Below are 65,583 nucleotides of genomic sequence, written 5' to 3' on the forward strand. Positions count from 1 at the left end.
GGGCCTGACATGATCATAATAGTCCTTTTCTCAAGAGAGGCAGGAGAGCAGAGTGCTTAGTGGGAGATGTGACAAGAGAGGCAAGAAGTTGAAAAGACACAAGAGGGACCACAAGCCAAGGAATGCAAGCAGCCTCTAGAAGCTGTAAAAGGCAAGGAAATGAATTCTCCTCTGAAGTCTCAAAGAAGGAATGTAGCCATACCAGCACATTGATTTTAGACTTCTGAGCTCCATAACTATAAGAAAATTAACATGTGCTGTTTTTTAATATTTATTTGTTTAGCCAGGTCTTAGTCGTGACATGTGAGATCTTAGCTACAGCATGTGAACTCTTAGTTGCAGCATATGGGATCTGGTTCCCTGACCCAGGATCGAACCTGCACCCCTTGCATTGACAACTAGAGAAAGCCCAAGTGTAGCAGTGAAGACCGAGCACAGCCAAAGAGGGGAAAAAAAAAAAAAAAGTAACAAAGTGAGAAAATGGAGCTAACCTACAGAGTTGATGGTGTCACTGAGCCAGTGATTTAACCAGTCCTGGAGCCACCTACATCTACTCTAATTGATGAATATAAGAATTTAAATTTAAGTCCTCCTTACCCTCCTGATTCTTTAAGCCATCATAAGCTGGTTTTTCTGTGATTTTCAGCCAAAGACATCTTTGATATATTTTTACAGCTTTTTTGAAGTGTAACAATTAGTTGCTCATATTTAGAGTGCAAAATTTGATCAGTTTTGACAAATGCATACACCCATGAAACCATCACTAAAATCAAGATGATAAGCATATTTATTGCCACCAAAGTTTCCTACATGCCCCTTTTTCTGTGGACACGACTTCTATTTCTCTTGAGCAAATATTGGGTTGACCAAGAAGTTTATATTGGTTTTTCCATAACATCCTACAGAAAAACCAGAGTGAACTTTTTGACCAACCCCATTTTAAGGAGTTGAATGGGTGAGTAGAATGTAAGATGCATGCTTAACTTTTTAGGATATAGCCAGTTTTCCAAAGTGGTTCACTTTCCCTCCAGGTATGTGAGAGTTCCAGTTGCTCCACACTCTTGCCTACTCTTGATATGATTGACATTTTGAATTTTAACCATTGGAGGGAAGCTGTAGTGGTTATCTTACTGTAGTCTTAATTTGCATTTCCCTAGTGAATAATGATATTAAGAAATCTTTATGTGCTTATTTCCATCGAAATCTCTTCTTTAGTATATGTTCAAAACTGATTGAGTTGGAAGCTTTTTTTTTTAATGTATTCTAGAAACAAGAATCCACTCCTTTTAAATTTTTGAAAGCTGTTTTGGCTAGTTTAGATACTTTGCATTTCCACATAAATTTTTAAATCTTTTGCCAGATATGTGTTTTGCAAATATTTTCTCAAAGTTGATAGTTTATCTCTTCATTTTTATAACAGTGATTTTTGAATAGCAAAATTTTTTTAATTTTTATAAAGTCCAATTTTTAAATGATTTTTTCTTGTATAGTACATGCTTTTTGTCTTATTTTTTTAATCTTTGCTAAACCCCATGACACTAACATTTTCTCTTGTTTTCTTATTGAAGTTTTATAATGTCAACTCATATTGAGATTAATGATCCATTCTGAGTTAGTTTTGTAAAGAGAATTGTGGTTTATTATTTTTTGCATATGGTAACCTATTATTCCAGCACTATTTTTTGAAAAATAAATTTTTTCCTCATTGAATTATCTAGATAACTTGGTCAAAGATCAACTGGTTATATAAGTGGCTCTATTTTGGTCTCTCTGTTCTATACCATTGCTCTGCTATGTGTCTTTACATGAATGTTACACTCAGATGGTAAAGAGCCTGCCTACAAAGCAGGCTCAGTTCTGAGGTCAGGAAGATCCTCTGCAGAAGGGAATGGCAACTCACTCCAGTGTTCTTGCCTGGAGAATTCCATGGACAGAGTAGCCTGGCAGGCTACAGTCCATGGGGTCACGAGAGTCAGACACGACTAAACTACTAACACTTTCACTTTCACTACATTATCCTAATAACTATAACTTTATAACTAGTTTTCAACTCAGTGTATATCTAATTTTGACTTTTTCAAAGTTGTTTTGGCTACTCCAGATATTATGCATTTCCATATAAATTTTAAGATCAACTTGTAAATTTCTATCCAGAAAACTACTAAAATTTTTATTTATATTACATTGGATCTGTAGATCATTTGAGGAAAATTGTCATCTTAACAATATTTTTATGGTTTACAACATTTATGCTGAATTGTTATTATATGGCTTATTTATTCAGTATCTTTTCTATTTATTTTTTTTTTATTTTTAATTGAAGGATAATTGCTTTACAATGTTGTGTTGGTTTCCGCCATACAACAATGTGAATCAGTCGTAAGTTTACATATACACTTGCCTCTTGAGCTTCCCTCCCACCTCACCCCTATCTTCACAGTATTGAGTGCTCCAATCCATGATATAGTTCTCCATTTTTTAAGATCTTCAATTTCTCTAAACAGTGTTTTTCACTTTTAAGTGTATAGATCTTGCACATATTTTATCAATTTTATACCTAAACATTTCATACTTTATGGAATTATTTTTTAACTTTCTACTTTACATCGGAGTATAATCCACTAACAATGTTGTGATGGTGTCAGATGGATAGGAAAAGGACTCAGGCATACGAATACATGTATCCATTCTTCCCCAAACTCCCCTCCCATTCAGGCTACCACATTACACTGAGCACAGTTCCCTGTTGCAATTATTACTGATATTTCATTTCAACTGCAATTGTTTGTTGCCATTATACAGAATTATTACACTGCTTATAACCTTCAGTACAATGTTGAATAAAAGTGGTGAGAGTAAATATTCTTGCTTCCTTCCTGAATTTAGGAGGAAAGCATTTAGTCTTTCACAATTAAATATGATATTGGCTACAGTTTTCCCACAGATGTCCTTCATCAATTTGAAGAAATTCCCTTTTATTCCAGGTTTGCTGAGAAGTTGTATTAATGTCATGGATGTTGTTGTGTCAAAAGACCTTTCTGTGTCTACTGAGATGATCATATATTTTTTCTTTTTTTAGTCTACTAACATGATGAATTATATTAATTGACTTTTTTAATGTTAAATCAGTTTTGCATTCTTGGGATAAACCCTACTTCGTCAAGATACATTATCCTGCTTATATATTGCTGACAATTTGAGAAAACTATAGTAAGAATTTTGCATTTATCATGAGGGATATTGGTCTCTAGTTTTCTTTTGTTATTTTATTCATTTTATTTTTTCGGTTGTGCTGGGTCTCCATTGCTGCATGCGGGCTTTCTCTAGTTGCAGCCAGTGGGGGCTACTCTTCGTTGTGGTACGTAGGCTTCTCACTGCAGTGGCTTCCCTTGTTTCAGGGCACAGCCTCCAAGGCTCAGTAGTTGTGGCATAGGGGCGCAATTGCTCTGAGGCACATAGAATCATCCTGGACCACAGATCAAACCTTTGTCCCCTGAATTGGCAGGCAGACTCCCACCCACTGTACCACCAGGGAAGTCCCCAGTTTTCTTTTATTGTAATGTTTTTGTCCAGTTTCAGCATCAGAAGGAAAAAGAAGAAAAGGTCCGTATAGTCAAAGCTATGGTTTTTCCAGTAGTCATGTATGGATGTGAGAGGTGGATCATCAAGAATTGAAGCTTTTGAATTATGGTGTTGGAGAAGACTTGAGAGTTCAAGGAGATCGCACCAGTCAATCCTAAGGAAAATCAACTGTGAAGATTTACTGGAAGGACTGATGCTGAAGCTGAAGCTCCAATAATTAGGGCACCTGATGTGAAGAGGTGACTCATTGGGAAAGACCCTGATGCCAGGAAAGACTGAAGGCAGGAAGAGGAGGGGACAACAGAGGATGAGATGGTTCGGTAGCATCATCGACTCAATGAACATGAGTTTGAGCAAACTCCAAGAGATGGCAAAGGACAGGGAAGCCTTGTATGCTGCAGTTCATGGGGTCACAAAGAGTCAAACAAAACTGAGTGACTGAAGAACAGCAATAAGACTGTGTAAATTTGTTAAAACTTGTCAAAATGAAGTTCCCAAGTTGATGCATCTTATTGTATATACTGTCTCAATGAAGCTTTTTTGCCCCTGGCTTGAGGATGGTTAAACAGATAATGGGATAGACTGTGGTGGACATTTCCTTGGTTTTAGCTGTTAGGGGAAGGAGGGAAGGAGAAAAATTGGGAGTGGATTGTATTATGATGAGAAAAGAGGCACTGTTGATATTATCTCTGATGAGGGTTCCCTCTTTTTTTTTTTTTTGGCCATGCGGCCAATCTAACTTTAGCTGCTCTTAAGGTCCCCTGGAACAAATCATTGACCCAGTGAGTCTTAATAATTCATCGCCTTACTTTCAAGTCACAGTTTAACTTGGTGCCTCTCAAAAAAGTTATAAACACTAGTTTTAAGTTCGGGTGACTTAAGGCCACAGCAGAACCAGGAACTGATGAACTGAGAAGACAAACAACAGCCTGTCTCCTCCCCCCAGCACCAAAAGCCTGGAAAGTTTGTGGGAGCAAGAGGCCTCCGCTCCTGGCCCCCTGCGAGGTCCTACCCCATGGCCTTCAATGACCTCCTGCTGGAGGTGGGGGGCGTTGGCCGCTTCCAGAAGATCCAGCTGATTCTGTTGACTCTGCCCCTGCTCCTGACGTTTTTGCACAACACCCTGCAGAACTTCACCGCTGCCGTCCCCACACACCACTGCCGCCCGCCTGCCAACACCAACCTCAGCGAGGACAGGGACCTGGAGGCCTGGCTGCCCCGGGATGGGCAGGGGCGGCGCAAGTCCTGCCTCCTCTTCACCTCTCCCCAGCGGGGACCACCCTTTCCCAATGGCACAGAGACCAACGGCACAGGGGCCACAGAGCCCTGCCCCCACGGCTGGATCTACGACAACAGCACCTTTCCTTCCACCATCGTCACTGAGGTGAGGAGCCCTGGGCCCCCAGCTCCTCCTCCCAACCCCTGCGTCCCCATCTTACCATCCCCACACACACGCAGAGACACACACGCACAGACTGTGCGAACCTGACCTGAATTTGTCCAAAGACCCTGGAGCTATGAAGCGTTCTGCCCAAAATGCAGGACAGAGAACAGGGGTTGGAACTGAGGTCTTCTTGGTAGAAAAGGTTATGGAGCGCCTTGCAGAAAGCTGTTCCCTGCCCCTCCAACCTCCCCCAGAGAGAGAGATACTGCTGCTGGAGTTCAACAGTCCACTTTGGTTTCCCTGAGAGTCGGAAGGTGTGGGAGTAGTACTGAGAGGTAGAGAAGGGAGGCAAGCAGAGAGTGGAGGGCAGAGAGAATATTCCTGAGCAGGGGATTCTGGGCTCAGAGTCCTAGAGACAAAAACAATTTCCTGACTTCATCTAGAAATAGCTCTCGGCAGCTGGGGCCAGGAGATGGAGAGCAGCCAAGCAACTAAGATGGGAAAGAGAACAGGGTTATGGGGAGGGGGAGGGTCCTTTCATCTCTAGTGATTTAACACCCCTCCCCCAAAACACACACAGCCGATTGTAGAGGCTCCCTGGCCTGCTAAATGGTTCATCCGGCTGAGTTCTGCACTCTGTAGCTGTCGCATGGATCGTGCTCTTAACATCTGTTCTAGTCAATGGTCTTTTGGTTGCAAGAAGGAGAAGCTCTCTCCAGTCAGCTCATGAGGAAAGGGATCTCAGGAAATCCAAGGGCAGGAAACAAAGCGTGTCCAGGCTTCATGGCAACTGGAACCAGGGACTGGAGCAGCAGAGGCATCACTATACACTCAGTCTATGACTCTCCTCCTCAACCCATTTCATCTGTGTGCTCATCTCACAAGACGACTGCAGATCCCAGCTCTGACCCATTACCTCTCAGATTTAGGGCCCACCACCAACCAAAGGGGCTTCCCAGATAACTTTAGTGGTAAAGAATCTGCTGCCAATGCAGGAGACATAAGAGGCACAGGTTTGATCCCTGGATTGGGAAGGTCCCCTGGAGAAGGGCATGGCAACATGGCAACTCCAGTATTCTTGCCTGAAGAATGCACACGGACAAAAGGAGCCTGGGGGCCTACAGTCCATGGGGTCACAAAGAGTCACACGAATGCACCAGCCAGAACATTTCCGTAAATCTTAATTCAAATTCTTAGAAAAGGCTCTGATTGGCTCAACCCAACACATTGATGAGTAGCCCCCGTCACAATCCTGCAATTGGCTCAGGTGTCTACATTTAATCTAATCATCACACCAAGGGGCAAAATAGTGGGATTATGTGGCCCATTGCCTGGTAATCAGGGCTGTGCAGAAAAGATGACTGGAGACGGGGCTGTGGGTGAAGATAATCTCCAGACCTGCCTGATGTGGCATCAGTCTGAAAGTGGTAGGAGTAAAGCCATACTTCCCACTAGCCAGACCCAAGACACAGAAGCAGAAGGTGAGTAAAGATGGCTAGTCCTCCTCCCTCTGAGCGTCACAAGACATCTCCTCCCGGCATGGTTGAGGGGGAACGCCTTCCTTATTCTCCAGCCTCCACTCAAATTCTAAGACATCCTCCTCCACCCACCTTAACTTGTATGCTATCAATCCCTCCAATTCTGCTTTTCCATTTCCCTTCTTAAAACTCTGCACCCTGCTTTCCAAGTTCGACAATACTCCAGGAACTATTAATATCAACCTCGCTGTTGTTCTTCTGTTCAAAACAGCAGGCAGTGTGATCAGAAGCTCAAATTTCTTTGGATTCCTTCCCATCTGGAGCCAAGAATCTGGGTGAATGAGCACCTTAGCTTTCCTTCTAAATGGAGATTTAGTAGTCATCATCAGTTTCAGTGACCGACAAAGCCAGATGCCCACAATTTTCCTGAGTTGTGGGGAGAGGCCAAGAATAATTCAGTCCTCTTCCAACAGGTTCTGTGTGTGGGACCAATGTCCACAAAATTTTAATGAACACAACCAGGATAACTCTTCCTTGGGCCAATAATGCCAAAGGCTGCACCGGAAAACACTTCATTAGGATAATAACCAGATTATATGTATAGCCCAGTGTGAAGCTGGACCTTTTCAGTCGTGAAGAAAATGAAATAGCTCACAAGTTATCAAGGGTTGCTTAAGCAAGAAGATTAGTCTCAGTGAAGATGCTCCACCCAGGCCACGTGGCTGTATCTAGTAGGCACAGCAGCAGAGGTCACCTGAGAAAGACAAGTCCCAGCTTGCCCCTTGGAAAGAACTCCCAAAGGGCCCTGTATCCCAAAGGGACACTTCATCCCTCTGAATGCAAAGCAAAAAAAAAAAAAATTAGTATAAGAAATAAGATGCTAGCTTTGGGTTATAATCATTTAAAAAAAAAAAAACTACCTTAGCTCTTCTCCTTATTTTCTTTTTTAGTATTTATTTATTTATTTAGCCAAGTCAGGTCTTAGTTGCATCATACGAGATCTTTCTTTGCAGCACACGGACTTTCTAGTTGTGGCAAGCAGGCTTCAATATTTGTGGCACACTGGCTGAGTTGCTCTGAGGCAAGTGGGATCTTAGCTTCCTGACCAGAAATCCAATGTGCGTCCCCTGCATTGCAAGGTGGATTCTTAACCACTAGACCACCAGGGAAGTCCCCTCCTATTTCCTTCTGAGTTAAAATATCCTGAGTATGCTCCTTGGAAGAAAAGTTATGACCAACCTAGACAGCATATTAAAAAGCAGAGACATTACTTTCCCAACAAAGGACCGTCTAGCCAAAGCTATGGTTTTTCCAGTAGTCATGTATGGATGTGAGAGTTGGACTATATAGAAAGCTGAGTGCTGAAGAATTGATGCTTTTGAACTACGGTGTTGGAGAAGAGTCTTGAGAGTCCCTTGGATAGCAAGGAGATCCAATCAGTCCATCCTAAAGGAAATCAGTCCTTAATATTCATTGGAAGGACTGATGCTGAAGCTGAAACTCCAATACTTTGGCTACTTGATGCGAAGAACTGACTCCTTTGAAAAGTCCCTGATGCTGGGAAAGATTGAAGGCAGGAGGAGGGGACAACAGAGGATGAGATGCTTGGATGGCATCATCAACTCAATGGACATGAGTCTGAGTAAACTCTGGGAGTTGGTGATGGCCTGGCATGCTGCAGTCCATGGGGTTGCAAAGAGTCGGACACAACTGAGTGACTGAACTGAACTAAATAACTGGCAGCTGCTATCTGAACTGTATGAGTCAGGACTCCTGTTTGCTAGTGGCTGCAATTCAACTCAAACTAATCTGAGCATGAGAAGAGGGTATAAAGGTTCCCATAACTCAACCACAAGACAAACGAAAGCGGAGCTGGCTCCAGGGGCCAGGGGAACCAGGGCCATGTGTGCAAGACCTTTGTTGGCTCTCATCTGTTCTCTGCATGATGGGCATGTAACTATGACACAGATGCTTCGTTTAACATGGCCACTGCCCATTCTGGGCTCACTTCTAATAACTGTCTCTCTGCTTCACCTTTTTTTAAAGTTTTTTGAATAATTGTATTTACCTTTGACTGTGTTGGGTCTTCATTGCTGTGCGGATTTTTCTCTGGTTGCAGCAAGCAAGGGCTCCTTTCCAGTTGTGGCGCAAAGGCTTCTCACTGCAGCGGCTTCTCTTGTTGCTGAGCCCAGGTCCTATGGCGCCAGGGCTTCAGTAGCTGCATCATGCAAGCTCAGTAGTAGTTGCGGCTCCCAGGCTCTAGACCACAGGCTCAATAGTACCGGCGCACAGGCATAGTTGTTCCAAGGCATGCGGGGTCTTCCAGGACCCGGGATCAAAGTCATGTCTCCCGCATTGGCAGGCAGATTCTTTATCACTGAACCACCAGGGAAGGCCTCTCTGCTTCAACTTTGAAAAATTCTAGGAAAGACATTTTCTGACCTGGGTCAGGTGCCCACCCCAGATCCAATGCCTATAAGGCAGAGAGGGCCTGAGTTACTATGAATGGCTGGCCGGAGTCCCCCTTTCACTTCTGTTCTGCAGTTGAACAGCAGTTACCATTTCATGGCTCTGCTTCCTGGTCCCACTGCCACTTGTTTTCTCTTTTTCTTTCCCCTGAGGCCAGTCTCACAGCATCTTTCATTTATCACAGGCTTTATCAAGTTAGCAGTGCAGAGCTGTCCTAGGCAGCAGTTCTCTGAGTCTCCCTCAAATCCACCGCTACCCATTCCTACACTTTGGTTCCTTAGGGACGAATAAACAACAAGGTCCTGTTGTCTAGCACAGGGAATTATATTCTATATACTGTGATAAACCATCATAGAAAAGAATATGGAAAAGAATATATGTGTGTGTGTAACTAGATCACTTTGCTATACAGCAGAAATGAACACAAGTATACTGTGAGGTGCAATGTATAATTTATATATATGTAAATATATATATATATATAAGCACTGTATCAGTTCAGTTCAGTTCAGTCGCTCAGTTGTGTCCAACTCTTTGCGACCCCATGAATCGCAGCACGCCAGGCCTCCCTGTCCAGCACCAACTCCCAGAGTTTACTCAAATATATCTATATGTGTGTGTGTGTGTGTGTGTGTGTGTATGAGGCCCAGGAGCACACAGAGGTATATGATCCTCAAGAGTCTCAGGTGTACATGAAGAGAACGTATATAGTAAAAGTCTATGCTCACCCTAAGGTGATATAACCCCTTGCACTGTTGCTTTTACAGAAGACAAGTGCCTTAGGGCAAAGCAGAGGCAGAGAAATTCTTTCTGACTACATATTCCATATTCATTTATCAGTTTCTATTCTGAACTACACCCAGATTTCATCACTAGGCTGCATACAAATTTTGTTCTCTTCTCACTCCTCTGGCTTCTTTTGTTATTTGACAAATCCTTATTTTTCCATTTTCTCTAAAATTGATACATCTATTTTTTTAAATTTTATTGAAGTACAGTTGATTTCCCTGGAGAAGGAGATGGCAACACACTCCAGTATTCTTGCCTGGAGGGTTCCATCGACAGAGGAGCCTGGCGGGGTACAGTCCATGGGATCGCCAAGAGCCGGACACAACTGAGCAACTATCACTCACAGTTGATTTACAATGTACTTCATAGTGCACTTGTGTTCATTTCTGCTGTATAACAAAGTGATCCAGTTACACACATATATATATATTCTTTTTCATATTCTTTTCTGTTATGGTTTATCACAGGATATTGAATATAGTTCCCCTTGCTATCCAGCAGGACCTTGTTGTTTATCCATCCTATATACAATAGTCTTCGTCTGCTAATCCCACACTCTAAATCCTCCCCTCCTCCAGCACTTCTCTGACTTCTCTCCTCTTTTCTACACCCTCTTGCTTCTCATCCTCCCATTCCTCAGTTCCAGTCTATCTTATTCCTAACTCCTCCCTACAATGCGTCTCCATCTCCACGGTCATATTCTATTCACAAGTTTCCAATAAGGACTATTAAAATGAAGTCCCAGTTTGACAAAGCCCTAAAATCTTTTTAAAATAAAAGTTATATCAGATAACACATAGAATTACAGAAGAGTAGTTATTTTAATAAAACAGCAAAAAAGTTCATTGCTTTTTTTCACTTTTCATTTTATATTCCAGTTCAGTCACTCAGTCGTGTCCGACTCTTTGCAACCCCATGAATCACAGCACACCAGGCCTCCTTGTCCATCACCAACTCCTGGAGTTCACCCAAACCCATGTCCATTGAGTCAGTGATGCCATCCAACCATCTCATCCTCTGTCGTCCCCTTCTCCTCCTGTCCTCAATCTTTCCCAGCATCACGGTTTTTTCAAATGAGTCAGCTCTTCACATCAAGTGGCCAAAGTATTGGAGCTTCAGCTTCAACATCAGTCCTTCCAATGAACCCCCAGGGCTGATCTCCTTTAGGATGGACTGCTTGGATCTCCTTGCAGTCCAAGGGACTCTCAAGAGTCTTCTCCAACACCACAGTTCATAAGCATCAAATTTTCGGTGCTCAGCTTGCTTCACAGTCCAACTCTCATATCCATACATGACTACTGGAAAAACCATAGCCTTGACTAGATGGACCTTTGTTGGCAAAGTAACGTCTCTGCTTTTGAATATGCTGTCCAGGTTGGTCATAACTTTCCTTCCAAGGAATAAGCGTCTTTAAATTTCGTGGCTGCAATCACCATCTACAGTGATTTTGGAGCCCAAAAAAATAAAGTCAGCCACTGTTTCCACTGTTTACCCATCTATTTCCCATGAAGTGATTGGACTGGATGCCATGATCTTCGTTTTCTGAATGTTGAGCTTTAAACCAACTTTTTCACTCTCCTCTTTCACTTTCATCAAGAGGCTCTTTAGTTCTTCACTTTCTGCCATAAGGGTGGTGTCATCTGCATATTTCAGGTTATTGGTATTTCTCCCGGCAATCTTGATTTCAGTTTGTGCTTCCTCCAGCCCAGCATTTCTCATGATGTACTCTGCATATAAGTTAAATAAGCAGGGTGACACTATACAGCCTTGACATACTCCTTTTCCTATTTGGAACCAGTTTCTTGTTCCATGTCCAGTTCTAACTGTTGCTTCCTGACCTGCATACAGGTTTCTCAAGAGGCAGGTCAGGCGGTCTGGTATTCCCATCTCTTTCAGACTTTTCCACAGTTTATTTAGGGCTTCTCAGATGGCTCAGTGGGTAAAGAATCCTCCTGCAATGCAGGAGATGCAGGTTTGTTCCCTGGGTCAGGAAAGTCCCCTGGAGGAGGACATGGTAACCCATTCCAGTATTCTTGCCTGGGGAATCCCATGGACAGAGGAGCCTGGCAGTCTACAGTCCACAGGGCCGCGAAGAGTCAGACATGCCTGCAGTGACTGAGCGTGCATGCATAGCTATTTAACAATGCTGTGTTCATCTCAGCTGTACAGCAAAGTTATTCCGTTATACATATACCTGTATCTACTCTTCTTTAAATTCTTTCCCCCTTTAGGTTGTGGCATAATATTGAGCAGAGTTTCTGTGCTATACAGTAGGTCCTTGTTGATTACCCATTTTAAATATAGCAGTGTGTACATGTCTATCCCAAACTTCCTAATTATCCCTGCCCTCCCCCCTTTCCCCCTGGTAACCATAAGCTCCTTCTCTCAGTCTGTAAGTCTCTTTCCGTTTTGTAAAGAAGTTCATTTGTATCATTTTTTGGTTCATTTGTTCTTTTTTTTTTTTTAGATTCTGCATGTAAGTGACAGGGAGCAATATTTCTCTTACTCTGTCTGAAAGTCCATTGCTCTTTGGAGAAAGTGTTCAAATGCCAGCCTCCCAAATTGTATATCATGTGGTGTGTGCACAGGGTATTAATAGTCCCACAGTAATAATTAAATTCACAGATAAGGACTTCTTTCCAATCAAATCAAGATTATCAAGCAATTATACCTGAAGGATGAATTCCTGGTCATCCCAGTCCCTTTTCCTTTTTCTTTTTTCTGTTAACAAAAGAAATGACTTTTAAAATTCACTAAAAGTATACAAAAATTAGCTCTTACTTGTAAATGAGGTGCCACACTCATTTGTCGTCTTTACTTAATTTTAAAGGCATCTATGAGCAGTATGATTTTTCTGCAGGCTCTAAACATGTTTTACTCCACCTTGAAATGAAGTACTTTTAAAATGGGAATCTTTTTTCTAATATTCATTTAAAAGAGCAACAAAAGTTAAACTATTAGTTAAGGTATTCAAGTGCTGCTTACACAAGATTGCAAATAACTACACCCTCTCAGACCTGTTTATGGAAAATTAAGGGAAGGATGCAAGGGTATTTCACAGAACCCTAGGTCAAGAACTTGAGCCCAGTCTCATGAGAGACCGCAGTCAGGTGGTTGAGGAGAACCAGGGCACCCGGACTCTCCATCCCTACCTCTCTGGCACTGCGCTCTCACCCTGATCTCTCTGACTAGCTTCCTCGTCCTTCTTCCCCTCAGCCCTCCTCCTCTCCCCCTTCCTCCTCCCCCTCCTCCCCCTGCCTCTCTTCCCCTGCTTCTTCTTTTTCTCCTCTCCCACTCGCTCTCTGTCGCATGATTTCTCAACTCCACTTCCACGTTGTTCCACATTTGGCCCTCTCATCCCAGCTTTGAGTGTCCTTACAAACCTTGCTTCTCTGAGTCCCTTTTCCAAATCTGTAAGAAAAAGAACCAGATTTTTAATTCTATCAGTTTTCTTCAGCTGCACCCAAAGAGGGACAGGTTAAAGAGCCCTGAAAGAGGGTAAGCGATTAGTGCTCTGAAAAAGGGGAGCAGGCTACTCAGTCATTCCCAGAAATATCTCTTACGTGTTTTGAAATCACTTGAATCATTGTCACCAGGAGAAGATGGCAAGAAAGATTGTGTGACTCAGGGAGCAGGCTCTCCTTATGTGCCGGTCCCAATCCAACATACTCAGCCCACCAGGAAGGATGGAGTGGACTGTGGTGGGGCCAGCCTGGCTCTCCTTGACTCCGGTTCTTCCTTCCTCACAGTGGGACCTTGTGTGTACACGCAAGACTTTGCTGCAGTTGAGTCAGTCCATCTTCATGGCAGGAATACTGGTCGGAAGCTTGATGTCTGGGATCATGGCAGACAGGTCAGTAATAAACAAGCCTGAATCAAGGAGCAAAAACATAGCCCCTCTAGGCTGGACACAGAGGGGAGACTGGCAGCCCTGAGAATCCAGAGGGACACAGAACTGACCCACCCAAGCCTGACCTTGTCTGAAAGGTCTGCAGGAATCACACAACTGTCCATCAGCACTTTCCAGGTTCACCTCCTTTCAGTTCCTCCTCACAATACCCTTGGGGAGCCAGCATGAATGTTACCGTTAACTGCATTTTACTAATGAGGACACTGAGGTTCAGGGACGCTAGATAATTTGCCCAAGGTGCCTAGAAGGAACCCAGAAAATTATGTTGTTAATTCTGAGGAGTGGGATTGGAAAGAAGAGAACTTTTCATTCTTTGTTATTATACTGTTTGAACTTTTATGGTAGTTCATTACTTTTGTGATTGTATACCTGTTTTTTCCTGGCGGCGCTGGGTCTTTTCTCCAGCTGCAGAGAGCAGGGGCTACTCTGTGCTGTGAAGCACAGGCGCTAGGCACTCGGGGCTGTCATTGCAGCACACAGCCTCAGTAGCCGTGGAGCATGCGCTTAGCTGGTGCGTGGTACGTGGCATCTTCTTGTACCAAAGATCGAATCCAAGTCCCTGCAGACTTAACAGGCGGATTCCCATCCACTGTGCCAGCAGGGAAGTCCTAAAGTAAATATTTAATGTTTAGTTTTTTTAAAAAAATACAGTCACACAGCTAACAAGTGGAAAAAGCAGGACAAGAATCCAGATTTTCTGACACCCAGAAGAAATTGCTTCCCCCCACTTCTGCCTTGTATGTGACATGTGAGTGTCACAAAAACACACACAGACCTGGCAATCAATAACAGTAGGGACCAGCCTCAGGTCTGCCATAACTGTGTGCCACAAGAAGGTTATACCACCTCTTTCAAGCTTGGCTTTTCCATCTATAAAATGGAGTCTGTGATAAGGGTTAAAATAGTACCTGCAACTCAGTGTTTGTTACCCTAACCCTGACTGTCTTCCAGGCCAGAGACCAGAAAAATAACCATGGGATCAATAATAAGAGGCAGTTTTCTAAAGAATAAAATTTAAGGGTGTACCCATGGCTGATTCTTATTGATGTATGGCAGAAACCCACAAAAGTCTATAAAGCAATTATCCTTCAATTAAAAAATAAATAAATTTTAAAAATTTTTAACAAAGTTTGAAAATACTATGTCACAGCAGATCAAAGACACAAAATCAGCTTTATCATTCATAAAATATAAGCTACAGTCAAATCCATTTCGCAAAAGCATAAACCTTGCATTGGTTTCCCAAGAATAAAAATCCCATAAACCAAGCTCATTGATACAGAGAAGAGACTGGTAGTTGCTAGAGACAGGGAGGAGGGGATGGTCAAAATGAGTGAAGAAGGTCAAAAGTTACCAAGTTTAAGTTACAAAATAAGTAAGTCATGGGAATGTAGTGTACAGCATGATGACTGTACTTAATAATACTGTATTGCATATCTGAAAGTCACAAAGTGAGATCTTAAGTGTTCTCATCACACACAAAAAAAATTATGGTAACTATATATGGTGATAGATTTTAAGCAGATTTATGGTAGTGCTCATTTCACAATGTATAAATATAGAATCATTATGTTATACACCTGAAACTATTTCACTGCTGTATGTCAGTAATACATCAATTTAAAAATATATCACAAAAGGCTGTCTCCTAACAGGAATGTTGGTTGTTTCCATCAACCAACAGTCAAAGAATCAACCATACCCCAAAGTAGTAGTTGCCAAACCTTAGAAGCATGTTAAAAATTAGGTTTTTAGCATACCTTCCAGATATGCAATAGGCCGTAAGTGGGGCTCTAGTATCTGGATTGCTTTCAACACACCCCTGTGATTCTGATAAAGGCGTGTGACTTCCTCCACAGAGGTTTGCTGAGATGCATCAGGACCCTGGACAGCAGCAATCCAAGGAGCCTCCCAACAACAGGTCCCCTAGATGCCAACCTTCACCCAATTATTCTCCACCTCCCATCTCAGCATCTACCCCATGGTCACATGCAGGCAGCCTCACAAGCACCTGTTAGATTGCCCAGGGCACCAAGGATGAGACAGCCAGGGACACGGGACAGGGAAGCAAGCAATGCGCTTGCCAGGTTTCCCCTTCTTTCACAGGCTGGGCCGCCTGAAGGTGCTGACCTGGAGCTACCTGCTGTTAGTGGTCTCAGGGACCTGCGCTGCCTTCGCCCTCAACTTCTCAGCCTACTGCGTTTGCCGATTCCTCCTAGGCATGGCTGTGTCGGGTGCCAGCAGCTCGTCTATGATTCTGAGTGAGCAGGAACCCAGGAGGGTCAGCTCATGGGGACTCCTCAATCACAGGGGTGCAGTGAACCAGGGAACCTGATAGATGCAAACCTCAGCTCCTTCCCTGAGTACCTGTCCCAGCCCATTCTGACCTATCTGGGTCTTTCCTGGAGTAGGTAGTGCCCCAAGAAAAAAAAATTAAGATCATGGCCTCTTTGGTGGCTCTGATCACTTGGGGCTGGAATTCATAGGTATTTAGGGATCATTGTCGGAGAAGGCAATGGCACCCCACTCCAGTACTCTTGCCTGGAAAATCCCATGGACGGAGGAGCCTGGTAGGCTGCAGTCCATGGGATCACTATGAGTCGGACACGACTGAGCGACTTCACTTTCACTTTTTACTTTCATGCATTGGAGAAGGAAATGGCACCCCACTCCAGTGTTCTTGCCTGGAGAATTCCAGGGATGGGGGAGCCTGGTGGGCTGCCATCTCTGGGGTCGCACAGAGTCGGACATGACTGAAGCGACTTAGCAGCAGCAGTAGCAGCAGGGATCATTGTAAGGATGAACTAAGTAGACTCAGAGATTGGAGTGGGGTTGCTTAGAGAAGCCAGGGAATCCTTTATTCAACACTTGTTTATTAAATACAATTTCAAAAGGCATTTAATTTGTGTCATATCCAGCACTGTGGATAAACAAGTGAACAAGAGGACACTACCCATGACCTTAAAGAGTTAATAGTAGACTGGGTGAGCTGCCAAGCAGTTACAAATCGGTTTACTAAAGGCGAGCATGGGGGCTATCCTGGATGATGTGGGAGTTCAGAAGTGGGGTGCTCAATAGGACTTGGGGAGCCAGGAAATCACCCCAGAAGTGGTAACATCTAAGCTCAGAACTGCACAAAATGTGAGGCAGAAAGAGAGGAAGTAAAGTTCTTGGGCAGAGTTCTAGACAAAAAGAAAAGAATACACAAGTCCCTGAGGCCAGAGTATGGCCCCTTGGAGGAAATGAAAGTGCTGCGGAATGGCCTGAGCGTAAGGCTCATTCATCTCTATTTCCCAGGACAAGCAAAGGGCATGGCACAGGATCTTCAACTCTAAATGCTTGTTCAATTAAAACGAGTTGAAGGAAGTGCAGAGGGAGCGGCTGTAGGCAGGTCAAAAGAGGTTCGGGAGAAGCAAGAAAATATGAATGTTGAGGTTGCTGACACTGATTAGGAGCATGCATAGGAATTCAGAACCTTTGAGACCATCCCTACACACACACACACACTGAACCTAACTAAATATCATACCATCCTTGCCTTATCCAATGAGGGGCCTAGGGGTGCAGAGTAGGACTGAGCTCATGAGATGAGCCCTTCCACTCCAGTGTGAGGCTCCTCCTCCACCCCCCAAATACACACATACTCACACAACTGACTTCAACCTAAGCTCTGCTCTTCTCCCCAGATCTGGAGTGGTTGCCCATCCATGCCCGTCCAAGTCTGGGCCTCCTATTAGGATTTGTTCCCACCCTAGGCCAGCTCTCCCTGGCTGGTATGGCTTATGCTCTGCCCCACTGGCGCCACCTGCAGCTGTTGGTGTCTCTGCCCCTCTTCGTCACCTTCGTCTACTCCAGGTGAGTGGGACCTCAGTGTAGGGTAGGGTGCTCAAAATAAGTCACAGATGGGTATAGCATCTCCTAGAACACCCTTCCCTACCTCCTTAAGTATAAAAGCAGAGCAAAGCAAAAAGAATCAATGTCCACACTGATAGGTGGGGAAGACCGTGGCCAGAAAGGGGTAAGACTTATCCCAGGTCTCCCAAGTAGGCAGGAATAATCCTTGAAGTAGAACCCAGAGCTCCTAACCTCAGCCCAGGATTCTTTTCACCCCTCCCAGCTGTCTTCCCACTCTAGTCTGTGCCTTTCTCAGAAACCCACAACTCTGTCAACTCAGGCTAAATTCATGCCACCCCCAAACCCCACCCACAGGTTCTTCATAGAGTCTGCCCTCTGGCACTCCTCCTTGGGGAACCTGGACCTCACCCTGAAGGCCCTGCAGAGAGTGGCCCGGATCAATGGGAAGCAAAAAGAGGGCGCCAAGCTGAGTGTGGAGGTGAGACCCCCTCCCAAGACCCTCTGTGATACCCCACCAGGGCTCCGCCTGCCCCCACCCCCATTCTAGAACCCAGGTCGTCTGGGGCTTCCCAGGCAGGGGGTGAAGGGAGGGGTCTCCAGGGGAAGCTAAGCATTGAGCCCTATCTATCCAAACAGCTGCTCCAGATGAGTCTGCAGAAGAGCCAAGCCCAGCCATCGATGCTGCAGATGCTGCGCTCCCCTGCTCTCCGTCAGCTCTTTTTCTGTGTCACCCCACTGTGGTAGGTCCATCCCCACTCAGGTAAGAGACAGAAAAACTGATGGGCAGATAAGCAGACTGAGGAAACAGGACAGCCTGGATAGGGGGGAGCTGAGGGAAGCCCCGCCGCCAGTGGGAAGGACACGGGTACTCTGGAGACTCAGAGGGCTCCCCACCTGCTAAGGGAGAGAGAGAAAGCCCAGCTCTCCCTCATCTCCTGAGCTTGCAGCTCAGCCAAGCGGCACCACTGACCTTGAGAAAAAACAGAGGCAGCCACCCCAAGAAGTCCTGAGCTTCTGGAACTAAGAGTTCTGTATCACAGGCTCTCACATTCTCCTGAAGAAGTCTGCACTCTTCTATTGCCATGTAATAAATTACATACTTAACAGCTTGAAATAGCACACACTTACTATCTCACCATTCCCATGGATCAGGAATCCAGGCAGAGCTTAGCTGAGTTTTCAGCTTAGGACTTCACATTCTCATCTGGATGCTCAACTCGAGAAGACTCCACTTCTAAGCTCACCCAGGTTGTTGTTCAGTAGCCCAGTCATGTCCAACTCTTTGCGACTCCATGGACCGCAGTACATGAGGCTCCTCTGTCTTTCACGATCTCCTGGAGTTTGCTCAAATTCATGTCCACTGAGTCAAAGATGCCATCCAACCATCTCATCCTCTGTCGCCCCCTTCTCCCGCCCTCAATCTTTCCCAGCATCAGGGTCTTTTCCAATGAGTCAGCTGTTTGCATCAAGTGGCCAGAGTATCGGAGTTTCAGCTTCAGCATCAGTCCTTCCAATGAATATTCAGAGTTGATCTCTTTAAGATTGACTGGTTTGATCTCCTTGCTGTCCAAAAGACTCTCAAGAGTCTTCTCCGGCACCACAATTTGAAAGCATCGATTTTCCGGCTGTTACCTGAACTAATTTCCTTGCAGTTGTAGGGCTGAGGTTTCTTGCTGGCTATCAGCTGGGAGTAAACCTCAGCTTCTAGAGATTGCTCTCAGTTTTTCACAAGGACTTTCCCACCATGGCTGCCCACTTCATCACACCAGCAAGGAGCATCTCTAGAGTGGGTCTGCTAGCAGGGGCCCATCCTGGAGGCTGTCTGCCACTATGTCTTCCTAAATACTATGCAACGTCTCCCTGGCAAGGGGGTCATTTGCAGTTGACAAGAGCATAACCGTGATCTCACTTGATTTGCACACTTCCATAACTGCTCTGGAGGAAAACTTAGAGGGCGGCAGAGGATGAGATGGTTAGATAGCATCACTGATTCAACAGACATGAATTTGAACCACCTCTGGAAGATAGTGAAGGTACAGGGGAGCCTGGTGTGCTGCAGTCCATGGGGGTCACAAAGAGTTGGATGAGTGAGGACACGTGAGCGCACACGCACACGCGCGCACGCACACACACACAGAGCAGGGAACTGGAAGGAGGAGAAGAGGACCTGTTGTGAGGTAAAAACATTATTTTCTCCTAGGTAATTTTTAAACATGTGATAGATAACATTTTTTTTTTTTAGAATTAAAGGAAGACTTTCTTATCTGCATTCAAAATATAAAAACCCCACTGAAAGACTGATATAAGACCTAAAGGAAAGAACAGATAGAGCAGTTTGCCAACTGTAATTACCATGTAGATGTGGCATGCCTATTACTCAAAGCATATCCCCTCTGTTCCTGCCCCAGGTTCGTACTCCTTTTCAGCCTTTATGGCGTGGTCATGAGTCTGCAGAGTTTTGAGATCAACATCTACCTGGCCCAGGTGTTCTTCACGATTGTGGACCCACCATTTTATTTCCTGGGCTTTTTGGCCACCAAATCACTTGGCCGCAAACGTACCCAAACAGCCTCCTTGCTGTTGTCAGGGGTCTTCATTGTGACCTGTGCCACGATACCCCTGGGTGAGTACCACCCCATTCCAGCTCCCGTCCTGGTCCTTCCCCAAGCGTGGCTCTCAATCTGGCCCAAGTCAGCGACCCAGAAGGTGTGAAAAACTCAAGGCTCCTCCAAATCTTTCCCAGCACGTTATCACCACCTCTTTTCCTTCCAGATCGCGTATTCCTCCGCATCACGATGGCCGTGATAGGAAAAGGCTGTTTGATTGGCTGCATGAACTGCCTCTTTATGTACATGGGGGAGCTGTACCCCACGGTAATGAGGTGAGTGCGGGTGTTGTGAAGCAGTCTTGGGGTGGAAAAATCAGGCCCTGGGGTCAGATGGTTTCCAGTCAGAAAGAGCACAAAGGCCAAGCAATTATTTTTTAAGGTGAGAAAGAAGAACAAAAACACACAGAAACTAGAACAAATTAAAGACAAAAAGGAAGATGGTACTAGTGACTCAAAATACATCAGTCGATACAATAAATGTAAGCCGATTAAACCTACCAGTTAAGAGACAGATTTTTTTTTAACCTAGGTTTTTTTTTTTTAATCTGGTTCATGATTTTATCTAGTTCAAGTGTAAACTACATGAACTAGACAAAATCAATCTGGATTATCTGGTAGGTTTAATCTGTTTACATTTATTGTATTGACTGATATGTTTTGAGTTACTAGTACCATCTTCCTTTTTGTCTTTAATTTGTTCTCATTTCTGTGTATTTTTAAACAGATTGAACCTACCAGTTAAAAAACAGATAATCCAAGTGGATTTTATCTAATTCATGTAGTTTACAAGATACCCATCTAAAACGTGAGACCATGAAAATCTTAAATGTGGAGAAATAGAAAAGGATATACTAGGCAAGTATTAGCCAGAAGACAGGTAGATAGAGAGGTCAAAATAGACTTTAAGAGCAAAAAAGTACAATAGTTAAGAATATGGCCTGGAACTCCCTAATGGTCCAGTGGTTAGGATTTGACACTTTCACTGCCAGGGCCCCAGGTTCAATCCCTGGTTGGGGAATTAAGATCCTGCAGGTCACAGGGTGCAGCCAAAAAAAAAAAAAAGAATATGGCTCTGGTATAAAAGGTAACTAGTCCAAATGCTCAGTCATCTTAACTATAAAACACAAATAATAATAGTACCAGAAATAGATTAAATAAAAAATAAATATGAAAGAGAGTCAAAATAAAAAGTCAATCTTTGAAAATACCAATGAAATGGGCAAATGCCTGGTAATAATAATAAATTTTTTAAAAGACTAGACATGAGTAAATATTGGGAATTAAAAACTGAACAATAGATCTAGGGTAGTTAAGATGCAAAAATTTAATTATGTAAGTAAAGATGCAAAAGAATCTATAAACAAGTCTATACTGATAAATTCTAAATTTAGATTAAATTGACAAATTCTTTTTAAAAATAATATAGGAAAACTAATTCTAGAATAAATTAAAAATTTGAATAATAAACTTTAAAATCTCATCTCAAAAAAAACACTCAGCCCAGATATAATACAGGTGAGTTCCACCACATTTTCAAGGAACAAACCTTCCAATGTTGTATAAATGATTCCCCAAAACAGAGAAAAAGGGAAACTATGTCAACTACATTCTGTGAAGCAAGGTGATACTGAAACCAAAGGAGATTAGTTATGAAATGAAGATAACAGGCCAATGTTACTCGTAAACAGATACAAAAATCCTAAATAAAATATTAGAAAAATGAATTCAGTGATGTAAAGAAAAAGATTGTACATGATCAAGGAGAGGTGATCTCAAGAAAGCAAGGATAGTTTTACATTAGAAAATTCATTAAGGACTTCCCTGGCAGTCCAGTGGCTAAGACTTTGAGCTTCCACTGCAGGGGGCATAGGTTTAATCCCCTGTCAGGAACTATGATCCCACATGTCATGGGGCATGAAAATATATATATATATATATATATATATATATATATAACCACATTAACAGATTATCATCCCAATAAAATTTAAAAAACAAACATTTAATAAAAATTAACATCCAGGACTTCCCTGGTGGTGCAGTGGTTAAGACTTCACCTTTCAATGCAGGGGGTACGGGTTCCGTCCCTGGTCAGGGAACTAAGATCCCACATGCCTCACAGTCAAAACATCAAAATATAAAACAGAAGCAAAATCCAATAAAGACTTTTAAAATGGTCCTCATCAAAAAAAAATTTTTAATTAACATCCATTAAAAAGTCTTAGTAAAACAATAATAGAAGAAAAATTAACTTGATAGAAACAGCTACCAAAAATCCACAACAAATACTATTATTAATGGTGAAACTTCGAAGCATTCTCTACATTTGGGAATAAAACCAATGTGCCTGCTATCTCCCTTTCTATTCAACATCATCCTAGAGAGTGTGATCAGTGCCTGGGATAAGAATAACAAAAGAAATAGGACTGGAAAGGGAAAATCAAAGCTATCACTACTTAAGGAGGATGTAGCTGTCTGTATATAAAACAGATAACTAATAAGAACCTACTGTACAACACAGGGAACTCTAGTCAATACTCTGTAATGACCTATATGAGAACAGAATCTAAAACAGAGTGGATATATGTATGTGTATAACTTCGCTGATTCCCTTTGCATACAGCAGAAACATAATATTGGAAGTCGGCTATACTCCAATGAAAATTAATTTTAAAATATACATATAAAAATCTAAAATTATTAGACATAGTAAAGTTTAGCAAGGTGGCTGGATACAAGGTCGATAAATGAAAGATCAAGGGACTTCCCTGATGGTCCACTGGCTAAGACTCCACCCTCTCAATGCAGGGTGCCCAGGTTCAACCCTGGATCAGGGGACCAGATCCCACTGCTGCTGCTGCTAAGTCGCTTCAGTCGTGTCCGACTCTGTGCGACCCCATAGACGGCAGCCCACCAGGCTGCCCCGTCCCTGGGATTCTCCAGGCAAGAACACTGGAGGGGGTTGCCATTTCCTTCTCCAATGCATGAAAGCCTCAACTAAGAGTTCATGTGCCGCAACTAAGTCCTGGTGCAGCCAAATAAATAAATAAATGTTATAATTAAATTATCAATTGCAGTCTCTACTCTTCCAAAAGAGATTTTTTTAATTCCTATATCAATAAAAATGTTTAAATATATTAAAATATATATTAAAGAAAATGTAAATAAGTGTATTATGTGCAGGGATAGGAAATCTCATAATGTCAACTCCTAATTGACATAAGTTGATATTAAAATGTCAATGGTTCCAATATTGATTTATAAATTCAATGCAATTCTGATGAAAATCCCAATGGATATTTTCAAGAAACCAGCAGGTAAATTCTAAAATGTATATATAAAAGTACTGTGGGACAAGTATAACTAAGGTACTTTTTTAAAAACAGCAGAAGGAAAGGACTTGCCCTACCAGAAATTAAGACATATTATAAATTCTTGCTAAAAAATTGTAGTAATTGAAATAGCAGATGCCAGAGCAGGAAAGGACAAATTGTCCAATGGAAAAGAATAGCAAGCCCCAAAACAGACCCACTGGGAAAAACACTGCAGGTGACTGGATAAAGCCTGGACTATTGAACAACTTATACCAGGACATCTGGGCTTTCCTGGTGGCTCAGTAATACAGAATCTGCCCGCAATACAGGAGACACAGTTTCGATCCCTTGGTTGGGAAGATCCCCTGGAGAAGGAAATGACAACCCACTCCACTGTTCTTGCCTGAGAAATCCCATGGACAGAGGAGCCTGGTGGGCTATAGTCCATGGGGTTGCAAGAGTCAGACATGACAACAACTAAACCACCCACCACCGACAGGACACCTATTTACCTATATGAGAAATAAAATGCAATCCATATTTCAACCTTAAAGAAAAATTAATTTCTGCTGAAGAGGGGAGGATTTCTGAAGACATTCTTTAAAAAGGCTAACCAAAAAAGGAACACTGATAAATTTTTCTATGTTAGATTTTTTTTTTTCCTCCTGGCCATTTGTTTCACCATAAACAAGGTGAAAAGAGAAAAAGAAGGTATTTACAAGGATTTGTACACAGCATTTATAAAGAACTTCTGGAAATCAATGAGAGGAAAGGCTATTTCCATTAAAGTAACAGAATAACATTGACAATAATCCCCCAAAATATAAAGTATTTTTAAATATCCTTGAAGTATTTTTAAATCTCCGCCAAGGAGCTGGAATAAGAGCCCGGAGAGGTAAGCAGAGCACCTGACCAAGCACCACAGATGAGGAAGAAAGTCATACACATTCTCTCTGATCTCAGAATCAACTGTTTAACACAGTACTGGGGATCCTGGACAACACTGCTGTATTCAGAAATAAAAAGAAATAAGAAATTGGGTGTCTTCCCTGGTGGTACGATGGACAGGAATCTACCTGCCAGTGCAGGGGAGACAGGTTCGATCCCTAGTCAGGGAAGATTTCACATGCTATGAAGCAACTAAAGCCCATGAGCCACAACTACGGAATCCCATACACCTAGAACCTATTCTCTGAAACAAGAGACGCCACTGCAATGAAAAGCCCCCCACTGCAACAAGGAGTAGCCCCCACTTGCCGCAACTAGAGAAAGCCTGAGTGCACCAATGAAGACACAGCACAGCCAAAAATAAATAAATTTTAAAAAAAATTAAAAGAGGAGTGTTTATAACATCATTATTTAGAGAGATTATGACCGTCAACCTAAATAAACCAATAAAATCAACGTGTGTGTGCTTAGTCGCTGTCGTGTCTGACTCTTTTCAACCCCATGGACTTCAGCCCATCCAGCTCCTCTGTCCATGGGGATTCTCCAGGCAAGAATACTGGAGTGGCTTGCCATGCCCTCCTCCAGAGGATCTTCCTGACCCAGGAATCAAACCCAGGTCTCCCAATTTGTAGGTGGTCTGAGCCACCAGAATCAATAAACAAAACTAATGAAAGAGTTTAGCAGGATGGTGGTTACAAAATCAAATTACCAAATGTCAAGAGCAATAACATAGAAGCTATACCCTAGAAGCAGTAATCTAGAGAAAAAATCCAGAAGATAACCTAGAAAATCTTTGAAAATGAAGACACTGTTCAGAAAAGCACCTAAAGCAAGATATTATCAAGAAATTAACAGAGGACACCCAAGACTTCCATTGAGAAGTTTTCTGAAACCTTCTTAAGATATAAAGATTATCTTAGTAAATGGGGAGACATTCCACACTCTTGTTTAGAATAACATAATAAAGATGTCAAGTTAACTTTTAGAAATTTATAGAAATTCAAGAGAATCTAATCAGAATTTCAATTAGATCATTTTTTAGGAACTCCAAAAACTTATTCTAAAATTTATACGGAAGAAAAAAGACCATAATTGCTAGTCAATTCTGAAACAAAGCAAAGAGGAGTCTCTCACTCTACCATCTATAAAGACATATAACAAAGCCATGATATGTCTGTGGCTTTCTTGGTGCAGAAAGAAACAAACAGAATTAATGAGAGGGCTTGGAAACTAACAGATACAGATGGAGACAAGGATGCAGATGAAGACAGAGGTAGAGGCGGGGGAGGAGGAAGGAAGGGGAGGGAGAGGAAGAGGAAAGGAGAAATATGGCAACTGTATCGATTGGATTATGTCAAAAAGGACTTCTGCTTATTGAAGGATGCAATGGAGAAATTTAAAAGACAGAGAGGAACTCCCTAGTGGTCCGGTAGTTGGGACTCGGTGCTTTCACTGCTGGGGTCTGGGTTCAATCCCCGATCAGGGAGCTAAGATTCCACAAGCAAGCCACTAGCAAAATATATATATATATTAAAAGACAGAGGGTAGATTGGGAGCAGGTTTTTACAACATTTAACACTGACAAAGTTCAAATATTAAAAATATAAATGAAACGCCTACAAATCAACAAGAAAGAGAAGGAATTCCAGTAGAAACTTTACAAAAGAAATAGATACATGGGCATTTTATAGACAAGGAAACCCAAAAGATTAACTACATGAAGAATGAGGTCGTCACTTTGCACACATTAAAGTGGCAACATTGAAAAGCTGGATTACGCCAACTGTTGGTGGCCACAAGAGAATACGGGACCCCTAAATCCCCAAGTGACCTACATGCACCATTGGTGGGTATGAAAGTTGGTGCTGCCATTCTAGAGAACTACTGGCAGCACACACACACACACACACACACACACACACACACACTCACACACACACACACTGCCCTAACCATTCCCTTCTTGGGCTTCATCTTAGAGAACTTTTCACAAAGGAATGCCTACATGATCCAAGTACAAGCACATTCACTGCAGTGTTGTTTGAGGTCATGGCTGATGGGCAGCAGTCTAGACATTTGGGTGAACCATGGAGAGACAGTATAGACATGGAAATACCTTTGAAACAGAGTGTTGAACTAACACAACATTATAAAGCAATTATACTCCAATAATAACAATTTTTAAAAAGAGTGCTGAATGAAATGAGAAATAGAATGATCTATTACTTATACCATTTAGGTAAATTAGAATATTTGCACACGAAACAATACTTTACAAGAACATATGCAAATAAAAAATGCACATCAAACGTGATAGAATAAGTTGACTTTGGCAAGGAAGGGATTTGGAGAAGATAATGATATTATATTATATTATAGCTATGGTTTTTCTAGTAGTCATGTACAGATGTCACAGTCGGACCATAAAGAAGGGTGAATGCCAAAGAGTTGATGCTTTCGAATTGTGGTCCTGGAGAAGACTCTTGAGACTCCCTTTGACTGGAATAAGATCAAACCACTCAATCCTAAAGGAACTCAACCATGAATATTCATTGGAAGGACTGACGCTGAAGCTGAAGCTCCGATGGGCCACCTGATGTGAAGAGCCAATTCACTAGAAAAGACCGACCCTGATGCTGGGAACAATTGAGGGCAGGAGAAGAGGGCAACAGAGGATGAGATGGCTGGATGGCATCATTGACTTAATGGATTCAGTGTGAGCAAACTCTGGGAGATGGTGAAGGACAGGGAAGCCTTGTGTGCTGCAAGTCCATGGGGTTGCCAAGAATCAGACATGACTTAGCAACTGAACAACGATGATTATATTGATAAAAAGGACTCAACAATTAAGATGGGGAATAAAAAGGCCTTTCAAGTACAAATGATAATAGAGGGTGAGGGTCATGAACTGAGCTTTATAATTAACTCAATCCTCTGCTTCTGGGGTTCAAAAAAAAATGTAGAAAAAGAGAGAGTGACTAGGTCGGTACTTTAGATAATATGATCTGGGTAGGTCTCCTCTGTAAGGAAGGTAAACAGTAAAGAATAAATGAGGAAAGAAAGGGATAGGGTGAAAGATAAGAACTGGGTAGTCAGGACCCATCACATAAGAATTTAGAAAGAAGTCAGATTTTATTCTAGCCTGATGAGATATCACTGATGATTTTAAGCAGAGGGTGTAAGGATCTGAGTCAGTTTTTAAAGATCACTTTGTGGGAATTTGGGGTTGACATATATTCACTATTGGTTTTATCTGTTGTTATCCAGTCACTAAGTTGTGTCCAGCTCTTTGGGACCCCATGGACTGCAGTATGCTAGGCTCCCCTGTCCTTCACTATCTCCCAGAGTTTGCCCAAATTCATGTCCATTGAGTCAGTGATGCCATCTAACCATCTCATCCTCTGCCACTCACTTCTCCTCCTGCCCTCAATCCTTCCCAGCCTCAGGGTCTTTTCCAATGAATTGGTTATTTGCATCAGGTGGCCAAAGTATTGGAGCTTCAGCATCAGTCCTTCTGATGAATATTCAAGGTTGATTTCCTTTAGGATTGACTGATTTGATCTCCTTGCAGCCCAAGGGACTCTCAAAAGTCTTCTCCAGCACCACAGTTTGAAAGCATCATTTCTTTGATGCTCAGCCTTCTTTATGATCCAACTCTCACATCCACACATGACTACTGGAAAAACCATAGCTTTAACCATATGGATCTTTGTTCACAGTGATGTCTCTGCTTTCTAATACATTGTCTAGGTTTGTCATAGCTTACCTTCCAAGGAGCAAGTGTCTGTTAATTTCATGGCTGTAGTCACTGTCCACAGTGATTTTGGAGCCCAAGAAAATAAAATCTGTCACTGCTTCTCCCCTTCTATTTGTCATGAAGTGATGGGACTGGCTGCCATGATCTTAGTGTTTTGAATGTTGAGTTTTAAGCTAGCTTTTTCACTCTCCTCTTTCACCCTCATCAAAAGCCTCTTTAGTTCCTCTTCATTTTCTGCCACTAGAGTAGCATCATCTGCATAGCTGAGGTTGTTGATATTTCTCCTGGCAATCTTATTTCAGCTTGTGACTCATACAGCCAAGCATTTCACATGATGTACTCTGCACAGAAGTTAAATAAGCAGGGTGACAATATACAGACTTGACACACTCTTTTCCCAGTTTTGAACCAGTCCATTGTTCCATGTCTAGTTCTAACTGTTGCTTATTTACCCACATACAGGTTTCTCAGGAGACAGGTAAGGTGGTCTCTTTAAGAATTTTCCAGTTTTTTGTAATCCATACAGTCAAAGGCTTTAATCAATGAAGCAGGAGCAGATGTTTTTCTGGAATTCCCTTGCTTTCCCTATAATGTAGCAAATGCTGGCAATTTGATCTCTGGTTTTTCTATGTTTCCTGAACCCAGCTTATACATCTGGAGGTTCTCAGTTCACATACTGCTCAAGTCTGGCTTGAAGTATTTTGAGCATAACCTTCCTAGCATCTGAAATGAACACAATTGTATGATAGTTTGGACATTCTTTGGCATTGCCCTTCTTTGGGATTGGAATGAAAACTCACCTTTTTCAGTCCTGTGGCCACTGAGGAGTTTAATCTCTTCGACTTCTGTTAGGTCCTTACCATTTCTGTGCTTTATCATGCCAATCCTTCCATGAAATGTTCCCTTGATATCTCCAGTTTTCTTGAAGAGATCTCTAGTATTTCCCATTCTGTTGTTTTGCTCTACTTCTTTGCATTGTTCATTAAAGAAGGCCTTCTTATCTCTTCTTGATGTTCTTTGGAACTCAGCTTTCAGTTGGATGTATCTTTCCCTTTCTTCTTTACCTTTCACTTCTCTTCTTTCCTCAGCCATTTGTAAAGCCTCCTCCAAAAGAAGACAACTATTTTGCCTTCTTGGATTTTTCTTTGGTATGGTTTTGGCCACTGCTTCCTGTACAGTGTTACAAAATGTCCATCCCTAGTTCTTCAGGCAGTCTATCAGATCTAATCCCTTGAATCTATTCATTACCTCCACTGTATAATCATAAGGGATTTGATTTAAGTCATACACTTTTGACACTGTATATAACCAGATAACTAATGAGAACCTCCTATATAGCACAGAGAACTCAACTTGGTGCTCTGTGATGACCTAAATAGGAAAGAAATCCAAAAAGGACAAGGCATACATATATATATGGCTTGTTCACTTTGCTGTACAGCCAAAAATGACATAGCAGTGCAAAGAAACTATAATCCAATTTTTAAAAATAAAATAAATAAAGATCACTTTGGCTTTCTCGTGGGGAACAGACTGGGAATAGAAGGGCCCAGAGTAGAAACAGGGCAACTCTCCTGGTGGTCCAGTAGCTAAGACTCCCAATGCACTGGGCCCTGGTTCGATCTCTGATCAGGGAACTAGATCCCACAAGCTGCAACAAAGATCGAAGATCCCGAGTGTCGCAACTAAAACCCATCCCAGTCAAATAAAATAATTTTTTTTTAAAAAAAGAAGTAGAAATGGGACAACCAGCCAGGAGCTTACTGCAACGGCACTGGCAAGCAGTGAAAATGACTCATTGTAACCTGGGGCTTCCCTAGGGGCTCAGTTGGTAAAGAATCTGCCTGTAGTGCAGGAGACCCGGGTTTGATCCCTGGGTTGAGAAGATAACCTGGAGAAGAGAATGGCTACCCACTCCAGTATTCTTGCCTGGAGAATCCCACGGACAGAGGAGCCTGGCAGGCTACTGTCCTTGGGGTCACAAGGACATGACTGAGTGACTAGCCACTTTCACAACCTGGTAGACAGTGGTTGTGGAGATGGAGAGCAGGGAGCTGATTCTGAATGTGTTTTGGAGGAAGAGCCATCCAAGGACGTGGGGAAATAAGGGAACAGGAGTCATCAGGATGATTACTAGATACTTGAGCAACTGGGTCATTCAACGTGCCCATCGATGTGCCAGGATGGGGAATCTGAGCGAAGAGCAGACGTGGAGATAGAAACGAGGAATTCTTGGCATGTAAAATTTGAGGGCCCTTTTAGACACCCAAAATGAAAGTGTTGGGTAGGAAGCTGGATATGGTGTCTGGAGCTTGGGGAAGAGGCTGGTTGGGGGGTTGTTCACAGTTATACAGTAAGTTCAAATTGGAACCAGAACCCTGGCCTCTTACTGCTGAAAACAGTTACTGTCAACTTTCCTTTTAGCCAGCCAGGATAAGTGCATTCCTGTGAAAAACAAGTGAAAGTGTTAGTTGCTCAGTCATGTCCAGCTCTTTGTGACCCCATGGAGTGCAGCCCACCAGGCTCCTCTGTCCATGGAATTCTCCAGGCAAGAATACTGGAGTGGGTTGCCATTCCCTTCTTCAGGGGATCTTCCCAACCCAGGGGTCAAGCTCCCATCTTCTGCATTGCAGGCAGATTCTTTACCATCTGAGCCACCAGGGAGGAATGTGAAAGAAGAAAACACGATTGACAGGCAGAGTTAGGGCACCCACAAACCTCACTGGCCTCACCGGGGTGCTCTCCCTCCCTGCAGGCAGAGAGGTGTGAATGTGACAAACTGCTTGGCCAACATAGGCAGCATTCTGAGCCCGCTGGTGGGCATGACCTCCGACCTCTACCCTTCCCTGCCTCTCTTCATCTATGGAGGGGTCCTCATGGCTGCCTGCCCCATCACTGCCACCCTGCCAGAGACGCTGGGGCTGCCGCTGCCCAACACACTCCAAGACCTGGAGAGAAGGTAGGCTTCCCCCCATACCCTCAGAGCTCTAGGACCGCACAAATCATTGATCCAGTCCATTTAACAAAAAAAGAAAAAGAAAAAAAGAACAGATCCAGGGGAGACCAGGGACTTAGTTGGGGTCATTCAGCTAGACTCTGGCGGAGCCAAGGCCAGATTCCAGGCCTCCGGCTCCCTGGTCCTGTCTTCACAGATAGGCAGAGTCCCCTAGAATCCTATCTGGGACTCTCAACTCTTGGCAACAGTGGGAGATTCGGACATAAAGTGGGACAACTGAGCACAAACCTGAAAAGGATCCCCCATCTCTACTCCCACACCCTGCTTCTCCTTCCCCCACAGGTGGGAAGAGAAATCGGGGCAGAAGCAGCAGGAGCAGCAGATGGTCCCACTCCAGTCCTCCTGAGAGCCGAGCAGGGTCAGCGGGTGGACGGACTCCCTGCATCTCCACACCAGGAGGAGGAATGGAGAAAGGGCGGCCAGGGGAGGATGGGAGGGGCCTCTACGGGACCTCTGGTTCCAGAGAATGCTTCCCCGGGGCCCCCACTCCCAGCCAGACCCATCCTATCATTTCATTAAAAACAGCTATGCACAGAAAATGATTTCGTTATATATATATATATATTCTTTCTCAGATTCTCTTCCATTACAGGTTATTACGAGATAATGAATACAGGCCCCTCTGCTCTACTGCAGGCCTTTGCTGCCGCTGCTGCTGTTCATTTAAGTCGTGTCCAACTCTTTGTGAGCCCGTGGACCGCAGCGGGTTTCTCTGCAATTGCCTGGCTTCTCTGTCCTTCACTATCTCCCGGAGTGTGCTCAAATTCACGTCTACTGAGTCATGATACTATCCAACCATCTCATCCTCTGTCGCCTCCTCCTCCTCCTGCCCTCAATCTTTCCCAGCATCAGGGTCTTTTCCAACGAGTGGGCTGTTTGCATCAGGTGGCCAAAGGATTGGAGCTTCAGCTTCAGCATCTGTCCTTCCGATGAATATTCAGGGTTGATTTCCTTGAGGACTGACTGATTTGATTTCCTTGCAGTCCAAGGGACTCTCAAGAGTCTTCTCCAGCACCACAATTTGAAAGCATCAATTTTTCAGCTGTTACCTGAACTCACTTCCTTGCAGTTGTAGGGCTGAGGGCGCTGGCCACCACTCCAAGCCCTAGCCCTTTGTATGACCTCATTATTGTCCTTATCTTGTAGAAAACTAATAGTTTGTTTACTATTACTGGGCAAGGGTAACAGTAGTGCAAAGTCCTCTAGTAAGGAAAGTGCTTGGCAATTTCTGGAAACAGCAAGTCCTGTTTGGCTGGAGCAGACTAGCAAGCAGGCAGTGCTAGGAGATTAGATCAAGGAGGAAGAAGAGGCTGATCACACAATGGCCTGGCAAGTACTTTTGAGACCAGGAGCTTTACTCTGAAAAAGATGAGAAAGTGATAGAGCATCTCAAATAGAGGACGGATACAATTTGACTTATATGACAAAAGGAACAAAAAAAAAGAAAAAAAATGGACTTCCCTGGCAGTCTAGTGGTTAAGACTCTACACTTCCAGTGCAGGGGACACAGGTTTGATCCCTGGTCAGGGAACTAAGGTCCTGCATGCCACATGGCGCAGCCAAAAACTTTAAAAAACAAATTAAAAAAAAGAAAAAGGAAGCTTCTGAATGCTGTGTTGAGGACCGACTACACAGTGAGTCTGGGTAGAAGCAGGAAGACCAGGGCGGAGGCAGTTATCCAGGTGAGAGATGACACTGGTCAAGACCACAGTGGTTGTACCCTGGATATATTCAAGGAAGAGACAGCAGGATTGTTTTTTAATGAATTAGATTTGAGTATGTAAGGGAAAGACTGACTTCCCAAGTGGTACCAGTGACAAAGAACCTGCCTGCCAATGCAGGAGACACAAGAGACGCAGATTCAATCCCTGGGTGGGGAAGATGCCCTAGAAGAGGAAATGGCAACCCACTCTAGTATTCTTGCCTGAAGAATCCCGTGGACAAAGGAGCCTGCCAAGCTACAGTTCATAGGGTCGCAAGGAGTTGGACACAACTGAAGTAACTGAACAGGCATGCATGTGAGAGAAAGAGCAAAGTCAAGAATGACTGCTCGGTGTGGGGCCTGCACTACTGGAAGGACAGGGGTATCATCCACTGAGATAAGCAAGCCTGCAGTTGGGGTTAGGGATGAGTCATGTCTGAGATTATTCTAGGCATCCAAGTGGAGCTGGCAGCAATGATGACAGCGATAACAATAATCATAGCTCCAGCCGTAGTACCAGTTGGAGTCAGGCACTCTTCCAACGCTTTACATGTCTTAATTCATTTAATCCTCATAACAACCTTATGACGTCGAGCTATCATTTTCCCCATTTTACAGATGAGGAAATTTTGGATATATGAGTCTGGTGTTCAGAGGAGAGGCTGGGCTGGAGACATAAAATCTGGAAGTCATCAACGTGTGGGTGACATAACCTAGAGAGTGGGTGTGAAGGTCCAAGGACTGAGCCCAGATCTTCCAAAGTTTAGAGAGTGGGAGCATGAGGAAGATCACAGCAAAGAGGAGCAAAGAACAGTAATCAGGGACATAGGAGAACCAAGAGGGGGTCCTCAGAGGCTCTGTACAGAAAGCAGTTCTAGAAGGAAGAAGTGATGAAGAGAAAGCACTTGGGAACTGCAAATCGAGATCTCAATACAAGGAGACAATGTGGGGTTGGGTGCTAGCCACTGACTGATGATACATGCATGTGTCCTAAGTTGCTTTGGTCGTGTCCGACTCTGTGCAACCCTATGGACTGTAGCCTGCCAGGCTCCTCTGTCCATGGGATTCTACAGGCAAGAATACTGGAGTGGGTTACCATTCCTCCTGCAGGGTATCTTCCTGACCCAGGGATCAAAGGAGTCTCTTCTCTCTTGTGCTTTGGCAGGCAGATTCTTTACCACTAGCGCCACCTGGGAAGCCAACCTACTGCAAGTCACAAGGCCTCAGCTCCCACATCTGTAAAATGGGTCTTTACCACCCTGTGACCAGTCTTTGTCCCCAGTCTCATCCCAGGACCACCAGCTGAGTTAGCCTTACCACCCTCATTCCGCTGCCGTTACCTCCCCATCTCCCCGCCTCTTGCCACTTGCCTCACTAGAATGTTCTAGTTCGTAATCTATACTTTTGCCTCCAAGGCATTCCCTCATCCTGAACCAAGCTTATGATGGGGGGCAGGGTATCACTGTAAATACTTGTAGGATTCATCTCCCACCCTGCCTTTCCTCTGGCACCTGGCTCTCTTTGGCCCTGGCTCAGGCCCAGAGACTCAAGAACTGCAGCAAGGAAGAGGGAAAGAGCTGCCTGTTAACCTCCTAGAACCCCAAATCCCAGAAATGGATTTACAGAGGAAGGCTGGAACCATGGGGAGGAAGTGGGAGGGGCCAGGAACTGAGGTTCAGGGTGCAGGGGTCTGAGGCCAGAGGGGCCAGAGGCCTCACAGGGGACTGAGGAAGAAGGTCGGTTGATTGAGGACTGGGCTGTAGGCAAGGGCATAAGGTTGGGAACCAGGAAACCACATCTTAGGGCTATGGGCCAGCCATCACACGGACCCCTGCCAGGAAGGCCCAGACAGCACCCTTCAGGACTCTGGTGACCAGAAAGCATCTGGAAAGGGGACAGCTGGGTGGAGTTTGAGCTCTCCAGGACTAAGCCAGGGAAGTCACAGGAAGCCAAGCACAAAGACCAACATACTAAGGAGAATAGAGCAAGGAGCCAGGAGATGGAAGTGTTCAAGCAAGGCTGGGGCCAGGGAAACAAGCCCCTGATGGGACAGGAAGCCCAGGCCTGAAAGATGGAGGAAATGCCTAAAATGATCACTTGTTGGAGCTGGAGCATTTCTAGATAAGCCAGCCCAGAGTGACTCAAGTGTGTTCCTGGGATGCCAGTCCTAAAAGATGTTCTACATAAAAATATTTCTGTGATGAAATAAGTTTGGAAAACACTGCATGTTCCTCTCTGCCTCTCAGAGATTCTTAGTGTACATTTGCCATTTAAAGGCTCTAATAAGGGCAGGAATAGAGACTCAGACACAGAGAACAGACTTATGGACACAGTAGGGGAAGGAGAGGGTGGGACAAATTGAGAGAGTAACATTGAAATATATGCATTACCAGGTGTAAATTTAAAATGCCATGAAATTAAAAGACACTTGCTCCTTGGAGAAAAAGCTATAACAAACCTAGACAGCATATGAAAAAGCAGAGACATGACTTTGCCGACAAAGGTCCATATATTTAAAGCTATGGTTTTCCCAGTAGTCATGTATGAATGTGAGAGTTGGACCATAAAGAAGAAGGCTGAGCGCCAAAGAATTGCTGCTTTTGAATTGTGGTGTTGGAAAAGACTCTTGAAAGTCCCTTGGACTGCTAGAAGATTAAACCAGTCAATCTTAAAGGAAATCAAACCTGAATATACATTGGAAGGACTGATGCTGAAGCTGAGGCTCCAATACTTTGGCCACCTGATGCAAAGAACCGACTCTTTGGAAAAGACCCCAGTGCTGGGAAAGACTGAAGCCAGGAGGAGAAATGGGCAACAGAGGATGAGATGGTTGGATGGCATCACCACCTCAATAGACAGGAGTTCGAGCAAGCTCCGGGAGATGGTGAAAGACGGGGAAGCCTGGTGTGCTGCAGTCCAAGGGGTCACAAAGAGTCAGACACAACTGAGCAACTCAACAACACCAACCATGCGTAAAATAGATGGCTAATGGGAAGTCGCTGTATAGCGCAGGAACCCAGGCTAGTGCTCTGTGACGACCTTGGTGGGTGGGATGGGGTGGGAGGTGGGAGGGAGGTTCAAGAGGGAAGGAACATACGTATATCTGTGGCTGATTCATGTTGATGTATGGCAGAAACCAACACAATATTGTAAAGCAATTATCCTTCAATTAAAAAAAAATTTTAAAGAGTGTGACAAATAAATAAAGGCTCTGATAGGTTCCTGCAGTAAAGAAAGCCTAATTAATTTATCATAGAAGACTTTTTTCTTATAACTTACACCTACTAACGTTCCGCAAAATAAACTTTGAGGCATACTAGCCTAGCCTCCCATTTCACTTCCAGCTTTAGCAAAACTCACAGAAGGAGAGTAACGTGCCCCAGATCTCATGACCAGGAGAGACAGAGCTGAGTAAAACCCCAGGTATCCCATTTTTAAAGAACATCAAAGCTGGGACAGTCCTCTCGGACCACAGAGTGAATCTATTCCATCTTTGCCTGTGTCCTCAATTCCATTTATGGAAGGGTAGCCTGAGGCTGGGAGAGAAGCCCTGACTCTTTCTTCCCCACAAGGTGCGCTCGCCTGGGCCCCCAACTTGACTCCAACATCCTGGTGCCCTGAAACCTAAGTAACCTTGGGAATCAGATCCTCCTCCCGAGCCAGGCCTACACCCTCCCTGCTGGGACCAGCTCCCACGGACCATCACTCTACCTTTCTTCACCTTTATCCCTAAGCTCAGGAAGTTCATGGACTCTGGTCCGCCCTGGTACCTTTCTCAGGATCAATCTTGTCTCCTCAACTCACTCACCAATCCCATGGCTTCCGGGCTCTGGTTTCTCCTGTTCCTTCCCCAGTGTTGAACACAGTGCTGGGCATAGATGCCAGACTGTTCCCTCAAGACTGCATAATCAATCTGGAGGAAGTAGAATACGGCATAGGCTGCTCTGTGGGGTTTTTTAACAGGGAGTACTGGGTTTCCCTGAGGTCTCAGACGGTAAAGAATCCACCTGCAATGCGGGGGAACTGAGTTCAGTCCCTGGGTTGGGAAGATCCCCTGGAAGAGGGCATGGCAACCCACTCCAGTATTCTTGTCTGGAGATTCCCCATGGACAGAGGAGCCTGGCAGGCTACAGTTCAGGGGGTCGCAAAGAGTCGGACACACCTTAGTTAAGCACAGCCCACAGCACGGGTTGACAACTCTGGAGACCTATCCCTAGACTGTTGGGTAAAGGAGGAGGGCTAAGCTGGAGGTGGGCTTTTATCCCTGTCTTCCTCTACCCCAGGTAGGCAGGCACGAAAGCTACAGCAGGCGGGGCATATGCTCAGTGGAAAGGTTCACATGCCTAGGAGGAAAACACAGAGATAAATATTCACCCTAGAAGTGACACAGCTTGAGACCCACCATCCAAAAGCCAGACCCAGACCCAGCCTGGCTTCCTTCCTCCTTTCCTGTACGGCTGCCATTTTCCGTTAGAAGTTTCCTTTCGGAAAAGGGCTTCTTTTCTCTGATACACAGCCAACCGCTCCCTTTCTGAGCCTCTGGTCCTCTATTGGAAGAGGAAGCAGGGTGGGGAAGTTTGGTCCCCACCCGTAGGACTCTGTGCTCCCTACCGTTGCTGGCGGGGCACACGCCCTTCTCCAGGGGGCTCCAGCTTCCAGCCAACCCCTGAAGTGCCCCAGGGAGAGGGAGAGGCAGCTGGAGCCGGCAGGCCCCTCCCCGTCACCGGCCTCAGCCCTGGGGCTACAGGTCCTAACTCGATTGTGCATGGTTAATCACAGCGTGTGCCAGCCAGCGGAGTAAACAGGCGGCCTCCAAGGTCCACTCAGAGTCATCAATCCCTTCCCTGGTCAGGCCTCCTTCAGTGCTGGGCCTGGCAGGAGGCGCCAAGGGGGCAGGGAAGGGGGGCCCTGGGGCCAGGGTTGTGTTAGACCCTAGCAGAAAAGCTGATTGCCCCACAGCCCAGGGAAATGGATGAGAAGGAAAGAGATGTGGATACAACGACATTGACATTTGAGGGATCTTTAGGATAGGGCAAAAGCGATGATTGGGAAGCTCTGGCACCTACTAGCCATGTGACCTTGAACAGATGACTGGACCTCTCAGTGCCTCCGTTTTCTCATCTATAATATGGGGATAATCACCTCTGGCACCTACTAGCCATATGACCTTAGACAGATGACCGAACCACTCATGCCTCAGTTTTCTCATCTATGATATGGGGACAATAATTCTACCTACTTCTTCAGGTTGCTATGAAAATTAAATTAGTGAAAACATGTAAAACACTGAGAACAGTGCCTGCACACAGTTGGGCCCATGTGTTTGCTAAATAAATGGAACAACAGAATGAATGACTGGGAGAAACACTGGCTTAGCAGTTCCCGTGATACCCTGTGTCTTAGAAATCACTGAAAGAGTTCTCAGCAAGATGTGGGCCACAGTTTTCTGTATGTAAAAGTGAAGTGAAGTCGCTCAGTCGTGTCCAATTCTTTGTGACCCCGCGGACTGTAGCTTACGAGGTTCCTCTGTCCGTAGGATTTTCCAGGTAAGACTACTGGAGTGGGTTGCCGTTCCCTTCTCCAGGAGATCTTCCCGACCCAGGGATTGAACCCAGGTCTCCCGCATTGTAGGCAGATGCTTTACCATCTTAGCCACCAGGGAAGTCAAAAGGGAGGTCATAATTGTGCCTGTATCAAGGAGCCATTAGGAGGGTTAAATGAAAAAGCGCACTAAAGTGTTTATGAATGCAGTAGCTGGATGAAGCACAGCTGGAATCAAGATTGCCAGGAGAAATATCAATAACCCCAGATACGCAGATGACACCACCCTTATGGCAGAAAGTGAAGAGGAACTAAAGAGCCTCTTGATGAAAGTGAAAGAAGAGAGTGAAAAAGTTGACTTAAAACTCAACATTCAGAAAACGAAGATCATGGCATCTGGTCCCATCACTTGATGGCAAATAGATGGGGAAACAATGGAAACAGTGAGAGATTTATTTTGCGGGGGGGCTCAAAATCACTGCAGATGGTAACTGCAGACATGAAATTAAAAGGCACTTGCTCCTTGGGAAAAAAGCTATGACAAACCTAGAAAGTGTATCAAAAAGCAGACACATTACTTTACCAACAAAGGTCCGTCTAGTCAAAGCTATGGTTTTTCCAGTAGTCACGTGTGGATGTGAGAGTTGAACCATAAAGAAGGCTGAACAAAAAAGAATTGATACTTTCAAACTGTGGTGCAGAGAAGACTCTTGAGAGTCCCCTGAATTGCAAGATCAAACCAGCCGATCCTAAAGGAAATCAATCCTGAATATACATTGGAAGGACTGATGCTAAAGCTGAAGCTCCAACACTTTGGCCATCTGATGGGAAGAGCCAGCTCATTGGAAAAGACCATGATGCTGGGAAAGATTGAAGGCAGCAGAAGGGGATGACAGAGGATGAGATCATTGGATGGCATCACCGACTTAATGGACATGAGTTTGAGAAAGCTCTGGGAGTTGGTGAAGGACATGGAAGCCTGGCGTGCTGCAGTCCATGGGGTCGCAAAGAGTCTGGACATGACTGAGCAACTGAACAACAAATGAAGTGTTTACAAACACGGTTCAGTTCAGTTCAGTTGCTCAGTCGTGTCCGACTCTTTGTGACCCCATGAATCGCAGCACGCCAGGCCTCCCTGTCCATCACCATCTCCCAGAGTTCACCCAGACTCACGTCCATAAGTCCGTGATGCCATCCAGCCATCTCATCCTCGGTCGTCCCCTTCTCCTCCTGCCCCCAATCCCTCCCAGCATCAGAGTCTTTTCCAATGAGTCAACTCTTCACATGAGGTGGCCAAAGTACTGGAGCTTCAGCTTTAGCATCATTCCTCCCAAAGAAATCCCAGGGTTGATCTCCTTCAGAATGGACTGGTTGGATCTCCTTGCAGTCCAAGGGACTCTCAAGAGTCTTCTCCAACACCACAGTTCAAAAGCATCAATTCTTCGGTGCTCAGCCTTCTTCACAGTCCAACTCTCACATCCATACATGACCACAGGAAAAACCATAGCCTTGGCTAGATGGACCTTAGTCGGCAAAGTAATGTCTCTGCTTTTGAATATACTATCTAGGTTGGTCATAACTTTTCTTCCAAGGAGTAAGCATCTTTTAATTTCATGGCTGCAGTCACCATCTACAGTGATTTTGGAGCCCAAAAAAATAAAGTCTGACACTGTTTCTACTGTTTCCCCATCTATTTCCCATGAAGTGATGGGACCAGATGCCATGATCTTCGTTTTCTGAATGTTGAGCTTTAAGCCAACTTTTTCGCTCTCCTCTTTCACTTTCATCAGGAGGCTTTTTAGCTCCTCTTCACTTTCTGCCATAAGGGTGGTGTCATCTGCATATCTGAGGTTATTGATATTTCTCCCGGCAATCTTGATTCCAGCTTGTGTTTCTTCCAGTCCAGCGTGTAGCCAGTAGCAAGCCCTGCAAGCAAGGTACCCAACTCCTATTTCTTCCTGGACCTAGATCTGCACCATCCCTTACTCACCCATGCCAACGAAAAGTCTTCACCGTAGTCTATGAAGAAGGAATATGTACTATCATTTCTTTTCCCGCGAAGGAAAATACGCTCTGAGCACCAGCCCCAGGCACCCCGGTCTCTCGGCGCCCCGGTCCCAGGCAAGAAGCAGCGCTGGCCGCTAGAGGGCGCGGCGGGAGCTGCAGAGAGCGGTGAGTACCACTGGAGCGGCCGGGGCAGCGAGTACTGAGTTCAAGGACCCGGGCGGAGGCTCGGAGTGTGAAGGGCAGCCAGCTGCCACCGATGGACTTGCTGCGCCTGTGCGAGGGGAGAGTCTCGCCGAGAGGTGGGTGGGAGAGGGATCCGGCTTAGGCTCCACTCGCCTGGCTCCGTCCCTTTCCTCGCTTTCGTGGGCTTCGAGCTTCGGTCTCCGCCTCGGTGGGAAATTCGAAGACAAGAGTACATGTCCTCGGGAGTTGGAGTCGGAGGGAAGGGTGTTACCAGGAAAGGAAGCACACTTAGCTGGGTCGGGAGCGGGGAACCCCGAAATCCGTCCTGCCTCACCCAGCCACTCCCTGGGCGCTCGGACTCAGCTACAGAGAGTTCGGGGAAAGCCTTGTACATCAAAGCCTCAGGGCCGGGATCCCTCGCTAAGTTTCTGCCCAGAGCTCGACCTGACTTCTCTCCAGCAGCCTCACGTCGTTATGGGCCCGGGCCGGGGCCCTTATACCGTGTGGCATGAAAACATGGGGCCGGGTGTCCACTGACCAAGCGTAGCAAAGTCGTTGCTGTTAATCCGATTTTTCGAGCTGCTTTTGGCCACAGAGATTTGCGCGAGAAGCACGGGCCTCCACCGTGCGGCGGAAAGCGCGCCTTTCCTCCGTCCCGGCCAAACGGCCACAGTGCGTCCAGGTCCTAGGCGGCAGCAAGTGACCTGGACTCCGAGGTCCTCACAGGCGGAACAAGGGGACGCAGCTTCTCCCCGCGCCCCAGTCCCACCGGGATCCAGAGATTCGTCCAGGATGCGTTGCCTCGGTTCCCAACAATCACGGCCAGACCCCGGGCGCCCGGTTAACTCGGCCCCACCCGCCCCTGCAGGTTCAGGCCGCGCGAGGCGCCACTCTCCGGGTCGCCAGACTCCATCCTTCCTTTGGAAGCTGACTTCGAGGCTTCGGGGCCGGCGGCGCTGGGCTTTGGCGGGCCCTCCGTCTGCCCCGAGGCTCCCAGAACAGAGCCATGCCGGGGAGGTGAAGCGCCCAGTAGGTGAAGGGGAGATTGTTCCTAAGAGGCCTTATCTTTGCAACTAGACTGGGAAAAGCCCTATTTCCTGTCCAAGATGATGCCTTTGTAGAAGTCACTTTCCTCCGGCCCCCCGGGCTGCTGGGACTGCGGGGGATCGGGAGGGGCACCTTTCTAGGCCTCCTCCATCTGCAGCCCCGCCCTGATTTTAGTTTCTCCTTTTAAATCTGGGAATTAGTCCCTCCGCCCGGAAGGTGAGAGGGAGAGGGTAACGAGGCTGAGGGCCTAAAGCAGTGGGGGTCGGGGTGGGGGGACATAAGGAAGGATACCCCCTGGACGACCGGCTGCCTCCCCTCTGGGAATGGAGGCCCCTTCCCAACACCGGTGAGATCACCAACCCAGGTGCATTCCAGAGGGCGCTGAGGACCAACCCTAGGTCTGGTGGAGGCCAGGAGGATCGCCCGTTCCGCCACCTTCTCCCAGAACAGGAAGCAGCACTGATAAGCGGCAAGTTTATCTCGGTTTGAGCTGCTAAAGTGGCTTCAAGCCGAGGGTGAAGGTTAAGCTGAGGGGCTGCCAGCGCACAGCAGGAGCGCAGCCCCCACTTGCTTCCCGCGCCACCACGCGGCTTTCAGCCAAGATCCTCGAAATTTTACAAATGCTGTCACCGGTTTCTGACATCCCTGAAGCCTTCCGTGACCCCAGTCCCCGGACCGCCCCGGCGCTGACGGCCCTACGTGAAACCCCCTGGCACGCGAGCTGCTTATACCTCTACTCGTCTGTAAAATGGGAATAACAGAAGCTCCCTCTGGGAGTTGCAGTCAGAAACAAAACTAGTTAATTAAGAGCCCTTAACAGCGCCGAACACTTAGTAAGTGCTCAATACGAGTTATAAATAACAATAATAATGGCTTTCACTTGTAAAAACCGCCAGTGCCAAGTTTAACCTGCAACTGGCGATCAAACAGCGCTGTCTGGGAAGTATTTCTAAGTGCCCTCCCTGAGTGATGATGAAACAGACGTAGAGGGGGCCCTAACTTGCTCAGGGCGCCTCCACTGGGAAGCGGGAGAGCTAGTTCCCACTCAAGGCAGCTTCTCTCTTCCTCCAGGAGAGGAGGCTGAGAGAGGAACCCGGCCCTACGGGGCGACCCCCTGTTCCCCCAGTGGCCTAAAGGAGTGAGTGAATCCTCGGCCAGGCGACCAAAATAGCAACCGCCAGGAGCACGTGCGAACAGGGATCCCGCCCCAAAGGCCAGAAAAGGGAAATGGCCGAGGTCAAGCCCGGCCGTCCGACTGCGGCTGAGGGTCGCGCGGGGGCGGGGCTGGACCCCCACGTGCGCCTCCTGCCGCTGCCTCCCCGAGCCCTTTGTCGCGAGCAGCCGCGTTCGTGCCGCACTCTGTGGCTTAAAATAAAGACAATGTTCCCAGCCTCCCTGCGGCTAAATCCGGCGCGGGTGCGGGGGCGGTGAGAGAGCCGGGTGGGAGAGCTTCTCCCGGCCCTACCTCCCTTCTCCCTTCCTGCCTCAGTTTCCCCATCTGGTAAGGGGACTCAGCCAAGTCTGGGGCCGAGAACATACAGTCGGGGGTGGGCTGGGGCGAGGGGCGGGGGGCGTCACGCCCCTGCCTCCGCGGCTGCACAGATTTAAAGAGCAAACAAACCTCTTGGGACAGAGAGGGGCACCCAGGAGGAGGCAAGGGAAAGCTGGTCACCCTCCTCTCCCGCCTACAAAATAAGTGTTTTTATTTCTAAAGGGACGTGTGCAGAGGCGGTGGGAGAAGAGAAAAGGGAGACCAAGGAGCTTCGGGGGAGGGGGCAAGAAGAGAGCCTGATTCAGACTCGGAAATGGATGTTGAGCGTGGAGGCCTGACACCCCCACACTCAGCCACGTGTACGCGCACAAGTACACGCAGCCCCACCGCGCGCACAAGCCACCGCCGCAAATCGAGCGCAGTCCAGCAGGGGGCAGCGGGTGTCCGCGCCCACGGGCAGGGACTGGTCGAGTTCTGACCCTCCCCTGCCCGGCTGGCTGACCCCGGAGTGGGAGGGGGTTGCTCAGATGCCTCTCCAAGCGGCAGGGTCTCCTGGACTTCAGAGAGGAGGTGGCCTGGGTGCTTGCTCTAGACGCAGCTGGCTTTGAGAAGCAGAGATGCCCCCACATGTACCTGCCACGTGTGCCCACCCACCAGGGGCACGATGGTGGCTGGCCACACCCCAGGGACCAGAGTTTCCGCTCCACCTGACTCCTTTGGCAACCGGGGCTCCAGCCTGAGGAAGCCCAGGATACCCTCAGGCACCAGGATTGAGAGGGGTGCTGGGTGCTGGATGCCGGGAAGGGCAAGGGGCCAGTGGTGGGGAAGTTCCCAGCTGCCCCCCAGCCCCTCCAGAGTTTAGGCTCAGAGCTGAGGGACCTCGTGCAAACACTTGCCAAGCACATTTCAAACCCACCTCCGCTCTTTGGTTTTCTCATCTACATCCTGCAAATAATAAATAATCCTGGTCCTTCCCACTTTCCACCCCAGGGCTTCAGCACAGCCCGGGGAAGCAAAGGACCCAGCAGTAGCCTCCCCACCTCTGCTCTGCGGCCAGCGCCCCAGGAGGTCTCTAGGACCAGGTGAGGGCTGGGCACGACCCAGGTCTCTATGGCAAAAGGTCCCCAGGGGTTCTATCTCTGAGGAAACTCAATGCAGAAATCCAAACCAGCCTGGGGGGCAGGGCGTTGGGGGGGTGGGGACGCAGTGCTGACCAAGCAGTGGGGCTCCAGGAGGGTGGGGGGAGGAAGGGCAGGCACACACCTGTGAGCCCCAAGTGGGAGTCAGGGGAGACAGGGTTTGACAGGCTGGGAGGAGAGGTGTCTGTCTGCCTGTCTGTCTGTCTTCCAGGTGGAAGCTGGGGGTGGCACAGGCAGAGAGGTAGAGACTGCCTCACTTGTCAGAATTAGCAAGTTCCACAGTTTGGCAACACTCAGACACACGCCGAACACAGACACACGTCCTGGCTTCAGACCCATGGGGCGACACCTGCGTTTCCACCGGCTGCTCGGTGACATGCGTACTCAGGGACACGCATGTGCAGGGCACTCAGCAACGCATGGAGCAGGCATACATTCCCCCCACACACACTCATCCCCGCAAACCATCCACCCATGTGCCCTCACACCCGGCTGTGCAGCGGGGACAGAAATCCTGCACGTGGGCTTGGGGTCCGCTCAGCCCTCAGCCCGGGGCGCACGCGCCAGCCCTCTGGGTCTGTTCCAAGTTGGAGCCTCTCACGTGAGGCCCAATGTGTCATTTCCAAACAGAAGGAATCCAGCTCCTTCCCAGCAGGGAGAAAGAGCAGGGTGTGGGGCTGGGTGGGTGGGCGCGTGGGCACGTGCAAGGGGGCCGGGTGTGTGTGCTGGGGAAACAGGCATGTGAACACCGACCGGGCCTGGTAGACGCGGGCTGGGGGCTCTAAGGCTGGGTGGGGGAAGGAGCCGGGGCAACAGTGTGCCTTTGTGAGAGTGCATGTGCCAGCTCGTGTGTGTGTGTGTGTGTGTGTGTGTGTGTGTGTGTGTGTGCGTGCAGCCGAGCCTGTGTGCTTTGGGTGTGGGTGTTTGTCTCCCTGTATCCGCCTTCTCTCCCATTCTGGACTTTCAGCCTTCCTGGGCTCATCTCCCTCCTGTCCTGCACCCTACCTGTAGGGGCTGGAATTGGGTGCCCTAGTGGAGAAAGGAGGCCACGCTCCAGGGCCCACTGGAACCCGGAGGCTGCCCGAGGCTTCCCTCTAGCTCCCCCTCCCTTCCTTTCCTCTCTTTCCTCCCTCCCTCTTTCTCTTCCTCCCTCCCCCCCCAGGCTGGCGTGCCAGGGGGTGGGACATGCCAATCACCGGCTGTGCCTCTCCGGCTGCCAGCACAGGGCGCAGCTCCCCCCGGGAGCCAGGTGTTTGGGTCCCTGGAGACGCCGCCGGCCTCCCGGAGAGACAGCGGGGCCGAGGACCCTTCAGACCCCTCTCCAGCCCCATGGTGAGTATGTTTGAGAGGGCTTGGGAGGGGCTCCACTGAGGTGGGGGCAGTAGAAGCAGGGTCCTCGAGCAAGGCAGGGACCAGGACTAGAGGAAATGAGGAGGGACCCCAGAGAGAGGAGGGGGCCAAGGAGGGGTCTAGAGGCCAAGGCTCTGCAACGCTGCTCCAAGTACCCCATCTCCTGGCTTCTGGTGGATACATCTAATGTTTTCCTGGGGTTCAGCTGGAAAAGGGGCTGGGGAGCCCCCAGAACTCTGGACCCGGAGCCCAGAAGGGACCAGCTTGCCATGCAGCAGGCAGAGCCTCCAAGCCCCGGGACAGTGTAGGGAGGGCAGGGGGCCAAGAGGTAGCCCTTGCCACCAGAATCTTTTGGGAGGTTGACCACCCCCCCCACCCCCGACTGGGGTGCCAGTCTCAGAACCTCCTCCTCTCCTCCCTCAGGGAACCCTGACTCCCACCATCCCCATCCACCTTCAGCCCCTCCATGATGGACTGAACCAGGCTGCTGGCCAGATGGACAAGCGGGATGCCAAGGTGGGTGCCGGGCCAGACGCCAGCAGGAGACCAGGCCAAGAGCTCCAGGGCTCCTGGGGGACACGGGCGCATGGACAGCCACGCCGGCCAGGGAACGTGATCCCGATGTGCGCAGGAACCCAGAGGGCCCTCCCTATGTCCATAGTACCTTGGGCTCCCGCAGGGCAGATCACAGCCCTATACCCAGGTAATGCATAGATACGAATGGGCACCCATGCCAGTTACCCACCCCAGGACCCCCAGACTTCGCAACGTGGGGATGGGCTGAAGGCCAGGCACTCTGATTCTTGCAGAGTGCCAGCTTCTGAGCTGGCAGCTGGGGAGGGGGTGGGCAGCTTTCATCGGGTCACTCCGACAGGTGCTGCTTGGGGGGCTATCAGTGCCAGTGGAGAGTCACTGCTTCCCAGAAAACATACCTGCAGCACCGCCCAGGCTGACCCAGGGCCTCCTGCCCAAATGGCCGGAAGGAGTCAGACTGTCTCCTGCAGCTGGACAGTCTCCTGCCCCTGGGTAATCAGCTGCTCACTGAGCTGTCAGATGAGAGTTAGTTCTCTGCCCCCTGACCTCAGCCACTGGGCAAGCTGTGATCACCACTGCGATATGGAAGGCAGGGGAGGAAATTATGAAATGGGGCTGCAGAAGATGTGACTCTGGGCTCCTCGGCTGGGTCCCGGAAGGCTGAGAACTGGATCCCCAAGTGCACAGAGGAGTCCAGAGGGTCAAGAAGAGGGTAGGCAGAAGTCATGTCAGACTAGAAAGGAACCTCCCCATTGTACAGATGGAGAGACTGAGGCTGAGGAAGGGGCAGGGACATGCTCATGCTCACAGAAGGAATATTTAGGGGTCTGGCTGGGGCTGTTCTCCTCACCCTCAGTACAGCCTTGAACTCCCACCTCCCTGAGCAGGATGACGGGGTGGGGAAAGCAGCGAGCTCCGTGAGCTGGGGCTCCTGGGCGGGCGGGAGAGGTGGGTGAACATCTCGCTGGGTTTCTGTTCTGCTGTGATGCCATGGTGATGCCTAGAAAGATGGGGGAGGGAGGGAGAGAGAAGAAAGGAAATGGGGCGGGGAGCGCAAGGAGTGAGAGCAGAGGGCACGCGGAGAGGAGGATGAGGGCCAGGTACTTCTGATGCCACCTGGCAGAGTGGGCTCTGGGGCCCAGCCTGCTAACTGCCAGGCTCTGAACATGATCCGGCTAAAGTTGGGCAACTGGTTAAGGTCCATCAACAGTGAGAGTATTTGGCACTGGTTCTAAGGCTGATGCTCCACTTCCGGCTCAGCGGTGCATTTATGAGCAGTTAACTGATGGCTCCTGCCCTTCCCAGGGGTAGTCAGCACTCCCCCAGAGTGACTGTTCAGCCTGGAAAGGTGATAAAGTGTATCAGTTTACTCCCCCCTTTCCAAAGCCAGACATCAGAGGTGGAAGCTTTGTAAACCTTTAATGGGTCAAGAAATACCTTCAAAGAAAAATTAACCCCGGGGTGGGGAGAGCTATCTCTGACAGGCTGGTTTGGGGTTAAGGCCCCCACAGAAGGGACAGACAGGTCAGGAGGCCTGGCCAGAGGACCACCTTCCCTGCACATGTGAGGTCCCAGGTACCCAGCCCCATGGCCCCCACCTCATACCTCCTTCTCCCCTGTATCACCCGTTCTCTCCAGCCAGGGTTCTGCCGACTTCCAGAATCACAAGATGGCTTCACTCCTCCCCCTGAATCTCTCCCCCAGCACCCCTCATTCTCTGCCTTCCCTTCTGCACTCCTTGACCAGTGGTAAGATTCAGGAAGCCCCAGTGTTCAGGCATCTCTCTCCCCATCAATCTCTCCCCTCCCCCTTCCTCTCACCAGCCAGATCCCCGGCCCCTGGGGATTGGTCCAGGGCGCTGGCTAGCCTGCCCTGCTCAAGGCTCTGACCTCATCCCTTAACTCTTTGAGCCCAGGCTGACATTTTCCTCCCCAACACTGGCAGGCACAGTCCCAGCCCGGTCCTGTCCTGGCCTCCCTGCAGCAGGTGGGGCAGGGCTTCCCTGGTCCATTTGACAGTTGAGGATGCTCCTGGGGATTTTTCTCCAGTCCTTTCAAGCCAGGCAAGGTCTCACGGAGGGGGCAGGGACCTGGCAGGTGAAGGGATACAGGACCTGGACAGAGCGGAGGGACCGTACTCGGGAGCCAGTTCAGACTCCCATCACTCCACCCACCCTCTGTTGCTGCAGGCTCAGCCTCATGCTCAAAGTCCTAAAGTCAATCAGGAGATCTCCATGGACATCCATGGATTTATTTCACAGATGTTTACTGAGCAACTGCTGTGTGCCAAGCAGAGAGCTACGGCTAGACCACCACCTTCCCGTAGCACTGTGATCGTACGTCATCCAGATAGATGACACACACACTGTCACATACACGCGCACACACACAGGCAGACAAGATTCTCAGGGAAGGACTGATTCACCCCTGTTGACTGATTCAACCCAGGGTTTGGCCAATCTAGTCAAAGTAGGCAAGGAGGCCATTGAGCCCCCCATGCCCACAGCATTTAGAGCAGGCACCCAAGAGGTTAGCCCTGGAGGCAGACTGTTGTTCGGTCACTAGGTCACACCCGACTCTTTGTGACTCCATGAACTGCAGCACACCAGGCTGCAGGCAGACCACCTAAGTCCAAATCCTGATTGCATCAGTGACGAGCTATCAGGTTAAAGCCTCATTGGTCCTCTTGCCAATTGAAGATAATAGAACCTATTTCCCAAGAATTTGTAACAGATCAATTAAATCATGTTATGTAATGCTTAGAGCCATGTCTGCTTATAGTAAGCAGCCTGTAAATATTAGTTGCTATGATAATATTATTAAAAGCTCCCAAAGACCTTTATCAGGAAGCCACAGTTCTGGGCAGAAAAGTGCCTCCTGTTTCCTTTCTACCTTCCTCTACCCCAGACACCCTCAGAAGATGTCCCAACCCATCCCCATAAAGACCCTCATCATTTCTCTTTTTTTTTTAAATTTTTGGCTGTGCTGTGAGGCATGTGGGATCTTAGTTCCCCGACCAGGATCAAACCCGTGCCCCCACCTTGGAAGTGCAGAGCCTCAACCGCTGGATCACCAGAGGAGTCCCACCCCCACTCCAGTTTCTTATTCTCACTCAGCAATGCACACACTCTCACACACAAACACTCATCCTACAGAAAGGCACCAGGTCGGGACTAGAACTTACCCAAGGTCATCCAGCAAGATAAGAGCAGAGATGGGGCTTAAAGCAAAGACAATGCAAGGACTTCCTTGGGGAGTCTTCCCCCCAGCCCCTGCAATCCCCACTAACCAACCACCCCACTCCCATGGATGTTTTCACAGAATATGCTGTGCAGTACAGCTTCACCACACACACACACACCCCTTTCAACCAGAGGGCTAACCCTAAGTCCCTCCCCTGTAGAAATTCTGGAGCTGCTGCTGAACCTGGCACCCAGACTTTCAGCCCAAGGGAATTCCCCACAGGGAAATCACCCACAGTCACTGGAAGCCACATTCTTTCTCAGCCATCATCTTGCTGACCCACCAGTAGCCTTGAAGAGGCTTTGCCTTGTTGAAGATTGCCCCCAGTAAGGAGTTAAGGAGACCTGACCAAGATCATACAGCAGGGACCAGAGCAGGCCTCCAGGAACCTTCTCTGGAGCAAATTACAGTCCAAGAGGGGTTTGGGGGAGGACCCCTGCTTCTGATTGTGGAGGAAAGATAAAGTCACAGACGGCTCTCTTCCTGGGCCGCATCCCAAGGGCTCAGAAGGTCCAGCTGGTGGCAAGAATCAGGGTCCAGTTCCCCAGAACCTCTGCCCTTCTCTTTCCCCCAAGCTGTCCCCGAAGGGAAGCCCTCACATCTCATAGGTGGGACACAGAGGGTCGGCTAAGTGGAAAGAACGTGGCCTTGAAGCCTGCAGGTCCAGGGCTGAGAGAAGCTAAGTGAGCCTTCAGCCCCTGCAGCCTCCCCGCCAGGACTTGGTCCGTTTTATAGGTGAGGATGTTCTTAGCTATTTCTCTCCTGTGCTTTCAAGCCATCTTGGAATCTTGGTTTTAGGATCCTGTAAAGTCTCCCCGGATGTCAGGCTGGTCCCACTTCTCCACTGGACAAATGAGCAGTCTGGGGACCAGAGATGGGCTCTGCCAGGATCTGGAGAGGAAAAGGCAGGGGACAGTCAGATGAGAGTCAGTGGATCAGAATGAGGAGTCAGGAATAATAGCAGAGGCTATTGACTGAGTGTAATTTCAGTGCCAAGCACTTTGGATACTATTATTCTTATTGGGCACAACTGAAGCAACTGAGCAGAGCACAGCACATTCTTATCAGCAGGCTTCCCAGGTGGCGCAGTGGTAGAGAATCTGCCTGCCAGTGCCGGAGACCCAAGAGACGCAGGTTCCATGCCTAGGCCAGGAAGATCCCCGGGAGGAAGAAATGGCATGCTACTCCAGTATTCTTGCCTGGAAAATTCCATGGACAGAGGAGCCTGGCTACAGTCCATGGGGTCACAAAGAGTTGGACTCGACTGAACATGCATGTATCCCCAACAGTTGAGGGAGGCAGGGCTACAGGGAAGGAAAGGTTAAGTCATTGCTGATGATCACACAGCTAGGAAGGGACAGCGTGGAGATTCAAACCCAGGGCTGTGATCAGCAACGCAGGAATTAGGGTGAGGCGAGTGAGGTGCTCGCCTTGGAGCAAAATTTAAGGAGTGAGTACAAAAATACCTCACTAGTCAAGACAAATAATATTGTAATGTAATATTTTTGAAAATCAAACAGCAAATTATAGCCCACAGGCAGCCTGTTTTTGTAAATCAAGTTTGGTCAGAACCAGGGCCAGCAGGATTAGGGCGAGGCATGGGCGATGAAGTGTTCGTGCAGATGCAGGGTTGGATCCTGTCTCAGTTTAAAATTGTGTGCGTGATGGATGTTTTGCATTGATTTCTATTCTTTAAATGTCACGTTAAAATGTTACTTGCTTGATGACTGAGTTTGGGGCATCTACTTAAATTCTGCATGCAAAGCAAGTGCCTCACTCATCCCACCTAGTCCTAACCCGCGGTGTGAGGACCAAGTACAATGGCAGAGCGCTTGGTCACACCCCTGCAGTTGCGGAGGGTGCAGGCCTGTAAGCGCAGGCCTGTAAGCCCCCCTTCTATTCAGTCTTTGCAGGTCTTGTCCCAGGGAGCCGCTGGAGGCTACAGAACTGCCCTCGAGGCACCCAGGCTTGGGATGCGGACGCCAGCACCCAGTCTAGGAGCCAGGAGACTTTAGACTACACAATACCTTTTTCTTTTTTCTCTGGGCCTCAGTTGCTCCATTTCTACAACGGGCAGAAACAACACTGAGTCTAGGCGATCAAAGGGATCACAGTTGTTCAGGGTTACCTGTCAAGGGTAATTTCCACCAGTGACCTCACAGGGACAACCCCAAGCACCTGCAGTCTGATCCCACCCTCCTGCCTGACTTCCGTTAAGGGACGAGGTTGCAACAGAGCTCAGTAAGCAAGATAAACCATATTTTAGTATAATGTTTTTAGTTCAAAGTGGCAAACTATGGCTCCTAAGCCAACAACCAGGGGTTTTCTATATTTATTTTTATTTATTTACTTATTTAGCTACACTAGATAAGTGTAGTGTAGTATATTTAGCTACAGGGTCTTAGCTGTGGCAGGTGGAATCTAGTTCCCTGACCAGGGGTCAAACCCAAGACCCCTGCGTTGGGAGCATGGAGCTTAGCCACTGGACCACCTGACCATCAGTTTTATAAATAAAGTTTCGTTGGAACTTACTGCCTGGGCTCAAATCCTGGTTCCTACTTTAGCTGTGTGATCTTGTACAAATTCTTGTGTTTTTCTCAGCCTCAGTTTCTTCATCTATTAAATGGAAAGAAAAACAATCCCTAGATCATAGACTCCCTGTTAAGGTTAAGTGAAAAAGGAAACAGAGGTACTCTGAGCAGTGACTGGCCCTCAGGGGTGCTAACTAATAGCAGTGATCATTGTAATTGTTAGTTGCTGTTATCACAGACTTTTGGGGGGAGGCCATGCCACGTGGCATGCTGGATCTTAATTCCCCAACCAGGGGTCAGGTTTGAATCTATGCCCCCTGCAGAGGAAGTGCAGAGCCCCAACCACTGAACCACCAGTGAATTCCCCATAGTATTAGAAATTTTCGTCAAAGAAGCAGACACTTCTGGGCAGGAGGGAGCCCCTGTTGCTACCATTGCTGTGGTCATGGGAACCACGGACCAGGGCTGTTCTAAGCGTTTGACATCTATTGACTCTTTAAGCCAGGCAATGATTCCTCAAGCATTAGCTAGGGACAGGCATTATTACCATTTTTCAGCTAAGGAAACCCAGGCACATAGCAGTGGCGTCGCCAGAGGAGACCACACACCCAGTACATGGTATGGCCTGGATTCGAATGCAGACAGTCTGACTCCAGAGCCCTGGTTCTTCAGCCAGGACCTCCCCTTGTGCCGCCTCACGTGCAAATCGTCCCAGACCCAAGAGCACTGACAGCCACAGCCTTTCTTGCTCTGCCACACTCTGAATCCCCATCCTGAGAGTTGCTGTCACACAACCACCCCTAGCCACGCAGCACCAAGGCATCCCTCACCAGTGACCTCTCACAGACTCTAGTCTCCTCGCCACAGACCAGGTCCCCAGCAACACCAGGGCTTGCTGGGTCCCTGCCCCACGTCTGTCCCTTGGAATTTTTCCAACGCTACCAGCCCTGAAGGTAGGAGGAGGCCCAGTCTCTTCAACCAACAGAAGGATGCCTGAAGCCCTGAACAAGAACATCCAAGCAAGGCGGGGGCTGAGCGGCTGGGCCCCTGCCCGGCCAGTGGTCGCTAAGAGTCATGGCTTTCCTCTCTACCCACCCTTAGTGCCCGGGCTGGACTCCAGCTTCAGGCAAAGTCTGGGGGATCTTCCTGTTCCCCTTGCTGCCCTCCACTCAGCTGTGGCCTCGCACACCACATCTGTCACCAAACTCCCGCTTATCTGGGAGCTGCGGCCCTCGCCCATACTGCTTGCTTTTACTCCAGATTTTCCATCACCAGGCGAGCATCTGGGCCTGGCTCAACTTCCCCTGATGCCTTCATAAGGGTTTGCTCCAGCCCCAAACTGCGCATGCACGCATACGCCATGCCCCTTTGCTTGTATCTCTTTCCCTCTCTCTGGAGACCCCTGCCTCCGCATTCCCATGACTCCCTATTTCACGGAAGAATCCCGCTGGATCTTCACGTGCTCTGAGAGTGAGCGAGGGAAGTGGGTTCTGATCACACACCGCCTGTGTTGCCATGGCCCAGCCGGAGCCACGGTTGCCTTGGTGAAACGGGGGTCATAAGAGACCTTCCTCCTACAAATGCTCGACATGTATATACAATTGGCTGTGCTGGGTCTTCACTGCAGCTGCACAGGCTTCCCTAGTTGTGGTGCGTGCGCTTAGTGCCCCCCTCCCCCCAGGGATCGAACCCATGTCCCTTGCATTGGCAGGTGGATTCTTAACCACTGGACCACCAGGGAAGTCTGGAATGTTCAACAATTAAATTAGGTAATTCAATTAAGCGCTTAGCCCTGTGTCTGGCATGTAGTGACTATTCAGAAAATGAAAGCTTTAATAAAATTGACTGAAATGCTTTGAAAATGTGGCAGTCCCATGTACAAAGCCAGTCTCCCCACTCCTGCTGCATGAGTTAAGCTAGACAAGCATTAGCAGCAATTTCCCCATGAGAAAACTGAGGCTCATCGTCTGAATGGTGGAGCTGGAATGGGGACTCAGATCTCTGGATGCCAAAGCCATCCCCTCCCCCTCAGGCCGCTGGTAAATCCATTCGTGGCTGGGAAAGTGCATTCTAAGTGGCCAGGCGTGGGCGCCAGTGAGGACGGTGTGGCTGTCTGGCTGCCGCTCTGAGAGGGCACAGGCTGTGCTCCCAACACCTTCTACTCCGGGCTCTGGGAGGCATCCTGCAGCCCAACCCAAGCGCATGTCCTCTCTTTTCAGGTGATGACTGGCCCCTGAGGAAGCCCCATCCTGTGATTAGAGGAAGGGGCTGCCTCCCCCACTCCACCCAGCCACCATGAATACCTCAGCGCCACCTGCCGTCAGCCCCAACATCACTGTCCTGGCACCAGGAAAGGGTCCCTGGCAAGTGGCCTTCATCGGGATCACCACGGGCCTCCTGTCACTGGCCACGGTGACAGGCAACCTGCTGGTGCTCATCTCTTTCAAGGTCAACACGGAGCTCAAGACGGTCAACAACTACTTCCTGCTGAGCCTGGCCTGTGCTGACCTCATCATCGGTACCTTCTCCATGAACCTCTACACCACGTATCTGCTCATGGGCCACTGGGCTCTGGGCACGCTGGCCTGCGACCTCTGGCTGGCCCTGGACTATGTGGCCAGCAACGCCTCGGTCATGAACCTGCTGCTCATCAGCTTCGACCGCTACTTCTCGGTGACCCGGCCCCTGAGCTACCGCGCCAAGCGCACACCCCGCCGGGCAGCCCTGATGATCGGCCTGGCTTGGCTGGTCTCGTTCGTGCTCTGGGCCCCGGCCATCCTCTTCTGGCAGTACCTGGTAGGGGAGCGGACGGTGCTGGCCGGGCAGTGCTACATCCAGTTCCTCTCGCAGCCCATCATCACCTTTGGCACGGCCATGGCTGCCTTCTACCTCCCCGTCACGGTCATGTGCACCCTCTACTGGCGCATCTACCGGGAGACAGAGAACCGGGCCCGGGAGCTGGCGGCCCTGCAGGGCTCGGAGACGCCGGGGAAGGGGGGCGGCAGCAGCAGCAGCTCAGAGCGGTCCCAGCCGGGGGCCGAAGGCTCCCCAGAGACCCCTCCAGGGCGCTGCTGCCGCTGCTGCCGGACCCCCCGGCTGCTCCAGGCCTACAGCTGGAAGGAGGAAGAGGAGGAGGAGGAAGGCTCCATGGAGTCCCTCACCTCCTCGGAGGGTGAGGAGCCTGGCTCCGAGGTGGTGATCAAGATGCCCATGGTGGACCCCGAGGCGCAGGCCCCTGCCAAGCAGCCGCCCCGGAGCTCCCCAAATACGGTCAAGAGGCCGACCCGGAAGGGGCGCGAGCGGGCGGGCAAGGGCCAGAAGCCCCGTGGGAAGGAGCAGCTGGCCAAGCGGAAGACCTTCTCGCTGGTCAAGGAGAAGAAGGCGGCTCGGACCCTGAGCGCCATCCTGCTGGCCTTCATCCTCACCTGGACGCCGTACAACATCATGGTGCTGGTGTCCACCTTCTGCAAGGACTGTGTCCCTGAGACCCTGTGGGAGCTGGGCTACTGGCTGTGCTATGTTAACAGCACCATCAACCCCATGTGCTACGCGCTCTGCAACAAAGCCTTCCGGGACACCTTCCGCCTGCTGCTGCTCTGCCGCTGGGACAAGCGTCGCTGGCGCAAGATCCCCAAGCGCCCCGGCTCTGTGCACCGCACCCCCTCCCGCCAGTGCTGATGGCCCCCCCGCCTGCATCCCTCCACCCCGGTGGGCCCCCATAGAAAGCAGGCAGGGGCAGTGACCTCATACCCAGGGCCCTGCTCGGGGAGGGGGCCCCGCCCAGGCTTCCGGGGCCCCTAGGTCACCTTCCTGCACAACCAGTTGATGGGAAACCCCACCAACTTTCCAAACTGGGGAACTCGGGTAACTGGTTCTTGTGTTCCTTCTGGGTGGGACTAGGCTCTTCACCAGGAAGAAAGCCTGGGAGGGGGTATCCGGGCTTTGGATTCCTTGTTTGTGTTCAGGCAGGAAGTCCATGCAGAGCCAGGAGAGCAGGCCAAGAGAAAGGAGGTTTAACCCAGTGGTCCTCCTTGGCCCCTGGAGCTGGCCTGGATCGAGTGGGGGATGGCACCCCCTGCCAGCAGGGAACTGACACCAACTACTGACAGAAAAGCTTGGCTCAAGGGAGTATCCCTGACTCCCAGGCGTCCCCTCCCTCCCCAGGCACAGCGCACTCCGCTGGGCCCTCGAACACTCTCCAAGGTGTCCTTGTGTGGGTCACCCCCAAGGCAAATGTCCAAGCATCAGCGGGACAATGACACCAGAGGGGACCGGTGTGGCCAGTCGCACGTCAAGCCCCGAGGCAGCAGGAGGAGGGAGCACCAAGCATCCCGACTGTCCCACTAAGTCATTTCCCTGGGAGTGAGGGGCAGAGGTGCCTGCTGTCCAGCCCCTGCCCTGGAGAAGCCCTCAAACCCTCCCTCCCTGGCTCACAGACACCACCCGGGTAGATCTGCTCCCTCAGATCTAGCCAGGCCTCCCGCATGCTGCCTGCCTCCGCCCGCCACCCCCCACAGGCCTGGCCCAGCACAGGTTCCCTCCTGTGAGCTCGCCCATCCGACCCATGCATGGCCTCCCAGCCACCCTCATCTCCAGGCCCAGCCTGGTCCCAAATGTTCTTTCCTGCCAACCTCAGCAAGTGCTGAGTCTGTGAATAAAGCCACATAACCAGCGGCCACTAAGGGGCCTTCTTCCCTGGGTTAGTTAGCTCTTTTTGTTCCCTCCCCCACACCCCCGCCGGCCAGCCACACCGTGCAGCTTGCAGGATCTTAGTTACCCTACTAGGGATCGAACCTGTGCCCCCTGCAGTGGAAGCCCGGAGTCCGAACCACTGGACTGCCAAGGAATTCCCTTAAGGACCTGGTCATAAGCCAAGGCAGGATGGGGCAGGTAGGGTCCAAGGACCGTGAGAAGTGGGTCACTGCCCTGAGGGTGGTCTCAGGAGGATCAGCACCGAGTGGCTGAATCTACTGAAACTTGTGAACCCAGCACCCAGCGTCCGGCTCAGGTGAGTAAGGCTGTAGTGGGCAGAGCTGGCTACCGGAAGTAGGAGGGCCATGAAATAAATTGCCCCTGCCCACAGCCCAGCATATTCTTCAGCAGCTTTGCCATAAGGGGAACTCATCACCTCCCACCCCAGGGAGAAAAGAAATGCTCCAAAACCCCATTTACAGATGGGAAGACTGGAGCCCAGTGACCCACAAAGACTTTTCAGGGTTACCCCCAAAGCAACACCCAGGCTTCCAGGCAGTTCACAGCCTCCCAAAGCATTCCACGAAGATGCCCCTCAGGCACTTCACTGGTGAGGGGGCCCCCAAAGCCTAAACCCTAGCGAGGTTAATCCCACAGCTTAGAGCAGTGGCTCTCTGGTTGTCACCGGTGTCCTCAAAACCACCGTTCGGTTCAGTCATTCACTAGGACACAGAACTCGGCAAAGCTGTTATCTTCGTGGTTATAATTATTATTGTGGAAGGATGCAAAGTCAGCAAAGCATGAAAGTGCACAGGCAGAGTCCAGGAGAGACCAGCTGCCAGCTTCCACTGACCTCTCCCAGTGGAGTCACGGGGACAGCACTTAATTCTCCCGGCAACAATGAGTTGCCACCCCAGAAACACAGTTTCCAGCTGCATGAAGCACTGCCAACCAGGAAGTTCGGCCAAGTCTTGGTGTCTTGGTTTCATGGAGGCTACTGACCACCCACATGGCTGACCTTAGTTACTTAGTCTCCAGCCCCTTCAGAGGCTATCCCAAGAGGCCCCTGGCTCCCAAATAAGCAAAAATACTCTTATCAAACAGGATATTCCAAGGGTTTAGGGGCTATCTCCCAGGAGCCAGGCAAACCTTTCTTCGGAGTGTGTGAGATTTGGACACCCCAGACACTGGATTGAAAGCTGAGTTAACCCTTCAGTGCACAGTGGTCCTTACCAGTAGCATCAGTATCACTCAGGAACTTGTTAGACATATAACCTCTTGGAGTCACCCCAGATTTACTGAATCAGAAACTCTAGGGATAGAGCCCAGCCATGTCTCAATAAGCTGCTCAGGTGATTATGAGAAATTCTGACCTAGAGGAATAAGTCATGTACAGATGTGAAAGTTGGACCATAAAAAAAGCTGAGTGCCAAAGAATTGATGCTTTCAAACTGTGGTGCTGGAGACAACTCTTGAGAGTCCCTTGGACAGGAAAGAAATCAAACCAGTCAATCCTAAAGGAAAGCAAACCTGAATATTCATTGGAAGGACTCATGCTGATGTTGAAGCTCCAATACTCTGGCCACCTAATGCAAAGAGCTAACTCTTTGGAAAAGACCCTGATGCTGGGAAAGATTGAGGGCAGGAGGAGAAGGAGACGACAGAGGATGAGATGGTTGGATGGCATCATTGACTCAATGGACATGAATTCGAGCAAACTTCCAGAGATGGTGAAGGACAGGGAAGCCTGGCAAGCTGCAGTCCATGGGGTCACAAAGAGCCAGACACGACTTAGTGATTGAACAAGATAAATGAAGTCCTAGGTGGGGCTAATCCCTTACAGAGAGAGAGAGAGTGAAGTCCCTTCGAAGTCCCGTCGCTCAGTCGTGTCTGACTCTTTGCGACCCCGTGGACTGTAGCCCACCAGGCTCCTCCGTCCATGGGATTCTCCAGGCAAGAATACTGGAGTGGGTTGCCATTTCCTTCTCCCGGGGATCTTCCTGACCCAGGGATTGAACCCAGGTCTCCTGCATTGCGGGCAGATGCTTTAACCTCTGAGCCACCAGGGAAGCCCAGAGAGAGTGAAGATTCACCCAATATACAGCTGGCAGGACTTCAAGAACCCTTTGAAAAGGAATCTTCCAATACTATGGGCAGGGAATTCCACTCCAGAGGTGACAGGACAGGCTGGCCAGAGGCCACAGGCACACAGCACTGTAGAGAATGACCATAGTACACAAAAACCCCTCCTCCTCTCCCACAGCACAGCTTCCTGGGTTGTCAGCTCAAGACCCTGAGAAGGTCCCTCCCTGAGCACCACCCACCACTTAGGCTTGAGCACCCTTTAGGTTAAATGCCCTGCCCTGTGGCGAAGGCAGTGGGCCCCAGAAGCGGGGAGGTCCTGAGGAAGCCAAGCAGCGTTGGGAGAGCAGGGGTGTCGGAATCAGACTGGCCTGACCTCTACTGGAGGCCAGGAGTGGAGAGGTCAAAGTTGGTATTCAGATGATGAATGGGGCTGGCAGGTCACAGGGCAATGTGTCCCTTGTCCCAGGCACAGGTCCTACCTGCCCACGCCCGCTCCCCTCAGGCATGTCTCTTAATCCTGTCCCCCCCACCCACCCATGCCTTCCACATGGCTCTCGGAATCTTAGTTCCCAGATCAGGGATCCAACCTGGCCCTCTGCAGTGGAAGCAGGGTCCTAGCCACTGGAGCACCAGGATACTACCCCCTCCCCTCAGGCGTGTCCTCAGCTCTGAAAGGGGAATTAACTCTGCAGAAGCCTTAAAAGGATGAGATGGACTGTAGGAAAAGCCCCTTAATGCCTCAACAGGCAGCGTTACCGCAGCACCAGGCGGCTCCGCAGTGAAGGCCAGACACCCAGCCCACGTTCAGGCCCACACCTTTCCCCACTCCTCCAGCCTGGGCTTCAAAAAGAGTTCGGAGCCTCATTCCACCAGCCGAGGGAGTAGAAACAGGGCTTGGAGAAACGAACCGGGGCACCCGGCACGCCTGGGTGGGGGAAGGTGTGCAATCCGGGAAGACTTCCCGGAGATGAGGTCTGAGCTCTGAAAGCCTCGGAAGCAAGATTCCTGCAGCTCCCGCTGCCGGACGACGGACGGAGGAGGCGGAAAGGGCTTGAGTCCTCCGGCCCTGGCTGGACATGGCCTCTCCCTCCTCCGCAAACGCAGCACCCTTTCCTGCTCTGAGGGAGTCCCCGCTCCATAAACAAGGGCGTTTTGTGCACCAGCAGGAAGCAGGGAAAAAAATGGAATGCCTTTGTGAACGCCACCTCCTCCAGCTACCAGGCTGGAGCAGACCTTGAGAAGGGGGCGAGTAAGGACCGTTTCTCCTCCTGCGGGCCCCCTTCCCTCCGTTCCCATCATGTCACTTTATCGCCATCTGCAGGAATAGCCGAGGAGAAGCCCTGCCAAGAAAAAGGAGGTACTTCAAACCCGGGTTGGAGTGCTTCTCAGAGAATAGGCTGCTGCTGCTGCTGCTAAGTCGCTTCAGTCGTGTCCGACTCTGTGCAACCCCATAGACTGCAGCCCACCAGGCTCCTCTGCCCCTGGGATTCTCCAAGCAAGAATACTGGAGTGGGTGGCCATTTCCTTCTCCAATGCATGAAAGTGAAGTCTTGTCCGACTCTTCCAGACCCCATGGACTGACTGTAGCCTACCAGGCTCCTCCGTCCATGGGATTTTCCAGGCAAGAGTACTGGAGCGGGTTGCCATTGCCTTCTCCACAGAGAATAGGACCACAGGACAAAAGACAGAATAGATGGTCTTGGCCGTCTCAGCTCCTGCCCCCACCCCTCAGCAGGAAACCTAGGCCCCCAAAGGGTCAGCTCACTTGGCTGATACTACTTTGAGGCAGGCCCTACCTTTCTCCAGCAGAGCAACTTCCCCAGACAACTTGGAGATGAATGAGAAGCAACGTGGCATCTAGGGACAAGATCATATTCTCCCAGGCCTCCGGCAGACTTTTGGAATCCTGATTCCTTTTTTGGAGACCGGTTCTGATTTTACAGAACCAATGCTGACCCATCTGGAAATTCCAACAGGTAGTTGCTCACCTGTATAGCACGGAAACCTTATGAATACCAGGTGTCCCACACTAACCTCTAGGCTCCATGGAGTCTGAGACGTCTCTGGTGGCTCAGACAGCAAAGAATTTGCTTGGTGTGCAGACCTGAGTTCGATCCCTCGGTTGGGAAGATCCCCTGGAGAAAGGAATGGTACCCACTCCAGTATTCTTGCCTGGAGAATTCCATGGACAGAGGAGACTGGCAGGCAGTCCATGGGGTCACAAAGAGTCGGACATAATTGAGTGACAGTCGCTTTGGGGGATTCCCTGGTGACTCAGACGGTAAAGAATCTGCCTGCAATGCAGAAGACTCGGGTTCGATCCCTGGGTCAGGAAGATGCCTTGGAGAAGGAAATGGCAACCCACTCCAGTATTCTTGCCTGTAGGATTCCATGGACAGAGGAGCCTGGCAGGCTACAGTCCATAGGGTCACACAGAGTTGGACATGACTGAGTGATTAACACTTTGTTCTTAGGGTCTTTGGCGACACACACAAACTGCATAACCCCAGGAATTAGACTGTCACGCAAAGTAGTTCTGAAAAATGTTCTTATTTGTCCCTTGCAGCCCGTATACTTCCCCTGCCTCCCAGCTCCAGAAATCCCTCTTGGTATTTCTGACCCGACTAGCACCACCATTCACGCAGTACTCAACCTAGAAATCAGGGAGTAGCCTTAGATTCCTCTTTCTCACTCCCTGTACCCTGTTGGTCTACTCACCACCCCCACCCTGAATAGTTCCCAAATTCATTCCGTTTTCTCCATCCCTCCCCCCTCCCACCTCCATCACTATCCTAATGAAGACCTCTTGCCTGAAACGTTAAAATAATCCCTTAAAAAAAAAAAAAAAAACCTCCTTAATTCAGGAGTAAGCAAATATTTTCCATAAAAGGCCAGATAGGGACTTTCCTGGTGGTCCAGTGGCTACTCCATGCTCCCAGTCCACTCCATGCTCCCAGAGCAGAGAGACCAGTTTCCATCCCTGGTCAAAGGACTAGATCCCACATGTTACAACTAAAGATCCCGTGTGCTGCAACTAAAACCTGGCACAGCCAAATACATAAATATTTTAATAACTAAATAAAAGTTTGGTTTTTTTTTCTTGAAGCTAGATAGGAGACTCTATGAGCCAAGAGGGGGCTTCCCCTATGACTCAGCAGTAAAGAAACTTCCTGTAATGCAGGAGACCGGGGGGCTCCGTCCCTGGGTTGGGAAGATTCCTTGGAGGAGGATGTGGCAACCCACTCCAGTACTCTTGCATGGAGAATCCCATGGACTGAGGAGCCTGGTGGGCTACAATCCTAGGGTCGCAAAGTCGGACATGACTGAAGTGACTGGGCACACACATGCACAAGCCAAGAGGCAAAATGAAGAATATTTTTTAGGTTCTTATATATTATGCAGTCTCTGTCACAACTGTCCAACTCTGCCACCGGGGTCAAAAGCACCTGTGAACACCACAGACGTAAATGAACATGACTGTGTTCCAATAAAACCTGACTTGAATTTTTCACTGAGATTTGAATTGCATATAGTTTTCCTGCATCCCAAAATATTATTTTTCTTTTGATTTAAAAATGCAAAATCCATTCTTAGCTCACAGTGGTACAGACCCACAATTTGCCAGCCGAGGTGTAAATTGGTCCCACTCTCCTCCATTCGCCCTGCTTCAGCCAAAGGGCTTTTGCCAAAACACAGATCTGATGCTATCAATTCCTTGGTGACAACCAGGCGATAACCACATGAGATTAAAAAGCAAGCCACATAGCCTCCAATAACCTTAACATTCAGATCCGCTTCCTTCATTCTGCCTCTTTTGTCTGTGACTCCTCCCCACGCTGCCCGTACTCCCAGCCGCTGAGAGGCTCCTAGTCCTCACACAGGCCTCAAGCTCATTCCAAGTGTGTACTCTTCGGCTGGGAATAGTCTCACCCTAAAAAGGAAAAAGTTCTGTTTCCTTTATTCTCCACTTACAAAACTTCTGACATTAAATCTATGGTTTTTGTTTTTCTTTTCCCCATACCAACCAATTCTCCAACATGAGCTGGCGGTGTCCTGTGATTCAATTTTGAAAGTATCTCCCTGAAATTAATATCAGATCCTACAAGTTAAGGACTCAGTCTCACAAGATGGCCCACCTTTCAGACACCAGTCCCGAGTAAGGGGTCCCCAGTTTACCCATACCTTGCTCTGATCTGACTACAAATTGGGAGTTTCCATGACTCCAACTCAGGTTTAATAATTTGCTATAAGAGTTCACAGGACTCAGGGAAAGACTTACATTTACCAGTTATATAATAAAGGATATGGTAAAGGATACAAATGAGGAGCCAGATGAAGAGTTGCAAAGGGTGAGATCTAGAGGGTCCCAAGCAAAGGAGCATCCGTATCCATGGAGCTGGGATGCCCCACCCTCCCAGCACATGGACGTGTTCACCAACCCAGAAGCTCTATGAACCGCAAGTTTTAGGGACTTCTATGGAGGCTTTCATAAAAGCTATGACAAACCTAGACAGCATATTAAAAAGCAAAGACACCACTTTGTTGACGAAGGTCTGTGTAGTCAAAGCTATTGGTTTTGCAGCAGTCCTGTACGGATGTGAGTTGTACCATAAAGAAGGCTGAACACCAAAGAATGGATGCTTTTGAACTGTGGTGTGGAGAAGACACTCGAGAATCCCTTGGACTGCAAAGAGATCAAGCCAGTCAATTCTAAAGGAACTCAGTCCTGAATATTCATTGGAAGGACTGATGCTGAAGCTGAATACTTTCCAGTACTTTGGCCACCTGATGCAAAGAGCCGACTCATTGGAAAAGATTGAAGGCAAAAGGAGAAGGGGGTGACAGAGGATGAGACGGTTAGATAGCATCACCAACTCAATGGACATGGATTTGAGCAAACTCCAGAAGATAGTGGAGGACAGAGCGGCCTGGTGGCATCTGTCAGGGTTGAAAAGAGTCGGACACCACTTAGTGCCTGAATAATAGTAACATGGAGGTTTCACCGTATGTGTGTTAGTCACATGTCTGACTCTTTGCATCCCTGTGGACTATAGCCTGCTTCAGTCTGCTCTGTCCGTGAGACTCTCCAGGCAAGAATACCGAAAAAGGTTGCCATTTGCTTCTCCAGGGGATATTCCTGACCCAGGGATCAAACCCAGTCTCTCGTGTTGGAGGAAGATTCTTTACCATCTGAGCCACCAGGGAGGCCAATTATTAATTAACTCAATCTCTAGCCCCTCTCCCCTCCCTGGTGGATGAGGGGTGGGGCTGAAAGTTCCAAGCATCTAATCATTGCTTGGTCTTTCTGATGAGCAGCCTCCATTCTGGAGCTATTCAGGAGCCTATGAAGAGTCACTTTGTTAGAACAAAAGCCATTATCTCCTTGTCACCCAGGAAACTCTAAGGGATTTAGGAGATCTGTGTCAGGTGATGGTATAATTGCTAAATCGTGTCGGACTCTTTTGAGACCCCATGGACTGTAGCCAACCCCATGGACGGTCTCGTGTCCATGGAACTCTCCAGCAAGAATACTGGAGTGGTTTGCCATTTCCTTCTCCAGGGGAACTTCCCCACCCAGAGATCGAACCTGGGTCTACCTGCATGGCAGGTGGATTCCTTACTGACTAAGCCACCAGGGAAACCAAGGGTCAAAAACCAAATACTGGAACAAAAGATGCTCCGACTCACCCCTGGAGATTGAGATAATCAATGATCAATCATACCAGCCGGGTGAAGCCTCCATATTGTTGTTCAGTCACTAAATTACAGAAAATTACACGGCTAGGAAGCCAGGGTTTGTGAACCTGAACAAATCGCTTTATTTTTCCAATACTCAGACTCTTCATCTGTAAGAGAGAACAATCATGCTGACCGCGTCACAAATGAAACACTCAGAAAGCACTGACTTCCTTCCCCACCCCCTGCAGTAGATAAAAGCATTTCACTTGTCCTTTCTACTGCTTCTCTGCCTCTGCCCAGCCAAGTAGGGGGAAGTTGGGCGGCACATGTTAGGCCACAGCCCCTCCATGCCTAAAGGACTGGGCACATTGCTTGTGACGTGGTAGACAACAAACCATCATTATGATATTACATTTTTGCATATTAGTATATTTTGCCTTAGACGACTGGGATCCAGGCGGGAAGCCCGTAGGTTTCTCTGACTCCTGTTACCATTCTTCCCTCTGCTGGCATGCGGACAAACTGTCTTTTTGAATCTTAAAAGTTCCTCAAGATCGATGTTATTGTCCCCATCTGTGATATAATAAGAAATATATATTTGGTCTTTGTCCCCAGTTCCTGACACAGAGAGAGCTTCTAAAACCCTTGGAATTTCCTGAGCGGTAGATGTGAGGGGGCGTCTTTCGTTATTCACCAGGAGCCCATTTCAACCCTACCTGAGTTTGTGCCAGTGAGGGGCCCCTAGGGAGGCCTGAATAACTTCAGGACAGGGACTAGTGACCAGAGGAATCCACTGTGTGAAGAGAAGGTTGGAACTTTCAGCCCCGCCTCTTACCTCTGGGAAGGGGAGGCTAATCGCTAATGGGCAATGACCTCCTGAGCCACACCTATTCAATGGAACCTCCATAAAAACTTCTGAACAATGGAGTTCGAAGATTCCGGGTCAGTGTACACAGCAAGGTGTGGGGAGGAGAGGTCAAGGAAGCTCCTCACGCCTTCCCTCCCCCATACCTTGCTCTGTGTATCTCTTATATTTGCCTGTTATGTGCTCAGTTGCTCAGTCCTGTCTGACTCCTTGCGACCCCATGACTGTAGCCCGCCAGGCTCCTCTGTCCACGGGGATTCTCCAACCAAGAATACTGGAGTGTGTTGCCATTTCCTTCTCCAGGATCTTCCCAACCCAGGGATCGAACCCAGATCTCCCGCACTGCAGGCGGATTCCTTACCATCTGAGCCACCGGGGAAGCCT

At 48.4% G+C, this 65,583-nt stretch overlaps 2 protein-coding genes and 1 non-coding gene across 3 annotated transcripts; all 3 read left to right on the forward strand.

Annotated features, from left to right (window-relative positions):
- Positions 1-4,597: 4,597 nt before the first annotated feature.
- On the forward strand, positions 4,598-31,456 carry LOC138083415 (solute carrier family 22 member 6-like). Its single transcript, XM_068977305.1, has 10 exons — positions 4,598-4,966; positions 13,452-13,555; positions 15,719-15,873; positions 17,299-17,467; positions 17,822-17,945; positions 18,104-18,207; positions 19,876-20,090; positions 20,240-20,348; positions 30,850-31,053; positions 31,393-31,456. The coding sequence occupies exons 1-10, from the start codon at positions 4,598-4,600 to the stop codon at positions 31,454-31,456; spliced, it is 1,617 nt and encodes a 538-aa protein (XP_068833406.1).
- Positions 21,021-21,093, forward strand: TRNAE-UUC (transfer RNA glutamic acid (anticodon UUC)). Its single transcript has one exon. It is a non-coding gene; the product is annotated as a tRNA-Glu (tRNA).
- A 22,717-nt stretch (positions 31,457-54,173) lies between the features above and the next one.
- Positions 54,174-55,556, forward strand: CHRM1 (cholinergic receptor muscarinic 1). Its single transcript, XM_068978412.1, has one exon. It carries the CDS (start codon positions 54,174-54,176, stop codon positions 55,554-55,556), a length of 1,383 nt encoding a protein of 460 aa, XP_068834513.1.
- Positions 55,557-65,583: the final 10,027 nt, after the last annotated feature.

The sequence above is a fragment of the Capricornis sumatraensis genome, chromosome 8 (assembly GCF_032405125.1).
Source record: "Capricornis sumatraensis isolate serow.1 chromosome 8, serow.2, whole genome shotgun sequence".
NCBI lineage: Eukaryota > Metazoa > Chordata > Mammalia > Artiodactyla > Bovidae > Capricornis > Capricornis sumatraensis.

Bases quoted from the DNA above. Each gene is read 5' to 3' on its own strand.
- CHRM1 (XM_068978412.1), top strand. From the start codon at position 54,174: ATGAATACCTCAGCGCCACCTGCCGTCAGCCCCAACATCACTGTCCTG.
- LOC138083415 (XM_068977305.1), top strand. From the start codon at position 4,598: ATGGCCTTCAATGACCTCCTGCTGGAGGTGGGGGGCGTTGGCCGCTTC. The intron at 4,967-13,451 runs GTGAGGAGCCCT...CCTTCCTCACAG, and splicing joins CTTCCACCATCGTCACTGAG to TGGGACCTTGTGTGTACACG. The intron at 17,946-18,103 runs GTGAGACCCCCT...CTATCCAAACAG, and splicing joins GCGCCAAGCTGAGTGTGGAG to CTGCTCCAGATGAGTCTGCA.